Source organism: Juglans microcarpa x Juglans regia, chromosome 8S (assembly GCF_004785595.1).
Source record: "Juglans microcarpa x Juglans regia isolate MS1-56 chromosome 8S, Jm3101_v1.0, whole genome shotgun sequence".
In the NCBI taxonomy this organism is placed as follows: Eukaryota; Viridiplantae; Streptophyta; class Magnoliopsida; order Fagales; family Juglandaceae; genus Juglans; species Juglans microcarpa x Juglans regia.
In genome coordinates, this window is record NC_054609.1 from 11,704,852 (window position 1) to 11,776,940 (window position 72,089).

Consider the following 72,089-nt stretch of genomic DNA (forward strand, 5'->3'; position numbering starts at 1 on the left):
ATACGAGCTTCCAACTCTGCAATATGCAACTGTAAACCTGTTTATTCCAAACCTTCAGTGCAAGTTTCAGCCTTTTAAGCTTACCAGCCAATCTAAGAAGACCTGAACCATTGGATTCCTCCTGCCAAGCCCGAGAAACTAGATCCATAAAACCTTCATGTGAAGTCCACATTTGTTGAAATTTAAAGGATGGGTAATGTAACGACCCGACCCAATAATCCTATAATTTTTTATTGGGCCTAAATTTTTTTTTTTGGGTCAAAAAGCCCAAGCCGTGAGATCTTGTATCATACTCCATGTTCCACACGATACACTTCTGTTTCCACTGATGCACTGCATGCACGCCTCTCTCTCTTTTTCCCTAAGGTTTTTTCCCATCACCTATTTATTCACGTATAATGCATGTAGAAATTGTCTCCTCTATTTCTCTCATGCACAAACATTCTACCGCCACCGTGATTCGGAAACTGCCGTGCACCAAGCAAGCTAGACATAGCAAGAATCATGACAAATCCACCATCGACCCAGCCACGGCTCCTCCACGTTCAACGATTTCACCACGTACGCATCGGAAGCCAACCATTGGGAGTCTAAAACCCCTTCGTGCGCCACAATCATGCACGAAACGTAGCCCTGTTTTACACTCCTCAAACAAAGCACCGGCAACAGCAACCATGAAGGGCCACGACTCAACGACTAAACCACCGCGGCAACTCCACCGTCCAGACCATGCACAACCGTGCACGCCACTATGAAGAGACTTCCACCACCGTGACGTTCGGACCAAGAGAAAGCAGCTACCCAGCCACGTAAGACCATAGCACCAATGCAGCTCCTTTCCTTTGCAGCAAGTCCACGGTGCCCAGAACACGCCGACGCCACCACCGGCCACCTTAAGAGATATCAGACTACCCTCAGCCGCCAAAGCATGCCGCAGCAGCCACGAATGCGAACCCAAAGCCTCTGTTTCTCCTGCACGGTAGCCATCTCAGGATGCCGAAAAACCACTCGGGAAGCCACAGAAACTGTCGTATGGTTCACTTCCCTTGGCCTCGCATCGCCACGATAAGCACCCGTTTGTCAGCCACCCAGCTCAGCACGTGCTCCTCCCCCTCTCGGTAAGCTCTGTCGCCAGCTCTCTCTCCCTCTCTTGGTGCCGCACCACCATGCTCAAAGGAGCCTCCAGATGTGCAGCCGTGACCCCCGCAAACAACCCAGAATCGCCCCACGAGCCTTTCTCTCGGTGAGCCCTTGCTTCTCGCGCCTCTCTCCCGAGCCTCTGGTTTTTTGCAGAATATATATGTATTTGCTTTAGGTTTCAGTTTACTAATTGCAGTTGTGGATGAGATTACAAATATGCCCTTTTTAATCTATTATCTTGAAGGATTATTTTAAGAATAATTACACTTATAACCTTACTTTTAAGTATATGTTAATTAGGGATTTTATTAAGTCATTTTATTTAAAGTTGAGTTGGGCTTAATATTTTAAAGATGAGTTTTTACTTAAATAAATATATTAGTCACAGGCTCATTTTTATACGAAAGTGTTTAAAGAATTTGAATTATATTTTAAAGCATACTATTGAGCCTAATATTTTAGTTAATATTTCATTTGTCAATTATTAGGATTTTAATAAAATTATTATGTTATACTTTAAATAGAAAAATATAAGGAATATGTTAAGTATATTTAAAATGATATTAGTATTTATTAGATTTCTTGTTAAATTAATTAATTATGTTAATCATGGGATTGTAAATCTATTAATCAAGATTTTTATGACTTATTTTAAAATAGCCCAAGTATCTTACTAAATTATAATATGTTATTATTTAAGTAATAGGATTTATTGATTATTGTGTTAAACAAAAGGTTTCTTTGACTATCTTTTAGATTGTGAATTTAATTAAGTAGGATATTGGTACATATTGTTCCTAGATGAATTTTAGAGATAGTTATTATTGCGTATATGTGTCGAGTTACGAAGATGATATTCAAGAAGAAGTGCAGCGAGGTAAGTAATTTGATCATAAATTAGGATCATCACAGTCAAGCTTATATATAAGTATTATTCAAGCCAGTTCACTGACAACCATTATTTATGAACCACTCATGTCATATGCAAACATGTCATCTAGCATAGCATACGATCATGTTATTCCGCATCATGTTCAGATTCAGAAATTATAATTAAGTATGTATTATGTCATGCATCTCATGTGTATAAGTCACGTAAGCTATCTTAAGTTCAAAGTGCAAGATAAGATCAGATCAGTTAATCAGATGACCATTCAGATGCAAGGTACCAATGCAGTTCAGTTTCAGGGTGAATGTGGTGCAAACCACGAACTCAATCGTGGTCCACCATAGTATGCCAGAATACTATCAACGGCTCTCCTTATTGCAGCGGGACGTGGGGCCGGTGCACAACCTCACACACAGGGTTAAGTGTGTTGGCCAGTCAGATAAATCAGATAAATCAGTCAGATCAGTCAATTAATTCAGTTAAATCAGTCATACATAGCATAAGCATCAGTATGATCAGTCATAAATTTAAACTCTCAGCATGAAATTTTTATGAAAACTTTATATTTATTATGTTTACGTTGTGATAGATTTCTTATTGAGTCTTTGACTCATTTTAGTTTGTTTTCATGTTTTTAACCACCCAAGTGAGAATGATGAATACGAGCAGGTAGGCCAGGAATAGAAGGAGCAGTTAATTTTAGTTTTAGACTTTCTAAAATAAAACATGCTTTTATGACATGAATTTATTCAGTTTATTAATTTAATGTTTTTGGAAAACATTTTTATTAGACAGTCTTTTTACAAAATAAATTCTAATTTCATTTATGAAATACGAGGTCTCTTGACGGGTTTATTTTTTGAAAAACACGTGACACTCCTACCTTACGGAAATGGGGTGTTACAGGTAACCATACAGCTTTACACTTCGTACCAAATTAATGACCATCGGAGCATGATTGGATGAAGTACAGGGAAGATATAGAAAATTAGCTTCTGAGAAGACATCCATGCCCGCAACATTGAGAAGAGTACAATCAAGCCGAGCCCAACTACGAGATAGATTTTGATGCCCATTACACCAAGAAAATGAATTTCCAGTATAGCTCATCTCAATGAGACCACAATTATCCAAACATGCATTGAAATCATCCATAGCAGTAGCCAGCCGTGGACGACCACCACATCTTTCACCATCATGCCGAATTATGTTAAAATCACCCATAACTAACCATGGGTCAGTACAATTAAAAGCTTCTAAATGACTCCATAATCGACACCACTCTTGATAGTTGCACTTAGCATAAACAAAAGTCAGAAACACAAGTTGTAAGTTATCAACAATGCGCATAGTAACATGTTGCTCACTCATACTATCAATTACCAGATTCAACTCATTCTTCCACATGAACCAAAGTTTGCCACCAACCTCGATATTCGAGCCACAATCATCAAAATCAAGCCGGTGTCTCCACCAATGTAATCTAGAAACATTTAACATAGGTTCATCCAAAACAATAATTTTAGGACAATACCTTGTGACCAACTTTTGTAAGTGCTTCCACGATGTACCCACGCCACGAACATTCCAATAAAAGCAAGAACACATTATAAATCAAGGCGAGAGGGTTTGCTTACAACCTTAGTAGAACCCTGTATTTTAATTTCCTTCTTCTTCTTAACAGAGCCAGGCAACAAGCTAGAGTCTAACATATTATCCTTTGCACAAGATAGTGATTGTAAATCATCCTCAGAATTAGTATCCGAACAGACCTGGACCTCATCAAGCGCTGAGCCTTGATCTATGATAGGAGGCATATGAGACAAGTCCACCACCAAACTGTCAACCCGAACCACTTCCATAGGCACCTATGGCAAAGGCACTTCCACATTCAGAGACAACTCACCAGCATTCCGCAAAATTGGGCTTGAGGGGACACCATCCTCCAAGGCCATCTTTCCTTTAGCAACCTGTGAAGCCATATCATCCAAACAAGGGACCCCATCACTAGTCACCATGCACGTTGCAGCAACACTCAATTCACACAGATCTTGGGCATCAATATCAGGCAAACTTTCATTACCCTCATTCAAGGGCTCATTCGGAATATCAATTGGTGCTTGCAACTCAAACGGTGTATCAGCATGCAACGTAACATGAACAACCTCCTCCCCAACAAGGGTTTCTGCGACAGTCGTGTTGCCTTCCTTCAAGGCTATCACAGTATTTTCTACATCCTCACAAACCTCCTCAACCACCACTTCCCGAGACTGCTGTTTCCAAACCTTCTCAACTTTCTCTACATCTTTTAGATTCTTAGGGCCTTGATCACTTCGTTGATTCTTTTTTTTTACACGTTCTCAAGTTATGGCCTTGGGTCTTGCAATTCATACAATATGCCGGGAGTGTTTCGTAAACAACTTCTTGGTAGAACCACTTCGGCATACCAATCCACACGCCCAACAATGGCTCTCTAGATATGTCCATCTCAATACATACCCTAGCCCTATTTGTGCGAGTAGCACACCGTGTAGGTTTGTCACGTTTAAGAAACCTGCCCAATGGTGCAGTGATGTTTTAGAGAAAGGATTCATGGTAGAAGTTAGGAGGGAGGCTCGACATGTTGATCTAAACAGGAACCCTAGCAGGTTTAGTACCCTTATGGAACTTAGGTGTCCAGTGAAAGACACGATAAAATGCTCCGTCTATATCGCATGCATCCTTGGCAAAGGCTTTCAAGAAATCCTCCTTCGTAAACAAGAGAATGAATACATGACGTGGGTTGCGCATGGCAGAAACAATTGGTTGAGACTTCAAACCCCACCGAGATCTTATAAACGATCGTATGGTATCAAGAAAGGGCCTTTGACACAAAAACTTCAAAACCAATGAGAACTTGAAAGGCACAACAAACTGTTCAATCTCATCCGTAGAGAACAACACACAAACCGCCCCAGCCACTGACGTTGGAGCACGAAACGGCACAACCACCTCCGAGATCAGTTGTGGAGACTCAGAAACCATATTGGCAAAGGTACGCTGCTGCGTCCCCGAGGCTCCCAAATGGGCCTCAACGGTTGCCATCAAGGGAGGAGATGCCAACCCCAGCAAAATATGTAAAACCCTAGCAGAGCAAGAAAGGGTATTTTTGTCCAAGGAAAATATTGCTCTAGAATTGGAAAATATCCAAATGATGATTTGTTATATGTAAATGAAGTGTAAGAATATTTTTAGATTAGTATTCTGGTACAATGTTGTTGATAAAAAAATCATCTGCTGCGCTTACTGCATATTGTTAGAAACATGCTAAGTGCATTATATCTTAACTATCATGAATGAGGGTATGTAACCTTGTATTGTATGTCTCAATGCTTCATTCTCCGTCAAATCCGAAGTGGAGTTTAGGGGGGTCACAACATAGATGGAGAAGGGAATTGGACCACAAAGCCTGCCAAGTGACTGTTGAAAGTCATGAAGTCAAGGGCCTTCCCTTTTCCAACATTTTTTTCTACAAGTGTACATGTCATCCAAGGGCAAACTAGCAAAACTCACCACTTCATTGATAAAAGAAAGGACATTTCCTGGAGTAATATAAGAACTGAAGATGCTTGAATGTGTTATCTTCTCTGGCGAAGGCATTGAAGAACAAGTTCTTTGAAGTCAAAGACTCGAAAAAACAGTTTGATTTTGGCCGATTCAGAATCTTCAAACTCAATCAATTAGAAACCGAACTGATTTTAGTTAAGTTTTTAAATCGTTCACTGAATGGTTTCAATCAGTTGATTTAGGTTGATTCAAACCAATTATAGCCAATTCTAGACTAATTCTAACTGATTCAAAACTATATTTATTTCTTAAGTTGTGTCTTATTACTGATTTTGTTTTTTAATATCTTATACAAAAATAGATAGAACTAAATATATATTAACTTTTCATCATTATATTTAATAAGAGTGGAAGAAAAATTGAAACATAAGACATATAGTTAATATTTACTACAGTTGAACAAACAAAATTTGGAGATGAATGAGTATTTTATATTAAATATGTGCTTCTAAGTAAAATACTACCTTTGCCACATGCTTATAACTTAGTTGTCTTTATCTTCATATATGAGGCAAAATGGACAACTGAGATTAAATACATGAATTACATGTTTATTGAAACTATTTAGATTCATATCATATTTTTATTGAAACTAGTTAATAAATTTATATTTTATTCTCTTTTTATACATGATATCAAATGCTTCAATTGTATTATATATGATTTTTAATATTTTTTTAAGAACATTAAAATAATCAATTCAAAATTGTCATGAATAGGCCGATTTCTTAAATCAATCCGTACCCGATTTTGATTTTTCGACCTAGAAGGAAGGGAAAGAGAAGCAATAAGAAGATAGGGAACACATATAGGCCTTTTGGATATCATAAATAAAGGTTTTTTTGAAGATAATGCTGGGATACTTCATGTTAGGGATAAATAGGCCCAATCGGCGAAGGAAGAGCTATAGGCGACCAAAGGCCACAGTCACGTGAAACTTATATGACTATGCTCGAGCAAAGGATTGTGTTACGTGCCCTACAGGTGCGGTGATAAAGCCAACCGAACCACCTGACTCGCATCCCTCAACTATCGGGTAGGTCCATTAAGATAAATTCTGAGAACATGTTCTACTTCTCAATATGAACACTTAACTGCCAAATGACTGTGGTCTGATTGACATAATCATCAACTTCTAGAATAGACGTTTAGAGTTCGAAATCCCCCTCCGCCAAATGTATAAAAAATAATAACCATGCTATCAACGGGATATGAATCTATAGAAAGCAATCTAAGCGAGATACTCATACCAAATGGATAATATTAACGATTGATTCATACTGAAAAATGTAACTTATTAAAATCGGCCACCAAGAGTCGTGCTCGTAGAAAAGCCCTAACATAACAGGGCACCTCGACCCATAAAATATGTGGATAGGTTTGTCCTAAAGGAGATTGGATTCATTACTAGTTAAGAAAGATAACTCATTTCTAAACTTAAGCATTGGAGCTATTCTCCACTGGATCCTTGAGCCTTTCTTTTTGGTTGCAGGTCGATAGGGCTTGTCTCAAGCATACTGAAAAATGTATCAACAACTTGGCACCTCCCATGAGATCTTTTTTTTTTTCTTCTTATCATAAAATGTTTTCTGTATGCTTGCGACAACACGTTCTCATTCTACAACAATGGGAGAGCAAGCGAATGAAAGTATGGAGAGGAGGTTAAAAAAGAGATAAAACTAAAATCAGAGTAGAAACTAACAAACACTGTTAGATCGAGGCAGATAAATAAATAGAACATGCTTTGTACGCTGACAAAGTGTATTAAAAAAGTGTACCGATTAATATTTTTTTTTCTTTAAAGCATTTGTATGTTTTTTTTTTAAAAAAATAAAAACACATATACTTTAAAAAAAGCACTGTTCGATACACATTTGGATACGCATCTTCACTGCACCAAGCAGGATCCTAAATAATTATATAAAGACAAGAATGATGGACTCTCGACCATATTCGCCATGAATTTTGAATAGAATCCAAAGGAAGTCTTGACGGTGAGGTAAGCACTAAGCCCCACGCGTTTGCCAGCTGCACGATTTCCTTTGAGTGGCACTACAGCCACAAAAAAATTGGTCCGGAAAAGTGTCTTAAATAGTGTATTTTATTGTTATTATTATTATTATTATATATTTTTTTAATCATTATAAATATTTTTTAAAAAATAAAAATTTACAATATCATTAAAAAATAATTTTTTAATCATTAAAAAAATAAAAAAAGTCATTCAAGACATAAATTTGAGACTCAAAACATTTCTAATTTCCTTTTGAATGATATGGTACAAAATATTTACTGAAATATATAGTAGAATAATTTTAGAACTTAATTATTCTTCTTGGGATGTTTAGATTCCGTTTAGATTTAAAATTTATCTCAACTCAACTCATCTCAATTTATATCATTTTATCATTATAATTTTTTTAAATTCTTACATAAAATATAATAAATAATTTAATTTTTTTAAATTCTCACATAAAATATAATAAATAATTTAATTTTTTTAAATTCTCACATAAAATATAATAAATAATTTAATTTTTTTAAATTTTAAAATAATAATAATATTAAAATAATATTTTATTCAATTTATCTCTATCTATTTCCGAATGCCTTAATGATTTTTTTATTCAAAAAAATGAAAATGCCCCTTGCGCTTGTTATTTTCAAATATTTGTTTATTTTATTTTTTGGGTAAATTATTTCCTCCTCTTAAAAAATAATATTAAAAAAAAGTCTCCATCTTTGGCAACTGAGCACTCGTTCTTGTCTTTTCAAATATTTGGATCGAGTTGGAAGTGGGGTTAGGGTGCTAGATCATTCATTGCAAGGGTTGTCGGTGGGGGTTTAAGACGAAGAAGAAGAAGAAGAAGAAGTAAAAGAAGAACAAGGGAATTGGAGGATATGTCTCCGTCGAATGGTAATGGTAATGGCAGTGGAGGAGGAAATGGGGCGAACTATATAGAGCACCAAGTATCCAAGTTGGACACCCTCGCCGGTGTAGCCATCAAGTACGGTGTTGAGGTACTCTGAACTCCTTTTTTTCATTATTTCAAGTATGATTTCAGGTCATGCTTCTTTTGAATATTCCCATTTCATTTCATTAATGCCTTTGACTATCGCCCTCATATTTTGCATACAAAATGCGTACCCACTTTGTTTTTCCGCTTTAATAGTAGGGGAGTGTATATTTGTAGAAAATTAAGCCAAGTTTTGGATCATATAGGTTAAACCAGTAGTTTTGCAGTCAAGTTTTGTGTTTTGGAACTTGGGAGATCAATAGTGCTGCTCAAGTTTTAATGCAATCGGTAAGGAATCGCTTCATTTGCCCAAAACTCCGGTTGACCCTTAATGTGGATCTACCAAGCAGGAAATTTGAAGGAAATAAGACCAGTATACGTATTAGGCTTTTTGGATTAGTTTCTCGTACTCGTTGTCATTGATCATGAACAGATTAATACAAGACTTTAAGGATAAATAACAAACACAATTTCACAACTAACAGAGCACCTCTAATTCCACCACCACTTTCCTTAAATGTTTCTCTCTAACTACTCCATGTTGCAACTAAAGGAATCAAATGAGAAAAAGTCTATTCTCAAGCCGGTGTATAGAGCACACATAATAAAGTGCTTAGATGACATAATTTGATTTGGAAGATAAATTTTAAAATTTGAATTTTACAAATCAAATCTTACCATTTAAGTAATGTGGATAGTGTGCTCAACACACCGGCTTGAAAATATAATAATAACTCATCAAATAAATGATAGATAAATCTTACCATTTTGTCAGGACTTTGTTCTTGGACACCCAATGCCAATAAAATAGATTAATAAATGATAGATAAAAACTGGCCCTTAGACAGGCAGACTCCTACAACTAATTGAGAGCTTGCTCATTTCTCTCCACATGTGCCCCTTCTTTGACTATTCTGTGGTAAACGCTCCCCTTTCCATGCTGTTGCTTTCTTCTGCAGCACGAAAACGGCAACTGGAGTCCTTAAATTTTTCTGCTCCAATTTGAGATCGGCCTGTCCTGTTTCATGCACCACAGAATAGGGGAGCTAAACCCCAAGGGGGTTGGCTCAAGTGGAAAAGGCCTTGGGCTTAAGGGTATGCTCCCCCCAGGTCTAAGGTTCAAAACCCCTTGGGTGCAAACAATCTCTAGAGGCCATCGGATTGGGGGACTTTCCCCTTGAATTACCCGAGGTGCACTTGCGGGAAACTCTTTGCCAAGGGCCTGTGGCACCCCTGGCATTAGTCGGGACGCTGTTCCTTGACACCTCGTGCCAATCAAAATATAAAAGAATAGGGAAGCTATCTGATGGAGATGAACATTACTGAAGCAATATAACCATGATGAATGACATACTGGACTGGTTCCAAGTATTTTGGACAAAGGCTTATTTTTGTTGCACTGACTGTTGAATGTACGCCATCCGTTTAGAAAAAATGTACACCATCTGTTTAAGGAAGTATAATATATTTACACCATTCTGGATTGCCCACATTCTCCTACAATATAATACCTTTGACGAATAACCATTGTTTCTTTATAATGCACGCTATTCAAATATGCGGTAAAAAAAGAAGATATTGTGCATGAAACATATTTAAATTGATGTGTTTGCGTGATTTTGAGTTACAAACATAATGATGCTGGAAACTGTTTGAGATGAATCAGTGGTTGTCTGTAGAACAGATGAATTAGATTGCTTGGTGATAATTGCTTCTATTAAATGTGCAAATAAGTTTACCTAAATTAAATGTCTCATCTACCAAAATGCATGAAGTGTCACTTTTTGAGCTTATAATCAGATACGATCTTTTCTTTTGTCTAATGGAAATTTCATATTGAATTAGGTAGCTGACATTAAAAGGATTAATGGCCTGGCCACAGATTTTCAAATGTTTGCTTTGAAGACATTGCAAATACCATTACCAGGAAGACATCCACCATCTCCCCTTGTGTCAAATGGGTCTGCTTCTCCAGGGTATTGATATAATTTGTTTCTGCATATAATCTTTTTGAGTTAAGGGTCTAGCTATCCGTCGTCATCTTTGGCTTGCAGTCTACAAGGCATTAATTAGATTTTTTCTTAGTATGTATGGTGTCCAATGTTATACAATGCTATGTTATATAGGCCTCTTCTTCCCAGTTTATCAGTTACTCATCATTTTACTTAGTATGTCTTTGTTGCACGACAACACATTCTTACCTACCACAAGAAAGGGTATGACAAGACACTCTTGTAGTATCCAAAATCTCCAAATTTACTTTTCTCTTTTTGGTTTCCCTAGAAGATTTGCATTATACATATAGGTTTTAAGATATGTGAAGGTTATTGCATAGACGACATTAAAGTGGTAATACCTCAAACTAAGTATAAGAAGGTAGTGAATGGGATCATGCATTGCTTGGGAGAGAGAAGTTCTTGCCCTTTAGGGTGATTCTAAAAGACTTAAATTGTATCATGACTAGGTTTTAAGACTTAATGTTACTTGAGCTTTCCTTTGGTCGTTACAAATGGCATCAGAGTTCATGCCGACCAGAAGTGTAGGACTTGAGCTTTGCGACCAATGGAATGGTCCGACAAAGATGTCAGATTTAAGGGGGGAAAGACTGTAATACCCCAAATTGAATGCAGAAAGATGGTGAATTGGATTCCATATTATTAGCAGATAGTACGAGGTCCACCACCATGTGTTTGTTGTTGGTTCCCAGAGAAATTAGAGGAATATCGACCACCACGGTTCGAATAATTGCCTCGACCCCGACCCTGTCTTCCACGAAAAAAAGATCTACCCCTCTAAGCTCTACCTCCTGAAGAAGAATGGGAGGTAAAATTTGTTGAGGGCTCAATTGTTTGTTTGGAAGAGGAAGAATGTGCAAGTCTGTTTTCATGGATGAGAAGCATCTGGTATGGCTCTTAAGAAGAAATGGGGTTAGATCGTGTAGTGATAGAAGTCACAAAGGACTCATAGAGGGAACCTAAGCCCGTAAGTAGATAGGTAACCAATTCTTTATCTGGTAATGGATTTCTTGTGGCAGCTAGGTTATCGACAAGAGACCTGAATTTTCCAAAGTATTTTGTGATAGTTTGATCTCCACGAGAAAGGTTTGTTAATTGGAATCTAAGCTGAAATTCCTTGACCTAAGAATGGGATGTAAACATAGAGATAAGGGACTTCCATAGAGAGCGTGAGGTAGTAGTAGATAGTACATGACCAGCTATTGAATCCGAAAGTAGATAGTACATGACCAGCTATTGAATCCGAAAGGGAAGAGAATAGAACACTGAGAACTAGTTGGTCTATTCTTACCCAAGATGTGAAATCAGGATTTATTTTAGGAATTTCATTCGCACCAGAAGGAAGGAATTTTTCTGGACAGGGCAAGGTGCCATCAACATAGCAATAGAGATCTTGGCCTCTAAGGTAAGCTGATATTTGCACTTTCCATAGCAAGTAGTTTTCGGTCGTAAGCTTAAGAGTGACTATATGAGAGAAGGAAGAGATAAGAGACGAGGAAGGCTGAGGAATGGAGGAATTGAGAGGCGTTGCCATGGATCGAGAGACTACTAGTCGAGCAGCTCTGATACCATGTTAGCAGATGAGGTTTTCATGAATTCCATACAGAAGGAATCAATTCTGTTACAACCAAAATAGAAGAATAAAATCAATACAGCTAATAGCCTTAATATTCTAGTGCTATTTACAGAAAAATGACTTTATATGTTAATACATATTGCTTGTGAGTGAGAAGTTTTGACCCTTTATAATGACTCTAAGGGGTTTTAGTTGTAACATTGACTAGTCTTTTTGCAGTATAGACCCGAACGTAGTTTGGGCTTTTCTTGGGTCGTTACATTGTGATATATTGCAAACATTGGAGGCAAGGAGTTGTTCTTTGTAACCATGCATCTTCTTATAAAGCCAAGTTCAAAACAATCATATTAATATTGCTTATTGCATGTGTCTCAGAGTTAAATTTCTACCCCTTTGTTCTTTTCCATCATCAAATGCTTTCTACTTAGTGATCTTCATGAATATCAAAATTCAAGTGCCTTTTGTCCCTTTTCATTGCACAAATTAGGTCATAGAGATCATTAAACTCTTCTATTAATGAGATATTATGGAAGGTCAGAAGGCACAGTCCTATTGCTACTCTATAGCATGCTAATACTGCATTTTGGACTGATTGAAGGCCACTCCCATTCTGATGATATAATTGTGTTTGCTTTGTAGATCTAACTTAAGTATTGTGTGCATTGCATTAGGGACAAAAAATTAGGAGGTTATTAAAACAAAAGACTTCATAGATTACAACGGAGAATTGGCTGACATATGATTTAAGTTGAGACTTGTTTATGCTCTCTATTTGATTTATGAGCCCCTTTATGTTGCATGATTGTATCACTGTTTCAGCCTCTATGACATTCACCCCTAGGACGAACTGCAAGGAGGTTAAGTATTGCAAGCTCGATATATATATATATATATATATATATTTATATAAGATGTTTATGTTAATCTGGTAAATTTAAAATTATGCATTTATCCAATTCATGACATTTGGGAAACATTATGAAGACATGGTGCTCTACCATCATGATGATCATGTTGACAAACCCTAAGTAGAGTGTGTAACAGGCATCAGATATTTGTGAGATTTGTGAAACTTTACATTAATGTCTTAGTCCTTTAGAAATTGCAATATGTTTTACCTTTAGCTAGTTTTATATGTCCATAAATGGTTCGTCTTTTTTCTTTTTTTCCTTTTTTCCCCTTTCCTTATTAATGGCTTTGATGGCGAAGTAGCAACCTGATAAAAAATAGCAAATTACACTCTTAAGTTTTGGTTGCTCGGAACTTTTTAGACAAGCTTCACAAGTAGACATTTTGCATCAATTTTATTCATATTCCCTTTCTTTCTTTCTTTCTCCCCCCAACCCCCGCACGCGGCTTCTATTCATTCTTTTCCCAATCAATAATATGTATAATGCTTTAGTAGATTACAACTGAACTTCTTAATGTCTGATGTAGCAGAAATTGGAAAGTGAGAAGAAGAACACCTCCTTCCTAAAGTTTCTTGAATCCAGAAGGAGAGAAGAAGTCATGGAAACAAAACTCAACTTTATTAGAATTATGTGGAGTGATACAGAGGCTGTAACACCCCCTTCCCGTAGGCTAGGAGTGTCACGTACTTTTCATAAAAATAAAATCGGGCAAGAGATCTCAAATTTCATAAATGAAATCAGCAATTTATTTTGTAGAAAAGGTCTAATAAAAAGTCTTCCAAAAACATTAAATGAAATAAACTGAACGAAACTCATGTCATAAAAACATGTTTTATTTTAGAAAGTCTGAACAAAAATTTAATGCTCCTTCTACTCTTGGCCTGCCTGCTCGTATTCATCATCATCACCTGGGTGGTTTAAAACATGAAAATAAACAAAAATGAGTCGAAGACACAGCAAGGAATCCATCACAACGTAAACATACTAAATATAAGGTTTTCGTAAAAACTTTCATGCTGAGAGTTTAAAATCATGACTATTCATACTGATGCTTGTGCTATGCATGACTGTTTAACTGATTGATCTGACTTATCTAACTGGCCAACACTCTTAACCCTGTGTGCGAGGTTGTGCACCGGCCCCACATCCCGTGGCCGCAAGGGAGCCGCTGATAGTATTCTGGCATACTATGGTGGACCACGACTGAGTTCGTGGCTTGCACATCCACCCTGAAACTGAACTACATTGGTACCATGCATCTGAATGGCCATCTTATTAACTGATCTTATCTTATCTTTCACTTGAATTTAAGATGGCTTACGTGTTTTATACACATGAGATGCATGGCATAATACATATATAATTATAATTTCTGAATCTGAACATGATGCGGAATGACATGATCGTATGCTATGTTGAATGACATGTTTGCATATGACACGAGTGGTTCATAAATAATGGCTGGAAATGAATTGGCTTGAATACTTATTATCTATAAATTGAATTGTGATGATCCTAAACTTGTGATCAAATTACTTACCTTGCTGTGTTTCTTCTTGAATAACACTTCGTAACTTGAGACCTATATGAAGTAATAACTATCACTAAATTTATTTGGAAACACATAAGTACTAATATCTTACTTAATTAAATCTACAATCTAAAAGATAGTGTTAAACATCTTAATAAATCCTAGTATCTAAATTACTTAAAATACTTATTTATAATTTAGATGAATACTCGAACTATTTTTAAATAATTCATAAACTTAAATTCTTAAACTAAGTTTTATTTCTTAACATAATTATTAAATCTTATAAGAAACCTAATAAATTCTATTAAATATTCTTAACATCACAATTTTATTAAATTCTTAATATAATAATTTTATTAAATTTTACTACATAGAAAAATGAATATTAACAAAATACTCGTAAAACATCCTTATAAAATAACCTTTGACTACTATATTTATTTAAAAAAAAAAAACTGACTTTTAAAAAAATGTAAAGCCCAATAAAACTAATAAATTGCTAATAAAATAAAATCAATTACAAATTAAAATACAAGTTCATTTAAAATAATTAGAATAGTTTCTGTAAAAACATACAATCTGGCCCATAATATAATAGTGTACTACATGAGCCCAACAAAAAATGAGCTGAACACACATGCAAGGCCTAGGGCCCAAGGCCCATCAAAACTCACGGGTTTCTGCCAAAACCCGAAACACACAGGCTTAAGAGGGAAACAGAGAGTTTGAGAGAGAGGGGTTCTGTGAAGGAAGACTCACCGAGAGAGGGCTGAGTGCGACGGCGGCTTCGGGTGGCTGTGAGTGACCGGCGATACGACTGGGAGTTCCTATGGTGGTGCGGCACCGAGTGAGGGAGAGAGAAAGAGAGTTTAGAGAGAGAAACTGTGCTAACCGAGAACTACCGAAACCAAAACAAAGGCTGGCGGCGGTCGAGGTCTTACCGGAATGGAGTGGGTGCGCTGGGGCTGAGCTGGTCGGCAGTTTCTGGTTCCACGGGTGGTGCTCCGACGTCCTATGGTGGTCGGCGGCGGTTGGGAAGAACCTAAGGCTTAAACGGCAGTGTTTTGGTACTCTGGGTATTTCAGAAGCAGATGATTTGGAGTGGCTCACGAGTTACTCCTCTCGTACGAGGTAAGCGATATTTATAAGTGTAGAAGATAGAGAAATAAAAGGAATCTTAGAGGAGTAGAGACGTGTAAAGTGGAAATCGTTACTCATTAACAGAGTCGGTTTCCACTAGAATTTGAATTTACAAAGCTAGGGATGAGGCTGAATATAAGGTTAGAATTTCAAATTCGACAGAAAATGGGATGAAACTTACGGATTTGTGGTTTAAAGTGTGCAAAATAGAGGCTAAAAACAAGAGATAAGGTTCGGTGGAGGTAGAGAAAATAAAAACCAAACTCTAGTAAATTCAAATAAAATTATAATAGTAATTGTTTAAAAAAATAAAAATAAATATAAATTCTGATAAAACTATAATAAAATAAAATTTTTCCAGGAAATTTACTGATGTACTCTAAAACCAAAACTAGTATGTTACAGAGGCTCTCTCTAAAATTACATATTTATGGTCTCCAAATCCTAGGCTCCCAAAAGATGGAAATTAGTGATAAACCCTTGAAAATAATTAAACAAAAGTAACAATGCCCTAGCTGCCACTTGGAATTAGTATACGTGTTTGAGGCCTATACGAATACTACTTCAAAAGGATACATTGTTCGGCTTCCTTTCTAATGATGATTTCATGCTCTTCCCTTCCCATAATGCATGCTGTCTAACTATTTGGTCAATGCTTTTCAAACCTTTTTCATGATGCATTTTGTCTGGACTCTAACCCCATCTGTCTACCTTTTGAAAATGAATGCCATTTGATTGGTCTTCTAACACTAGCCCTTCCTAACTTTATTTCTCTTAGGTGGCCCCTTGTATTATTGTTTGATTTGTCCTTTGTTGGGTCCATCCACTTGAGTAAAAACTCATCCTCAAGTTGATGCTAATGTTCTTTAATCTATTAGAATCCCATGTAACACCTACTGCACTTATTTTTTCCTCTTCTCGCAAAAGTTAAGAGATAGTCTTGTAGCTTAGAATGCCAGTAAGCGCTTATACTTTTACCCACATGGGCTTGAGAATTATTCTTCAATTTGTGACATAAACAATAGTTGACAGACTAACAATAGTTGACAGACTACGTGCAACAATCTTAATGCACCATTATCTTCTTCCAAATATTGGCTAAATGTAAGCCAAGTATTCTAGAAACTTGACAAAATAATAATGCTTCATAAATTCTTCCCAAATAGAATCAAGCATCATTTTTTTCTCGTTTGGATAAATATTGAACTTTTTTTTAAGTGAATCTTCGTTATAATTGGTCCTTCAGGAATTTTATCAAACTCTGTTGGGCAATCTAATCTGCACATGTATTGCAGTTGTTGTCAACTTGTTTAAATCTTTTCTCGAGCATTGGATGGAAGCCCAATTTTTAATCAGTTTCCTGACGTTATGGCAAATAATATTCCTCTACAAGGTTATCACATGAGGGTTGTGGTTCAGGCTCCGAAGACAACCCATCAGCTTCCTGACCTTTGCTTTCTTCAAGATTGTTTTAAGGTAAACAACTTCTTCAGCCATAATACCACTTCTTTTTTATCTTTAACTTCTTCTAATTCTTTAGAGGAAATTTCAAAATCCTCTTCGTGTGCATATGAAAGGGATGCTGCATATATTATGGCCCTTTAGTACTTGAGATCATTGCAAGAGGGCTGATTGTAAGGCTAAACCCATCCATTACCGTGCTTAACCATGTTAGGAATAGCCTGATCTTTAAATCGAATCTGACGATGACAAAATTTCTAAATCTATAGCTAGCCCGTTTGGTGAGATCAACTCAGCTAAGAAAAGAGCTAGGGAGCTAGAATGGCTTAACTGGACAGTTAATGATGGGGCAAGCGAAAAGAGTTCGAATCGTGGGAGAGCGAAGGGGAGGGCAAGGGAGGTTGAACAATGAAGCCAACAACCATTTTTTGGAATGTAAGGGGGCTAAATGAGAAGGAGAAGCGCCTCGCAATCAGAAATCAACTTCACAAGTGATGAGGTGACATTAAATGTTTACAAGAAGCGACTTATAAAAAAAAAAAAATGTTTACAAGAAGCAAAATTGGATTTTATCTCTTTAAGCATCATTAGGAGTTAATGGGCATGTAATTAGGTGGGTTGGCACTATCTACCCTCCAAAGGAGCCTCAGGGGTCATTCTAGTGATGCGAGACAAACGGGTGGTGGAAAAGGTGGAGGATGACATGGAGCATTTCATGGTGGCTTGGTCGTTTAAGGATGTTGAGTATGGCTTCCAATAGGCCTTCGCAGGTGTTTATGGTCCTAATATAGATCAAGCAAGAAGACTATTATTGGATGGATTGGCCGGGCTATGTACCATCTGGGATATACCTTGGTGTACTGGTGGTGATTTTAATGTCACTCTTTTATTGAGTGAAAGATCGTGTGGTTCCAACTACAATTCAACATTGTAGACTTTTCCAATTTCATTTCTAATCAAGATCTATTAGATATTCCTCTTGTAGTGGCTCCTTCACTTGGTCGAGCAACCGTGAACATCCTTCTTGGTCAAGGATCGATAGATTCTTGGTCTCCTCTACTTGGGAAACTCATTATCCGAATCTCATTTAAAAGTGACTTCCCGGACTATGTTCAAACCACTTTCCCATCCTTCTTGACTGTGAAGGAATAAACAGAGGTCCAAGGTACTTCAAATTTGAGAACATGTGATTGAAATCAAAGGGCTTTATTGACTGAGTCAAACGATGGTGGACTTCCTATCAATTCCAAGGAACTCCAAGTTATATTTGGCATGTAAATTGAAGGCATTGAAAAAAGACATGAAGAGCTGGAATGAACAGGTGTTTGGTAATGTGGAAGGCTAGAAGAAGCTACTCTTAGAGGAACTTAAGGGACTAGAGAACATATTGGAGGTAAGGGAAATGGCAGAAGTGGAAAGGGCTCACAAAACTTTATGTGTCTGTAGAACTTGAGAGGGTCTCTATCGTGGAGGAGATATCTTGGAGACAAAACTCGAGAGCCCTATGGTTGAAGGAGGGGATAGATGTACCAAATTTCTCATTGAATTACCCGAGGTGCACTTGCGGGAAATTCATTGCCGAGGGCCTGTGCACCCCCGGGATTAGTCAAGACACTGTTCCTAGACACCCAATGCCAATAAAAAAAAATGTACCAAATTCTTTCATCAGGTGGCACTCACATAGGAGGAACAATGCCATAGATACGTTGTTGGTGGATAGGGGACTATCTCTAACCAACCCGAGGTCACAGATCACATTGTCAATTACCATGAGAATTTGCTTTCAGAATAATTTACTTGGCGACCGAGATTAGACAAACTTACCTTTGATACTATCGACTCACAAGAAAATGGATGGCTTGAGAGGCTTTCTGAAGAAATGGAGGTCTGGAAAGTGTTAAAAAGCTTGGTGGGTGATAAAGCTCCAAGTCTGAAATAGCTTCACTATGGCGTTCTTTCAGTCTTATTGGGAAGTGATCAAGGGTGATATCATGGGTGTCTTTCAAGAATTCCATGAAAATGGAATGTTCGAAAAAAGCCTCAATGCAACCTTCATTGCTCTCATTTCAGAAAAATTGGGTGCAGTTGAAGTTAAAGATTTTCGCCCCATTAGCTTGGTGAGTGGGATGTACAAAATCATCTCAAAAGTCTTTGTGAACAGGTTAAGCATGGTGGTAGAGAAAGTAATATCAAAGCCCTAAAATGCCTTTGTGAAGGGGAGGCAAATACTCGATCGGTGCTTATTGCCAACGAATGCTTGGATGGTAGACATAAGTCGGGAGAGCTAGGGCTTCTTTGCAAACTAAACATTGAAAAGGCTTGTGATCGAGCAATTGGAGCTTCTTACTCTATGCTTGAGAGATGCAGTTTCAGGGTGAAATGGTGCTCACGGGGATTGAGATAGGGGTATCCCTTATCTCCATTACTATTTGTTTTCGTAATGGAAGCATTTATCTCCATTACTATTTGTTTTCATAATGGAAGCATTTAGCAAATGATCTCCGGTGTTGTGGAGGGTGGTTTTATATCCAACTTCTCAGTGGGGGAGGCAAATACTAGCTCTCTCAATATATCTCATCTCTTATTTGCCAACGATACCCTGTTATTTTGTGAGGCCAGCCATGATCATATCCGTGCATTGATTGCTCTCCTTCTATGCTTCGAAGTTGTTTTTGGATTGAAGGTGAACTTGCTCAAATCAAACGTAGTTTCGGTGGGGCAAGTATAAGGTGGATAGTATGGCTTCCATCTTGGGATGTAAAATATCTCATTTATCCATGAAATATCTTGGCCTCCCATTGGGTGCTCATTACAAATTGATGTCTAGGTGAGATGATGTCGTAGAAAAAATGGAGCTGAAACTTGCTAGTTGGAAGCAGATATACTTATCCAAAGGTGGCAGAGTCACACTCATCAAAAGTACTCTCTCCAATTTACCAACTTATTTCCTCGCTTTATTTCCGCTTCCATCAAAGGTGGCTTACCGTATGGAGAAAGTACAATGGGATTTCCTATGGGGAGGGATGAATGATGTGTTCAAATGTCATCTGGTAAAACGGGCCACTGTTTGTTCTTCAATTTCATAAGGAGGTTTGGGTATCTGAAATTTGCTCTTGTATCACTAGAACATTACTCATAGGCGTTGCTCTTGTATATGACCTGTGTACTTGGGCTTTGTCTATTCTTCTGATCAATAAAATCTTATTTACCGATTAAAAAAAATCTACATCTACAGCTGTATATGCTGTTGCAGTTGGTGAACATGCCACTTCAAAGTTTAATTTCATTAGGGTGATCTTCTAGAGCATTAACTTCAAGACATTATCAATGTTGTTCATTGTTGGAAGCCATAGAGATGGTAGATAATTCCTGCTGTGAATTTGGATTCCAATTGACGCAGCGTAAGGTAGAAAGAAAGGAGTACTTTCTTTTTCCTTGTTCCTTGAATCCACAATGAGATAAAAGAATGATGGAAACAAATCTCAATTTGCTTTTTGTTTTTGGGAATAATGTTGGAGATCTCTCTATGTGCTTACAATCTCAAAACCCTAGGCTCCTAAAACCAAGAAATTTACGAATATGCCCTTGAAAATAATGAAGGAAACATAACTAAACTGCAATGCCTTGGATTAGTATGCACATGGGAAGCCTATTCCAATGCTACATCAAACAAGGCACACTATCTGGGTTCAAAGGCTGTAAATGAACAAGACTTCTCACAAGCAGCTCAAGATCAACTTGGTCAAACTCGAGTTTGGCCTGAAATAAATGAACCGTTTGTGATCAATTATTAAAAGGTACAATTAGTGTAAAGCTCAGCCCAACTCATGTACACTTATTTTCTAGTATTATCTTAAAAAATATCTTATGTATTTAAAAAGATAAGATGAAATCGTGTTCTTAATACCATGTGTGTTGCTTGAATCCAATGTACATAAACTCTATAGGGATATTTACAAAAGCTCAAAATTTGCTTGTCAAAATTTATAGATAAAATTCAAGATGTAATATAAATAATTTATTTTGGTAAAATTAAGTAGCTTGTGAATAAGCTCGAACTCGCCCGAATAATAAATGAGTTGTTAATAAACGTCAAATGTAACTTGATGGTAAGCTCAATCTTGACTTGTGCTCGATTTAAATTTAAATTACCAAGGTTTGATGCCACCCTACTCACTAAAATTCGACTTGTTACACCCTTAAGTAGGTTCCGTTCGAACTATAGTTTCACTCCCTTTCCACGAAGCATTCTGTTTGAACATCAGTTGAACAATGCTTCCCATTTTTTTCCTTGGATACATTTTGTCTGAACCCATTTTTCTACTGTTTGAGTGATGTAAAAGGCCATTTGAATGGTCTTCCAATGCGACACCAGCTTTATTTCTCTCAAGCAGCTCCATGTGCCATTGTTTGGCTTGTTCCACCGCATTGTCATATCATCTTAGAGATGCAAACTCTTGTTCCATCCAAACATTATGGGAGCAAGCAGGACCCATTTTTGGAGACTGAATTGAGATTTCTTATCTTGTATACTAGCTGGAATGCTGTATCCAACTTTCTAAAATTGTGGAAGTTGGCTGACGTAGTACTCTGATTATTTCTAGTGCCAGTGCAGGTATGTTTTCAATGCTATATATGCCAGTTGATGTTCTCACCTTTGCAGGCATCACCTGCTCTATAGTGCGTACGTGCACTAATTTAGAAAATATTTTCAGTTCATTTACTCTTGATTCGTAATTCACTGAGCAAGAAATTTTAAATCTGTCATTTTACCGGTATTTCTGCCACTGAAATGGAATAGATGCCTATGGTATAGGGCTGCTGTGTCAGACCAGAAAACAAAGGTCTCCCTGTTTAGATTAGATAGTTAATTCACTGGCTCATTTGTGAGTTGCGTTGCTTCACAATAGCAGTACCATTACTAGTTAGACTTTGACTATAGATACACATTTATCCTTGTATTCAGCGCTTCAGTTTCATTTTCATTTTCGTATATGGTATAATTACCACATGGATATACTTAGGGCTGTACAACAACTGAGGAAACCGGCTGGCACCGACACAGACCAACTGCTGGAGCACAGAACTGGCAGAGAACCGATTGGCCGGTGGTAGAAATTCCTTAAAACCAACATCGGCCGGTTTGGTCCTGGTTCAAACTGCTGAACTAGCTGATTAAATAAATCTATATATTTTTTTTTATATATATCATAGTTAAAACGATGCTGTTCCACTTAAGTTTAAGTGAAACGGTGTCGTTTTAGATCTAACGTATACAAAAAAAATATAAGTGAAACAACGCCGGTGTCATTTTATATGTAACATATTAAAAAAATATATATAAGTGAAATGACGCCGTTTGATTTTAAACCAAACGGTGTCATTTCGATTTGAGCTCGTCTTCTTCCCCTCCCCTATTCTTATTTGACTTCTCTCATTCTCTCTCTCCTCTCTCAGACTGCAACACTTCCTCTCTCTACTCTCTCAGACGAACCTCGCTGCTAGGGGGATTGAGAACCGACTGAGAACTGCCTGAGTCGGTACGGTTGGTATTTCTCCTCCCCCATCAGCCAGTCCGGTCAGTTCTTCCATGCAAATCCCCTCCATCGGTCAGCGTTAGTTTTGGTCAAAAACCGTGCCGATATGATCAGTTTTCACCCCTAGATATACTTTATCAAAAAAGATAATTAATTTACACTTGGTACACTATCAACAATTAGTGGAGCTTAACCTCTCTCGCCATTCATTTTGTTCTCTTTTCAAATGCACTGATTTTTCCATTATGTTATCACTACATCATTACGTTTTGCATTTCTTTCAAAGTACATTGATAGCACCTTTATGGCTAGTATAAAAGAAATTTTTGTGCCTGAATACATTAACCCAGGTTGTATGTTAGGATTTGACATTTTGTATGAAAAGATAAATATGATACGTTTATATTCTGCAATTTTTAAACAACTTCTGAGGTGTAGACTTTGGTGTAACTCAGTCGGTGATTGATATCTACAGTAGGTTTGCAAAAACTCATGGCAATAAACTTGTAATGCAGAGAAAACAGCTCCAGAAAAGCACCCCCGTGCCTGGGACAATCTAACATGCTGGGATCATTACAGTCCTTAAGAGTGAAAGCACCTCAAAAGAGGGTGTCTCCAGCCATGAGCACTTTACAGAATTACTATAATCTGAAATCTCCAAATTTCAAGGGTGCAGCTCAAGGCACAGAGATGACAGTCTACAAAACCGAAAGGTCAGACTTCTTTGATGATGGGCTGCTGCCCAAAGCCTCACCAATTTCTGATACACCTTCAAATTGCTGTCAGAACTCCAGAAACTCAGATAATGGTTACTTGCCTGAGAATGGTGTGGTGACTGAGCATGTGCCTTGTGCTGACCCTGGAGATGGGGACGGTGAGAAATCTGATGAAAAGTATGTCCGAAGGCGTTCAAAACCTGAGGTTGATACCAGAGGTGGAACACCAGAAAGGTTGTTGAATGGAGAAAACAGTGGTGGGAGCAGCGGCTTCTCAGTTTCTATGGGTAAAGGTTTAGCAATGAGGCCCAAATCAGCAAGCCGAACAACATTAGTTGATTCAGAGTCAGGATGGTTGAGTTCTATTCCAGTGGTGCTGGGAGATTCCATTATAGCTGATGGGCCAGCTGCAGTTCGTAAATCATCAAGCACATCAAGCCTGAAAGACCAGGAAACTAACACCTCAACCTCTGCTTGGCCAACTTCTAAGTGGAGCTTAAAAACAGACTTGCAAGCTCTATCAGCTGCAGCCATCACCAGGCCAATTTTTGACGGCTTACCAAAACCAATATGTGGCCGTAGGAATAAGGCTGCCCTTGATTAGCATCAAGCATTTGCAGTATGCGCATTTGTGGAACCAGTTTGTTTCTTTACTACAATTTAATGCACGGAAATTTCTGAGTCAGAAAGACAGATACATCATATAGCTGCTTGGAAAGGAAGAAAATGTTCAAGAAAGGAAAAGGAAGACAGGTAAATATATAATACGATCCTTGGAAATCTATTCATTTATTAGTGATTAGCCATTGTTCTTTGAGAATGACATTGATAGTCTGAAGCAATAAATAGCAGTTTTAGGGAAGTGTTAGTCAAATTAATTCACTTCGTTTCTAAAAGTGCACCTCAACACAATTGTATCATTGAATGCATATTGGCTATCTCATTGAGAAGATTGTATATTGTTATAAATAATACTTGGAAGACGCTAGTTTTCTAATGAAAGTGCCTTTGGATGATAACATCCATAGATGTCAAATGTCCTTGGCATCTAAATGCAATTGATACGTCAGTACTCCATTCTTTGAATCTCTAGATTATGTGCTTTGTAATGGAGACTTTGCTAATTTTGTTTGAAAGGATGGTCCTCATGATGTTGTTTCAAAGGCTCATGATAGCAAAGGTAGAAATGGAGAGGGCAAGTTCAAATAATTAGAAGCGAACGTGGATATATGTTTGATGGCAGCTTTTTGGGCATACTTTGGTGGTGGGACTAACATTTGCGGGGTTTGAGGGCACTATTGGAGGGCAGCTTGCATGCTCTTATGTGTGAAGCTGATTTTGAGGGAGTGGAGATTGAATCATATTTATTGAAGGTTGCGAATTGGTTTAAAAATGGTCTTGGGGTACCGTAGTCGGTGAGTTTTTGAGGGGTTATTGGGAATTAAATATATTTGCCATGTTGATATGTCAAAGTAGTTATCTCATGTGCATCTAGAGAGGCTATCGGCTATCCACGTAGCATAGAGTTGGTTAAAGACGGAGTGAGGGGTGTAAATATAGAATACTTGAGTTATCGATAGCTTTCAAGAGAGGCGAGGGACTTTTTCTACTGGTTGATTGCATTGGATTCCAGCCTATATCGGACATTTGCAATTACTTTTACGTATTTCTTGCGTATTTCACTAATATGATTGGTTGTATCATTTTTTTTAATATAAAATAATTGTTTTAGCCAATCATATTAGTAAAGTGCACAAAGAGTACGTAACTGCTGAGGAGAAGAAAATTCCTAAAAGCCAAGCCTTAGATTATCCAAAACCATATATCCAAAGGTAATCTCGGTAGAAATGCAAAAAATACTTCTAAGGGCAATGTCTGGTGACCCAACACCACAACCAAAAGTTGAGGGCATTTATGTTAGAGTTCTTCTATAGCCACCGTTTGCTCGTCCCGCTTGCCTGTCCCGCTTGACATGTCATGCCACATGTAATTATATTAAAATAAAAAGAAAGGAACAAAAATATAAATTGGGACTCTTTAATTGCATCAAGACCCATTTCTTTTCGGTGCAAGTTCCCAGTCTGACATCGGCCTGGGTACCACCAACATCATCTTCGTGCAGCCTTTTGCGCAAATTAAACGTGTATATCATCATCTTTCGGCACGTAGTTGCAGTCTACAGCTCCATTTCCGACGTCCACAGCTACCACGAATCCGATGCTCCCTAGTTATTATTGATGTAGGTATTTCCATTTTCATTCCATCATTTTCTCTTATATTAGGATTTTGTATATGTGATTATCTTATCAGATTTGACTGTATATTGGATTCAATTTAATAATTTGCTGGTGATTTCCATATCTTCTTTTATGATATTCTTTGTATTTGTTTTAGCCCCCACTAATTTGGGTCACTCTGATTCCTTAGGATGACTGATTGGCACCTTATGGTTTGGAAAACAACTTTAGTTATTTGTAACTTGTTCCATTTGTTCTTTTTGATTCAAAATACATTTTGGTTGAAATTAATTGGAAGTTGATGATAATGAACTATTGATCGAAAATCATACTAGCTAATAATAATATTGTAGCAAAAGATGTTGAAATTTTTTAAATTCCTCTACATTATTTGATTATTGCAGTGCTTATGTATATATATTCAAATGGATATTTGAGAGTGTCTAACATCATCACAACTTAAGGTAGAATTGGACTTGGGCCATATATTTTGTTATCGCCACATATTATTAGAGGCGTAATGAATATAGGTTTTTGACTGAGCTGTGTGCAGATTCATGCAAACTAAAAAGTGGATTGAACAATTAAAAAAAAAATTGGAATAACTACCACCCCCATAAAAAAGTGAGGGTTTTATTTTGACCCATCAGGTTAAATTTAAAAGCAGCTTCCTTTACCTTCTGTAAGAAGTCATCTATTGGATAATTACCAATTTGAAAGGAGAAACATTTTTAGATTCAAGTTGTTGTTATAAGTATTGCTTCCTACTCTGTTCGTGTACAAAATGTTTCAAGGAGAAACATTTCTAGATTCAAGTTTTTGTTATGGTTGCAACTTGTCAAATAATTTGAAGGTTGGACTTGCAATGGATTTTGGCATGGGAGGTGCAGAATATGAGTATGCTAAAGTAGGTCATGCAAATTATGAGTATGAGGAGGTAGGACATGTAGATAATGAGTGTGATAAGGTAAGACATGTAGATAATGAGTGTGATAAAACCATTGAATCTCCTAAGTTTGAAATGACATTTTCATCTATAGAAGAAGTTTGGTCTTACTACATGAAGTATGGTAAGCAGAAGGGATTTGGGGTGTGTAAAAGGAATTCTAGACCGGATGATTATGGGAATGTCAGATGGCTCTGCTTGGTATGTGCGCAAGAAGGCACATCCAAGAGTAAGGCTGCGAAGATTCTGGAGTCAAGAGGAACAAAAAACGTAGGATGTATGGCTAGAATTAATGCGTCCCTGAATGATGAAGGTGGATATACCCTGACTAAAGTAAAATTGGATCATGCATACGTTTGTAGTTCGAGAAAGGCAAGACATTTCAGATGTTTTAAGAATGTTGATGCTCGTGTAGCTAAAAGACTTGAAATAAATGATGAGGCAGGTATACGAGTGTCAAAAAATTTCAAGGTTATGGATGTTGAGGTAGGGGGTTACGAGAATGTACCATTCGGGGAGGAGTGTTGGAGCTACATTGTCAAAGCACTTCAGCTTCGCCTCGAGGTTGGAGCTGCTGAAATCCTATGTAACTATTTTCAAGATATGTAAAGTAAAAATCCAGATTTTTACTATCAAATAGACGTGGACCATGAGTTGTGGTTAAAGAATTTGTTTTGGACAGACACCTGAAGTAGAGTTGCGTATAAATCATTCGGGAATGTGATTACATTTGACATGATATACTTGACTAATGCGTACAAGATTCTATTTGCACCGCCGTTTGTTGGTGTGAACCACCATGGTCAATCAATCATATTCGGTGATATTTAATATCCAATGACGATGCACATACCTTTGAGTGGTTGTTTGAGGCATAGTTGAAGTGTATTAATGACTAACCACCAAATGCAATCATCACAGACTAAGACAAGGCAATGCAAATTATAATTTCGAGGGTATTTTCAACGTCTAGGCATCACTTCTGCTTGTGGCAGATAATGAAGAAGCTTCATGAGAAATTTAGACTACATTCTCGATATGAGGAGATCGAGAGTACTCTACAGAAGTGTGTATATGACTTTTTAAGTGAGCATGAATTCGAAGGACATTGGTGCCATATGCTTGATACATATGGTCTGTATGAGAATGCATAGTGATCACCAGTGTTCTTGGGTGTTGGCCTATGTCAGAGACACATTTTGGACAGGAATGCCAACAACATTGCGAAGTGAAAGTATGAATGCATTCTTCGATGACTACGTTAATTCTAAGACAACTATGAAATAATTCGTTGATTAGTACGATTCAGCTCTAAAGAGGAAGGTAGAGAATGAAACAATTGATGACTTCAATTCATTTAATACTGAGATTCCTTGCATCAGTTGCTATCCTCTTGAGAAGCAATTTCAGAAGGCATACACAATGAAAAATTCAAATAAGTACAAGAAGAATTGTGATGATTTCTATATTTGACTACCTCGTTATTGGGTTGCGAGGGTGGTAGATATATATTCGTAATAGCCAATGAGGTTCAAGTGCATGATGACTTATTAAAACATGCAAACTACACTGTTAAGGTTGATCAAGATCCACTTGATGTTAAATGTAGTTGCAAGTTGTTCGAGTTTAGGGGCATATTATGCGAACACGTTTTTCATATCTTGACGCAACTAGGCAAGAGTACAGTACCATTAAAATACATCTTGAATTGGTGGAAGAAGGATGTAAAACAAAAATACACATTCGTCAAAAGCAATTATGACACGAGTAGCAACCACGATGTCCGGAGGTACAATAGAATACAAAATTGCTTCTATGAACTGTGTTCCAATGCTTCAAAGGCCAAGAGCAACACTGGAAAATTGATTAGCCAACTAGAGTAGTTAAAGATAGAATACCCGAGCATCACTGATCATGATACTGGTAACACAATTGATCCATCTACTACCATGGAGGAAACGACAGGAAAAGTTCTTAGTCTATAAGTAGTTAAGAATAAGGGAAGACTACCGTTTAGGAAAAAAGTGCACCCCATCGAGAAGACTCTTAAGAAACCTAGTATGAGAAAGGAATCTGAGGTTCATTTGTAATACTTTTGAAAACAAAGTTTTTATTATATTATTCAAATTAAGTCTTCTTATTATATTCCTCCAAATATAATCTTTGTACTAAATCTTTCGAACATCAAATAATCTTTGTACGTACGTTTTGGAATGCGAATAGTATTCAAGTTTTGAGTAATAATTTAACCACTTTTCATTACTCCACTTCTCCACTATCTCCCCATGTATTTGCACAAAATAGTACTTAGGCCTTTAGCACATGACCAAAGCAATCAATACTACGTACTCCATCAACATAATATATTCAACCAAGCAACTCATATTCGAATACAAGCTGGTCATGACTAGTTACAGGAACATACATGATTAGATATACCAATCAGACACTGCCACAACATCATTGCATGTAGAATGTAAAATGCATCTGCCTGAGACACACATATATATTACAAAGTCTGCTTTTACATCTTCCACACATAAACTAAGACTAGTTTTCTCTTGCACCTCTTAGCCTCCATTTCTAGTCGATGTCATGTTGTTTCAATATCCATTGATACCAATAGAAAAACCTACAACAATGCCCAACCTACAAAATCAGTATACACATTAGTAAACAATATTACCAACATATGTCATTAATCAGTAAATAACATACCCCAAAGTTAACACCCACATTCAACTTTTAGTTAAAGTTAAAACATTGTCATAATGTTGATGCCAATGTTTTGATGAGAAATCACATGAGAGTGGAAATCCAAGGAATTTTTCAATATTTTTTTTCTTTTTTCAATCCTTTTCAAGTCGAGTACTCATGAGGGTGTTCAAGTTTTTTTGAACTCTTACTCCCAACCTTTCGTCAGGGTTGTTTCCCTAATTTGAACTTGCAAACTCCTATTTAGGTTGGCATAATTAATATAGTCCAATGGGATTTATGATCCCATCAAAGGGGATTATATGTGTGTGTGTGTGTGTGTATATATATATATATATATATATATATAGCTTGAAAACATAAGCAAAAACGAAATTAATGTGCAGTTCATGACTTGGACTCTAATAATTAATAAGTACTTCAATTCAAGTTTATGCTATGTTCTCTCTAATTTCCAAGGAGAGAGTAGTATTATTGTGTGGTTAATTCATGTATTTCATGTCATACCTTATATATAACTAAAAAAGGATGCACCAATATATATATATATGTATATATATATATATATATATATATATATATAATTGGTGAGTTGCATTTGTGCTATTAATTGTTTTACACTCAAACTACTATTATAACACCACATAGTAGTTTGAGTGTAATCAATAGTACTTACAAATGAGAAAAATGAGAATAAAACAATTAATAGCACAAATGCAACTCACCAATTATATATATATAACAAAAAAGCACTCCATGGAAGCACAACAAGAATAGTCTTTTTTTTTTTTTTTTCTTCTTTTCCGGTCCAAAACAACTTCCTACATCCCTCCTACCTCCCAACTTTTATTCCACCCAATATCCTCTAATTGAGAAGCTATCCACCCATTCAAAAGTCCTTCCTCGGCTGAAAGTCCTACATGTTTGAAAATCTTGCCCATTGAAGAGACTTGCTCTACTGAAAGTCCTGCTCCCGAATTTCCCCCCCCCCCCATGATTTTGTTATTCTTCTTCTTCTTTCTTTTCTTTTCTTTTTTTTTTTTTTTTAACTTCTCTTATCTGCCCACATACCAAACCTATCAAATATCGAGTCCTTAAAATGCGGGTTATTATTATTTTTTTGAACTTCTCTTATCCGCCCACCTACCAACCCCATTTCTGATATCTCTCTTTTAGAATACTCGTTCACAATGATAATACTCCATGAAACGCTCTTTGGTGAGCAGTCGAGTGAGATAGTGAATATTGGGCTTTAGTGGGCTTAGACTCATTTTTTTTTTAAAGAGTTAGTGATCATCTGTCCAAGAGTGACCTCTCCCCATATTTATTTAAAAAAAAAAACCTTCACTTATAGCGGAAGAATACCATGGTAACAATCAAGTCTCAACGGAATAACATATACACAAGAAAACCCCCTCCCATGTAACATCATTTGACTGAGCTTTGGCCTCCTTTTTTGTGGACTCTAAAATTAGATATAAAAAAATGTGTGTAGAAATATCTCAAAATAAATAGAACCTAAGTTTAAGAATACAAGTTAATTCCTATGATTTATGTTTATATTTTAGCATTCTAGTTCAATAATAGGGTATTTAGAGTACACTTTCGTACACTCATCACACTCTTCAACTTGCTTATTGCTAATCCCTAGTAATTTCTATGCAAAAGAAATGAAATCTAAAGAAAATCACTAAAACAGGCCACCAATTCACACTTTCCAGATATATATATCAAAACAATCTAAGGAATCCAATAACCCCATCAAAAGCAATCCACCTATTGCAATTCACAGTGTATGCGTGTGTTCTTCAAGCTATAACCATCTTACCACTAACCTTGACACATGCAATATCAATAACGTCTTAAGCAAAAGGTTCAACTTTATAACTCACGAGTATAATAGTGTTTCGTGCAAGGGCTTTCTCTATGAAGTTGACAAGTGGTGTGCACACAATCACAAGGAGATTTAAGTAATTATGAACAAACAATAAGCAAGCATTGATCTTATGATAGAAACACTAACAAATGAGAATTCAACTATTCTTTCCACAAGCTTATTTGGGATAAGATTGGTTAAAACAAAAGGTTGCAATGTGGCTTAAGTTAGGCTATATGAAAAAGGAAGAAAAAAGAAAAAAATTCAAAAACTTTAAAGTACATACCTAAAGAATCTTATTAAACATCTCAATAAATCATATTCCTCACTTAATGTACTCTTCAGCCTTTCAAATCACCAAATAATGGCTTTCTTTCTTTTCTTTTCTTTTCTTTTTCCTTACGTTTTTTGTTATGTTTTTTTTTCTTTTTAATTTGATGAACAAATATATGTCACCCTGATATTCTACTATTTCTATCTAGCCTTGGTATTTATGTCTTTGAAGACTTGAACAACTAGTAACTCGTGTTCTTCCCTTTGTTTCTATTCTTCGCAAAAATAAAATTTCACATCTAATATACATTTGGAAGTAAAAAGGATAGGAAAAGTCAGTGTATAGGTTTTACTCCAATGTGGAGAGGTATGAATAATGTAGGTATATGAAAAAAAAAACTATATGTGTTTATTGGCTCAAAGTTGGCTACTAGGGGTCTATAATTGAAATGGTTTGCTTGAAAGGCTCAAATGTTAATACTAAGTTGACCTTCATCATATCCCAAATATATCCGCCATCACACTACAAACCATGCAATGATATTCTCAAAAGAAGTGCCCATTTAAAAAAAAAAAAAGGAACGCTTATCACAATTTTCAGCATGTGTTGGCTCATTCCTCTCCAAAACTCAAACATAAAGACTTAAGCAATAGAGTTCTCTAGATACATGTGTTAAACTACCATCGTACCACAAAACTTCGATGAGTGCATTAGAAATCTCGTGAATATCTCAACATAATAATCAAGATGGGTTTGTTGAATTCACTAAGATGGTTATGTATGAGAATGAGCACACATGTGAAAGGATGTACGTGTAATGCTAATTAAAAAAAATCGTGTCATATGTAAAAGTGCCACAGAGTTCCAACAAACATTTGTAAATGTGGGATTTGCGCCACCTCCAACTTAAACGAAATGTTGTCATTAATGTTTAAGAATCACAACTGAATAGACAGTAAATGAGCAAGTAAAAAAATAAAGAAACAAAAAAAAAAAAAATACATGCATGGTGGGGTCAAGGTTGATAGATCGGGTCTGCAATTGGAATGTCTTCCACTTCAAGCACTTGTCTATCAATAAGGATTTTGAGGCATGGACCATTTACTTTAAAGACTTGGCCATTCCTAAGATCCTCTATTTCTACCACCCCGTTTTCAAAAGTATGCTTCACTACAAAGGGGCCAATCCACCTAACTGAAGTTTTCCCGGGCGCTTGTGAAGTCTAGAATCATATAAGTATACACGGTCATTAGGCTCAAAAGTCTTCCTAAGAATATTTTTGTTATGAAACGCGTTCATTTTAGGCTTATAGATTTTAGAGTTCTAATAAGCATAATTTTTAAACTCCTTTAACTCGGCCAATTGAAATTGTCTAAACTTACTCGCCTCTCCTAGGTCAAAATTAAAATGCTTGATGGCCAAATAAACTCGATGCTCGAGCTCTACAGGTGGGTGGCAAGGTTTTCCAAAAACAAACCTATAAGGTGACATACCTAAGGGAGTTTTGAAAGCTAGGCCCAAAGTGCATCAACTTGTCTTAAAGACCAATCTTTGTGATTAGGATTTATTGTTTTCTCTAGAATTTGCTTAATTCTCCTATTGGTAAGTTCTACCTGTCCACTTGTCTGAGGGTGGTAGGCAGTGGAAATCTTATATACTACCCATACTTTTTCATCAAAGTCTCAAATAAACGGTTGCAAAAGTGTGTGCCCTAGTCACTAATGATAGCACGTGGTATACCAAACCGAGACAACACATTTTCTTCAAGAAATTTGATTCCCGTCTTATTATCATTGCTCCTACAAGCTGATGTCTCTACCCATTTTGACACATAATCTACTGCCACAATAATGTATTGGTATCCAAAAGGAGGGAACGGTCCCATGAAATCAATACCTCAGCAATAAAAAATTTTTGTCACTAAGATCGGGTTTAAGGGCATCATATTACGACGGGACAAAACTCCTAACTTTTGACACACTTCGCATAAGCGATAATAGATGTTTGCATCCTTAAATAAGGTTGGCTAATAAAATCGACACTACAGTATTTTGCAGCGGTTTTTTTCATAGAAAAATGACCCCCCACAAGCTGGAGAATGACAATTCTAAGACACTAGCAATCTCATCATCAGGAGTGCAACGCCTTATAATTTGGTTAAGTCAATATTTGAAAAGAAAAGGTTCATCCCAACAGAAATTGCGTACCTCATGGAAGAATTTTCTCTTGTCTTGTAAGCTTCAATCTGCTGGTATCTTGTCTGCACCCAAATAATTCACAATATGAGCAAACCATGGTAAAAAAAGTAATGGAGAATAAATGCTCATCTGGGAAATCATCTTGGACTGGCGTGTCATTGATGTTGTCCATAAAAGTAAGTCTTGAGAGGTGGTTGGCCACTACATTCTCTACTCATTTTTTTATCCTTAATTCTTAAATCAAATTCCTGCAAAAGTAAAATTCACTTAATTAGTCATGTCTTAGATTCCTTCTTTGTGAGAAGGTACTTAAGAGCGGTATGGTCAGTGAAAATAGTGATGGGTGAGCCAATCAAGTAAGCACGAAATTTGTCCAAATCAAAGACTACGACTAATAATTCATTTTTAGTAGTAGAGCAATTTATTTGTGCACTATTCAAGATCCTATTAGCGTAGTAAATGACAAAAGGTTTCCATTCCCTTCGCTGTACAAGGACAGCACCTACAACATAATCACTAGCATCATACATAATCTCAAAAGGAATGGTTCATTCTAGTGGTTGCATGATGGGAGCAGATGTAAGCTTACCAATTAGCATTTCAAAGACCTCTTGGCAAGCTATGGTCCACTCAAAATTGGTATCCTTAGCTAGGAGGTTACACAACGGTCTAGACAAAGTAGAAAATTTTTGTATAAACCTCCTATAGAAACCGCCATGGCCAAGGAAATATTTAACATCCATAACAGTCTTAGGCATGGGAAGCTTAGAGATTAGTTCATTCTTTGATTGGTCTATCTCTATTCCCTTAGGAGAGACAATATGACCTAGGACAATCCTGAAGATACAATGAAATAGCACTTCTCACAATTCCTAAAACAAGGCCTTTTTGTTCGCACTGAGCCAAGAATCTTTTTAAATTCAGCAAACAAGAATCAAAGAAATCACCAAAAATAGTTAAATCATCCATAAAAGTTTTCATGCAATTTTCAATCATATTATTAAAAACGCTAATCATGTAACATTGGAAAGTGGTTGGGGCTTTACACAAACCAAACGGCATGCGTAGTCCCAAAAGGACATGTAAAGGTAGTCTTATCCTGGTTTTCTAAAGCAATCTTAATTTAATAAATTAACCATCTAAGAAATAGTAGAAAGGATGGCCAGCCACTCTCTCTAAGATTTGGTTAATGAATGGCAACAGAAGATGCTCTTTTCGGGTGGCAGCGTTCAACTTCCTATAATCAATTCACATTCGTCACCCAGTCACTGTCTTAGTAGGGAGTAATTCACCTTCCTCATTCTCTACTACAATGATACCCAATTTCTTAAGAACCATTAGAGTAGGACTAGCCCACTTACTGTTGGCAATTGGGTAAATAATACTCGCATCCAACAACTTATTATCTCATTTTCACAACTTTCATGGTGGGGTTAAGCCTACGTTAGGGGGTCTCTACTAGGGCTGGCTCCCTCTTCTAAGTGAATCCTATGTTGGCAAATCAAAGGACTAATACCTTTATATCAACTATGGTCCAACCAAGTTCAGACTTATGCTCATTCAACGTTTTCAGAACTTTCTCACACAGGACAACACTTAATTCTGAAGAAATAATAATAGGAAATGTATCACCTGGATCCAGGAAGGTGTGCTTAAGACCCTTGGGTAATGGATTGAGCTCGAGTTTAGGTGTTTCCACACTTGATGGTTGTTGTTTTTTGCTCCTAGCCAACAATTCTTCATACTTTGGCTGCCATAGTGATCCTCTATAGTCTTGCAATTTATCAAAAATAGCACAAATTTCAGCAAACACATTAGAATCAATGGTAAGTGAAAATTCAAAATTAAGAAGAAAGTGTTCAAGGGGATCCAGGTCAGTTGTCAAGACTTCTTCCTCTTCAATAAGCGAATCTTATATCAAGTAGGTTTGTTGGCACTCAATTTCTTCCCTTGGTTTCTTACTGATATGGAAAACGTTTACCTCAAATGTTATGTTCCCAAAAAAGAGTTTCATCAATACATTTTGCAATTTATAAGTGCTTTAACCGTAGCAAGGGAATGTTTAACTAATATGAGATGAATTTTAGAGTTAGAATCAACAACCGACTGATTTCCTAAATTAAGAAATCAACAAGGTTGTAAAACTTGTCAATTTGGATAAAAACATCATCAACTATCCCTCTTGGTTTCTTAACTGAACGGTCAGTCAATTGAAACACAATAGAAGTGAGTTTAATTTCACTCAAACCAAGCAGCAAGTAAATCAAATATGGCATAAGATTTACACTAGCTCTTAAGTCATGCAAGGCTTGTGCAAACTCATGACTACCTATCATGCATGAAATAGTAGGGCAGCCTGGATCTTTGTATTTTGGTGGGATTCTTTGTGCATTTATAGCACTTACTTGCTTAGTCATAAATGCTGCTTTTTGAACGTGGTGCTTCCTTTTTATCGTGCATAAATTTTTTAGAACCTTAGCATATGTAGGAATCTAAGTTATGACATGCAATAGGGGAAGGTTAATCTTTACCTGCCTAAGGTTTTCTAAAATCTCAGCAATATGGTCAGTAGCTTTCAAAGTAGACTTGAGAGCTTGGGGAAAGGGCACCCTAGTTGGAATTACCACCACCTCACTATCCTTTAAGTTGTCTAGTTCCCCAGTACTCGAAATTCCTCGAGTATTTCTATTTCTAGGCATTCCTTCTATGACCTTACTAGTTCGGGTGGTTATGGCATTTACCTCATTAAGATCTTGACTATTAGGGTTCATAGTTTGTGCCATATGCTGCCCCATTAGGATTGGGTTGAGCTTGGGATGGAAACTTTCCACACTCACTTATGGTCAAAGCACTAGTCAACTTAGAAACTTGGTTCCTCATCTCTTTGTTCTTTTCTACCACTTGAGGGATCATTGACTCAAGTTTTTAGTTTATTTTACCTTGAGCCTCAATAAATGCATGTAAGGTGTCCTCTAAAAAGTTCTTAAAAGGTGTGGGCTGATATGGAGGCGTAGGGTAAGATCTAGGTGGTTGTGCAAGTTGTTGGTTTTCAAATTTTCAGCTAAAATTGGAGTGATTATGCCACCTTGGATTGTAAGTATCGAAGAAATGTGTAAAAGGCTTCTTGTGCATACCTAGGGCATTACATTGTTCTTCATACATTCTCCTCATTTCAGAAAATGTGAGGGCACTCTTGAGGTAGGTGATCTACCCCACCACACACAAAAGACGGTCTAAAGGACTCTACACGAGTAGCCATGTATGTTGGCTTTAAATCTTTAGTTTTTAACACCTCTAACTCCCTAGTAAGAATCTCCACCTTAACTTTTAAGTTATCATCTTCCCTAAGATGATAAATTTCACCACTATTTGGATTTCCAGTAGGCCATGATCTATTTGTACTTTAAGTAGCACTACGTCTGGTCCAAGTTTGATATCTTTCAGCAAGCTCATTGAGATATTCTATGGCCTCATCTAGATTTTTCTGAAAAACTCACCATTACACATCATCTCTATGAATTGGTGCTCTCTAGGTGTAAGTCCCTCATAAAAACAACTAAGTGCCAGTTCTCATACCCATGTTGAGGACGCATACTCAACAAATCCTTAAACCTCTCATAAGCTTGATGCAAAGTCTCACTATCCTTTTGTGCGAAGGTGGAGATCTGCCTCTTCAAAGCACTAGTTTTATGTTGGGAAAAATATTTGTTAAAGAAGGCTTGTGTCATCTCATTCCATGATCCTATTGATTGTGGTCTTAGTGAGTACAACCAGCTCTTTGCACTATCCTTCAAAAAGAAATGAAAGAACTTAAGTCTCACAACATCATCTGTAGCATTATGACTATGGAAAGTCGCAACTACTTCCTCAAACTCCCCTCTGTGCACATAAAGATTTTCATTCTCTAAACCATGAAAGGTGGGAAATAACTGTATCATCCCTAGCTTAAAATAAAGTTGGTGAGTGTTGGCTGAAAACATGATGCATGATGGTATGGGCATGCATGTAGGGTGGAGGTAATCCTGAAGAGTTCTAATGGGTTGATCTTCGTGTTTACTCATTTTTTGGGACTAGATGAATTGTCAAAAAAATGATTAAAAAAATTGACTCCAACTCTAGCACAGGCCTATGAACAAAACTATCCAAGGCATCTCTATATTTGTGCATGCAAGGTAAAAAAAAACTAAAAACAAAAGAATACTATGAAAATAAAAAGAAAAAGAATAATGCAGCAAACTAAAAGAGGGAACGAAGTTATTGCCTTTACAAGATGCTAAAGTTAATTATGTATTGTATCAATTCTTGCACCGTACTCTCCGTCACTAGGGCTGCAATTTGATTACGCCCAAACTACTATGCGGTGTTACAGTATAATTCAGGGTGCCGATCCACAGGGAGTCGAAAAAAAGGCTACAAGAACGAAAACTTAAAGGAAAAGATCAAATGTCAAGATTATAGGAATCTAAAAAGTATTTTGAATCTACCTAAAGCACATAATTGAAAGGAGATTAGGACACGGATAAAAATGCAAGTAAAGCTTCGGGCTTCCATCAACTGGATCCAATACTTTGATTTTTCCAATCCATACTATACACACGATTAGGAATTATAACACCAAATTCTTAATTGGATGATATGACAATATATTCATCTAATTTCTCAAATTTAATTTTAGAATCTATTCTCCCCTTTACAAACCACAATTTTCATGTATAAAAAGGATCTAAAGACGACACTATGTTCACAAACAATAGTGTAGCAAAAGATCACATCAATGGCATGAAAAACCTGTTTAAGTCACAATCATATATTCATAATCCTATACCTTAACAAAATCAAACCTCTAGAAGATTTAATATAATTGTCTCAAACTTATAATATCCAAAACAAGTAGAGAACTCAATCCTAGAATCTTAAATAACAAAACTTAATCTATAAATTGAAACATAATTAAAGCATTTTCACCAATCAATTTATGCCCTAGGTTTCACCTAAGCTTTAGTTCTTCTCCATCAGAGCATCACAAGAATAGCCTATCTTTTTTCCTCCTAAAAAACTCCATACATCCCTCCTACCTCCCAACTTTTATTCCACCCAATATCCTCTAAATGAAAAGTTATCCACCTATTCAAAAGTCCTTCCTCGGTTGAAAGTCCTACTCATTTGAAGATCTTTCCTGTTCAAGAGTCTTGCTCTGTTGAAAGTCCTGCTCTCAAATTTCTTGATCCCAATTAAATCATGTATCACACCCCACCAACCCACCCTCCATCAATATCTCTGTATTCAAAAGTGATTTTGCCATTCTTTTTTTTTTTTTAACTTCTCTTATCTGCCTACCTACCAACCCCATCAAATATCGTGTCCTTGAAAAGTGGGTCTGTTATTATTTTTTTTTTAAACTTCTCTTAACCGCCCACCTACCAACCCCATTTCTGATATCTCTCTTCCAGAATACTCTTTCACAATGATAATACTCCATGAAACACCTCTTTGGTGAGTTGTCTATGAGGTAGTGAATATTGGGCTTTAGTGGTCTTAGGCTCTGGCCTCTTCTTTTGTGGACTCTGAAATTAGACATAAAAAAATGTGATTAGGAATATCTCAAAATAAATAGAACCTAAGTTCAAGAATACAAGTTAATTCCTATGATTTTTGTCTATATTTTAGCATTCTAGTCTAATAATTGGGTATTTAGAGTGCACTTTCGTGCACTCATCATGGAGTCTGGCTTCTGAAAAGAAATTTCATCGACTTTATGGACATGCACAAGTTGCATAGATTGTCTTCTTGATCTTATTAATCCAAGTCTTTGAGGCTCATGTGCTTGATGCATTACATCATTTCACAAACCCTCTTAAAGGTCAACCCAAAAATTACGATGTGCAAAACTGAGACATTTCGTCCAACAAGTTGTGCTCATAATGCAAATAGAAGCCTAAAGATTGCAAATGTTCAGGCATTGTCTTCTTAGCAATACCAACTTGAATAATACGCAAATGTTCATGCACATTATTCATGTAACTCAAAATAAACCCAGTAGAAAGACATTCAGAAATCACAACCCCAAAAATATAAAAGGGTCAAAATTTTACAAAATCACCTTGTGGGTACACGCTTTTAAGGGTTGGTGGCCTGTACGTTGATTTTCACTTGAGGGTCAGTAGTAGGCAGTTCCATATCTGAGCATTGTCTATGTATGAGGTTAACGGCAAAAAGATGATGTGGAAGAGACGATGTGGAGAAGACAATGTTCATGCCGAGGTGGAGACGATGTGGAGGAGAGAATGACGGGAAGCCTTCTACAATGTCAAGGAAAGACGATGTGGATTCAAAGAAGGAACTGGGATGGCTTGCGAAAGATAGATTTGAAAAAGGATTGTAGCCAAGAGTTGGGATGGAGGAGTCGAAGAAGGTAGAGTTAGGGTTTGGGAGAGAAGAACAAAAATCGATGAGAAGAGAGAATAAGACTAAGTAATATTCAAATTTTGTTTTTTTAATATTTAAAATTCATGCCACGTGGGCATTCCAAGTCAAGCGGGAGGTAAAAGCAGAGGGAGTAGCATTTCTTTTTACGTTAAAGTCAGCATCCACAAAGTTTTCCAAGACACAAAATGTCCAATAACCCAAGTTGCACCTTATTCCCAAGAAAAATTCTATTGGTAAGCCTGTAAAGCATATTTGTGGTGTGAGAATAATATGTAGTATTTCCCTTTTCATAGAAAAACTCTACTTATCGTTCCATACACCACACACCAACATGTGATTTATCTTTTTTATCTTTCTATTTAAATACACACATATGGTTTAGGTCATGTGGTTCAGTCCTATGCCCAGGTGGTGAACAAGAAGTTGGAGGCTCCATCGTTTAAAATCCCCATGCATTTTCCAGTTGAGATTAATGGTGAATTGGGTTTTATATTCTCTGAAACTGAGATGACAAAAGCAGCGGAAGAATTTCATTTTGCCTTGGTTATGAAATTTATGAGAGTTCGACCATCCATTGATAAAATCCGGTTGTCTGTGGTCAAAACTTGGGGTCTACAAGATATACCAACGATAAGTTTTATGGATGATTACCATGTTCTTATTCAGATAAAAAATGAACGTGACTTTGTGCATGGTTGGGCATGCGAGGGACGTATAATGGCAGGGATAAATTTTCGGCTTTTCAAATGGTCTAAAGACTTTGATGTGAAGAAAGAGTCACCGCTGGCACCACAATGGATTTATTTACCAGGCCTATCGATGCATCTATACAGAACAGATTTACTACAAATTTTGGTGACCCGTTTTGGTCGATACCTGGGTACTGACAATGCTACCCTTAATCGTACGAGAGCCTCGGGGGCGCGTATTTGTGTGGAAGTAGATCTAACCATGGAACCAGTAATCGGTTTTCCTATTGTATTGGCACCCAACACATGTATCTGGCAGGAAGCAAAGTATGAAAAAGTTGGGTTTTATTGTTCAAAATGTTATCGACAAGGGCATACAGCGGTGGTATGCAGAGTGGGCAAAAACAAAAAGATGATAGCAAACCGCAAGATAAAAAGGTATGGCAGCCAAAAAATAACAAAGCTTTATCAGACGAACCTACGAATCTTGTTGGGCGGGCCGCAGAAGTGGATAATAAAGATGGTCAGAAGAATACGCAAAATACGAAAAATAGTATGCATGTTACGATTGACGTGAATAGATCGGTGGCTTTGGAAAATACTATGCAAGTAATGAAGGACGTGAACAAAACGATGGCTATGACAAATCCTGTGTTAGAAAATCAAGAAATTGGGGAAAAACAGAGATATGGTTTTGGAAATGCAGTTAAATATTAGACAAAACGTGAGGACTGATATATCAGAGAGTAGTGATGAGGAATGTGAAGAAGTGTGGTGTGATGAAAATAGACCCCTTGGAGAAATAATGTCTTAAGTACAAATTGAAAACATTGAGGAGATGCATACTGGGGATTGTCTAGGAGATTTGGCACGAGAATGTTTGTTGGATAGAGAAGAAGGCAAAATACCAACACTGATGGGAAAAGAAAAACTGTATGAGTCAGATGTGGAACATCGATCGATTTTCAGAAATTCAAAGAGGACAGAGGAGTTATCGGTGAGGAAATCTCAAAGGGTTCATACCCGATCACAAAAATTAGATCTATGACTGAAAAAATCTTTTCCTGGAATATTAGAGGCTTGAGAAGGTCTAGAGGTAGGCTAAAGAAGCCTCTCAATAAATTCCGTGTTAAACTGTGTGCTATTTCGGAACCGTTTGTCTCCGAGAATCATATGGCAATGTTGGGGAATTTTCTGCAGTATGATTACTTTGTTTCTAATGAAAGACAAGGTGGATGGTTATGGCTGGCCATAGAATTATGGTTTCTTTTGTCTATGCCAAATGTACTTATGTTGAAAGAAGAGAGTTATGGAACCTGATAGAAGCAACGCAAGTGGATGACGCACCTTGGATGGTGCTGGGAGACTTCAATGTCATTCGCATGGATTCAGAAAGAATTGGTGGAAATCCAAGACCTCTCATTTCGATGTCGGAGTTTAATGATTGTTTGGATCATTGTGGCCTTTTTGATTTATCAAGTGTTGGCCAACGTATGTCATGGTGTAATGGCCATGAAGGGGTATCTAGGAGCTGGGCGAAGCTGGATAGAGTGCTTATTAATGATGAATTTTTGAGGGAATTTCCATCTGCTCAATTTAAATTCCTTTTGCGGAAAGCATCTGATCATTGTCCGATAATACTCTTTCCAGAGGTGTCGCATTCAGCTTTTGGGCCTTCACGATTTCGTTTTCTTAATATGTGGTGTACACATGATGTCATCCTGTCATGTGTTAGAGATGCGTGGAATCAGCAGGACTCAGCTTTGGGTCTTCTAAAGCTTGTTATCAGACTTAAGGGCACCAAGGTGGCTTTACGTGCATGGAATAAAAACGTTTTTGGGAGAGTGGATGATCACTTAAAAGCTCTTGAGGAACGTATGGAATTTTTGGAAAACAAATTACGGGATGGTTTTTCGGAGGAAGTTGAGGTTGATTTTCTAGTTTCGAAAATCGAATTCAGCTATGGGAAAAAAGGGAAGCTAGCCGCTTAAGTCAAATAGCTAAAAAACGTTGGCTGATAGATGGGGATCAAAACACGAGATTTTTTCATTCAGTTATTAATCAACAGTGGAAAAGAGGTCTGATATCGAGGATGGTGCTCGACAATGGAAGAATTCTTGAGGGGCCCGATATTCAAAAAGAAGCTGCTGATTTCTTTCAAAATTTTCTCTCTGAGAACTCGGGTGTTGAGGAGTGTGACCTCTCGGAGTTGATCCAAAATCAAATATCTGAGGAAGAGAATTTATTCCTTTGCACAGAACCTTAAGAGGATGAGGTAAAAAAGCAGTTTTTTCTATTCCAAAAGATAGTAGTCCGGGTCCTGATGGTTTCAGATCAGAATTTTATATGTCTTGCTGGGATATTGTTAAACATGGTGTCATTGAGGCAGCGAGAGATTTCTTCAGGGGTGCGCCCCTAACCAGGTTTTACTCTTCCTCGTTTATTATCTTAATTCCGAAAGTGCCTGATCCCTCCAGTTTTGACAAATTTAGACCGATTAGTTTGTGTTCCGTGGCTTATAAATTTTTTTCTAAGATTATAGTCTCTAGACTAACTGTGGTTGTAGAAAAGTTAGTTTCACATGAACAAGGGGCGTTCATTCCTGGGCGAAGCATTTTTGAAAATATCACTCTCGCTTAGGAAATGGTTCATTCTTTACATAAGAAAAATGTCGGTGGTAATGTGATGGTGAAACTTGACATGGCTAAAGCCTATGACAGGGTGAATTGGGTTTTTTTGTTGGAGGTATTTAGGGCCTTTGGCTTCTTTGATAATTTTTGCCAATTAATACAGCATTGTGTGGATTCCCAGTGGTTTTCTGTTATGGTGAATGGGACTTTGATTGGTTATTTTAAATCAACTCGGGGTTTGCGCCAAGGGTACCCTCTTTCTCCTCTTTTATTCATTATCATGGAGGAAGTTCTGACAAGACTACTCAGGAAAAATTTTAATTCTGGCCGTATTCAAAAATTCTATCATCCAGTTGGTGCTCCTCTGGTTTCTCATTTGCTCTATGCAGATGATATCCTTATTTTTGCAAATGGGAATAAGAGGTATATGAAAAACCTTGTTTACACTCTTGAGACTTACGAGAAGTGGTTGGGCCAAATTATTAGTAAAGATAAATCTGCTCTGTTTATGTCGAAGCAAATTTTCTTAATCCGTAAGCGTGGTCTGTTGAGAATTACGGGTTTTAAGGAGGGCATATTTCCTACTACGTATTTGGGGGCGCCGTTGGTTTCAGGCAGATTAACTTCTAGGATTATGGAGCCGTTAATTGAGAAGATAAGGAAGAAAATAACAGGCTGGAAAATGAAGCTTCTTTCGCATGGAGGAAGGCTTATTTTATTGAGACACGTGTTATCTAGCATGCCGATTCATCTAATGTCGGTGATGAATATGCCTATGGTGATTGTGTCTCATATAAAATCACTTTTGGCCAACTTTCTTTGGGGGTGAGGCGGATGGGAAAAGAAAGCTGCATTGGAGATCTTGGGAGAAAGTGCGTAAGCCTATTTCAGAAGGGGGTATGGGATTGAGAGATCTTAAAGATGTTCAAAAATCTCTTCACATGAAGTGTGCGTACCGGTTGATAACTACCAAGACGTTATGGTCTAAATTTTTTCGGGAAAAATACTTCCGTAATGAGCATATTTCGTCCCATGTGGTGAGGCCTAATGCATCCCGGTTTTGGAAGTCGGTTATGTCTTGTCTTCCGGAAGTTATGGAGAATATAAAAGTACTGGTGAGAGGAGGAAATGTTTCATTCTGGTTTGACAAATGGCTTGCTTCAGGCGTATTATCAGTTAATGTTGAGGATATACGTAACTCTAAGCTGTGCATCAAAGATTGCTAGATCAATAATTCTTGGAACTCTGATCGTTTATTGGAGTTAGTGGGTTCGAAACTAACAGAGGAGATTTTACAAAATGTGCCAGTTGGTAAAAGTGGACAGGACATTCATTTGGAAACCTTCTCCGGATGGTAGTTTTTCTACTGGCACGGCGTGGGAGGTGGTGCGATGCAAAAGCCTGAATACATTGTACCATGATTGGTTTTGGCGCAGTGTGTTGCCGAAGTGAATTTCTGTGTGTTTATGGAAAGCTTGGTTTAATTCCTTAGCTGTGGATGACAGAGTGCAGAGCAAGGGCATTTATCTGGCTTCTTCATGTGATTGTTGCGCACGAAAAGCCATTGAAACTATCGACTATGTTTTAGCTTCTGGGGATGTAGCTTTGACTATTTGGTCTCATGCTAGTGCTGTGATGGGAGTCCCGTTTACGCATCAGATGCCTTGGAAAACTAGAGTTATGATCTGGTTCCAGTACGCCAAAAAATCCTCCATCAAAGGTACATTAGTTGGTTTAATTCCTTGTCTAATTACTTGGAGTTTGTGGAAAAGGAGGTGTAAGGCAGGAATGGAAGGTGTAAAGGATAATGCTGGAAAAATCTGGAGAGACGTTCGGTTTTGGATAAAGTTATTGGCTGATAAGCTTAGAGCTAAACATAAATTATCTATGCAAGACATAAAAATTCTGGAAGAATTTCAGATTGAACGTCCGATAACTAGGGCGAAGGAGGTAAAAATTGTGACTTGGTCGAAACCTCCCTTGGGTTGGGTGAAGCTAAATTGTGATGGGAGCTGTCGTGGAAATCCGGGCAACTCGGGAGGTGGTGGAATTATTCGTGATTCTAACGGTGTGGTTAAAGCAGCGTTCTCAACTCATTTTGGGAATGGGACCAACAACGGTGTAGAACTTAAGGCGATCCTGGAGGGTATTCGTCTTTGCAAGCAATTTCACTTTTTTAATATCATTATTGAAAGTGACTCTCGTATTGTTATAGACTGGCTTCGAAAAGGGAGATGTACCTTATGGTACCTTTGGGATTTCTGGGATGATCTAAAGGCAGAGCTCGTTGGAATAATTTTGTGGTAGTTCATCAATATAGGGAAGGAAATCGTGCAGCTGATTTTCTGGCTAGAGAAGGCGAAAGTGGGAAGAATGAGATTTATGAAGGGCATTTTTCTCTCCCAAGACGTCTAAGAGGTATTACGCGTGTTGAGAAGATGGGTCTTCCATACCTGCGCCAATGAGCTAGTGCTCTAGTATTCATATTGTTTTTGTTGGTCTGGTGTGTGGTTTTTTTAGGCCTATTTAGTTTCTTTTCTCATATAGGCCTGTTTAGATTTCTATTAGGATTGGTTAGAATTTTATCCTTCGGTGCTTGTCAAATAGGCTTGTTTAGAATTTTGCTTTACTATCTAGGCCTGTTTAGATCTTTGTTTTTGTTTTGTGTTGGTTTCGGTTTTTTGGGAGGTGTGCTCTCCTAGTTGTTTGGCTTGTAACCACGGTTTTCCTCTACCATAAGTGAGGGATTTTTAATAAACTTGGGATGGGGTCACTACTGTGTGGCTACTGGCTCTTTGGAAAAAAAAATAAAAATAAAAGGATAAAAATGACAAATCACATATTGATTTGTGGTGTGAGGATAATAAAAAGCATTTCTCTTTTCCATATAGTTGATTTGCCAAAATTTGATTTGAAAGAAGATTTTAAAATTTAAATCTCTTATAAATCAAGTATTGTCATATCAATGGCATATGAAAATCTATTTCCAAATAGTGAATTCATATGAAAATCTAGAAAGGCGTAATCACTTCCAAGAATAATAGATAACCGAACAGTCGAATACTACAATAAAAATAAGTGACATTTGTCCAAGCATGTGTCGAGAATCTCTCTTCCTAACTCTTTTCTCGTAGGAGTAGATAATGAGGATGATGTAAAAACTCAAAACACATGGCTCTCTTATATATATAAGATATTTTGCTACTCATCATCTCACACATCACACACCACACTTAATTTTTAATTTTTTTAGTTTTACGCATGCTAAACTAATTGAGTTATTCTACTTATCATCCCTACACCACATAGTTGTTAAGGAAAAAAAATATATGTAGTGTGTGGTGTACAAATGATAAGTAAAATTTTTCATGTATAAGAATAGGCATAGTGAGTGTTTTGATATATAATTGGTGGTACATATTCATTTGAGTAAGCGTGTAAATCAAGAGAATATAATTTAAGCTCGGTATGTGTGTTTGTTTGTGTGTGTATATATATATATATATATATATATATAGTAATCTTACTACATGTTTCTGTATGTGTCTGTGAGAGGAGGCCCACCATAGAAGGGCCCAAGCCTAGGAAAGCCCAACCACGAAGCCTGGGCCAGAGTAGGGGAGCTAAAAACCCAGGGTGAGAGGATCGGGAAGTAAGCGCGGGCTCGGTCAAGATGGGCCTGTCTACTCAAGGTCCGGGAGGAACGAGGGTCTGCAAATTAGCAAGTCTAATCACCAGGCCAGACGAGCACAACATCAGCATGCACCCGGTCTTAGAGTCATGGATCCCAGGCACGAGCCAACCCAGGTCGGTGTCAGGAAATCCGGCGCGCGATGGAGCGTCCCACGAGCCAAGGACAGCTCGCGTGCGATCTGACATCTCCTGGCATGACAGAGAAGTGACGGCCACACAGATGTAGGATGACAGGCACAGTGCGATCTTTTGCTAGGCCGCAGACTGGCCCCCTACTAAGGCGACAGAGAATGGGTGGTGGCAAGCCTGATGTCTGACATGCCATGATCTCCCTCAACTGAAGGGCCTGACTTAGGTATAAATAAGGGATAACCCTCCTATGGGAGACTCTCGATTCAACCTGCGTAACTGTTTTACTTTGCACTGTATTGTCCTTCTCCATCACCAGAGAACAACCCACTGACTTAGGCATTGGAGTGACCTCGGAGGCCACGAGAGCCTCTCTTTCTTCTTAGTTGCAGGCACCAAGGAGCTTGGGTTTTGTGGAACTGTTCGGGCTGCGAAACACGACATCAACAATGGCGCCGTCTATGAGATAAGTTTTTCCATAAAAACGTGTACTTCGCGTGCCAGCAGCGATGCAATCCCAGGCTACGAGAAGGGAAGACCGCGAGGAAGAAACAATGGAAGCTGACGGAGGAAGCTGGGACATTCTGCCAGGAAAACGTAGCCCTCAAGTTTGCAAATGAGGAGTTGGCGAGAGGGGTAGAACCGAGCGGCAACGAGCAAGAAGGTTCGCGAAAGATTCCGGCGGACACTACGACAGAAAAAGAGAGGCACGAAATGCACCTCAAAATCTGAGAGTTGGAAGACAAATGTGCGAAAATGGAGAAGAAGATGGACACCCTTTCAACCGTAGACCAACTGCTGATCAGCTTTGACCTCCCTTACAGTGAGGAAATCTTGGCTATGCCCCTTCCTCCCAAATTCAAAGTTCCCCAGATGGAAGCATATGACAGGTCCAAAGATCCGCTGGAGCACTTGGAAACTTTCAAGGCCCACATGACTTTACATGGCTTCCTGGGAGAGGTCACCTGCAGGGCCTTCCCCTAACATTGAAAGGAGTGGCCCGAAGCTGGTTTGGGGGGTTGTCATCAAGAACAATAGGAAACTTTGAGGAGCTTGCTCGTCTCTTCACAATTTCTGGCCAACCATAAGAGGAGACACCCTGCGGCCTACCTCTTGACGGTCATGCAACGAGACAGCGAGAATCTGAAGTCGTACCTCTCGCGGTTCAATCGGGAACGGATGAACAGATGACCAGGACTAGAAGATCATGTTAGCAGCGCTCTTGGGGGGTATCTGGTCGCTGAATCTGTTCATGATTGAAATAGCACGGAAGACCCCCACCATGCTGAGAGAGTTCATGGACCAAGCATATGAGTTCATTAATGCAGAAGACACTCTGGAGGCCCTGACGACCCTTCGACGATCTGAGCTGGAGCCGGCTTGCATAAAGGCGTCAGGACAACGTCCCAACCGTGATAACTGCGGAGGGGAAAGGCAGGGTGCGTCAGATGTGAAGAGGAATAGAGAAGCACTAGCTCGGACTCAGGGAGTTAGCCGCGCCCATGCCAACTTAGCAGTGGAAGGAAACCCTCGCGTGGGTCCCAAAGGAGAACGCCCCTATGAGATGGAGAGTTGCCCGTTTTGTGAGTATCACATGAACAACCGACACAGCACATGCGATTGTTACGCCCTAAAGAAAATTAAAGAAGAAGAACAAAAGAACCGGGCACATCGCCGGGAAATGAAACGGACCGGTCAAGAGATAGGCAACCCAACTTCCGACAGGGAGAAGTCCCGAGAAGACGAAAGGTCAGGGATGGCACGCAAAGAAGCTCCACCATGGAGGATGGGCTGCTTAGAGAAATCAGCACTATCACATGAGGGTATGCAGGAGGAGGGGCTACCTCGTCGGCCCGAAGGGCGTATGCCTAGAAGGTGCGTTATAAGGAAGTCTTCAGTACAGTAAAGGGAGTAAGCAGATTGCAACGACGTACCGGAAGTGTTGCAATAACCTTCGACGAAAGAGATGCAGAACGCATCCTCCACCTGCATGATGGTGCACTAGTGGTGACGATGCAGGTGGTGAACTTTCGGACCCAGAGAATCCTGATCGACAACGGCAGTTCGGCCGATATCCTGTTTTGGGACGCATTTATCAAAATGGGCATCAATCCTGATTGGTTACGCCCAGCCCCAATGACCCTCAAGGGTTTCATAAGGGACATTGTTCATCCAGTAGGGGTCATTACTCTCACGATCTTGGCGGGAATGACGCCCAGGATCGCAACCACTATGACCGATTTCTTCGTTGTGAAGGCCTCCTCCTCATACAATGCCATACTAGGACGCCCGACCTTGAACAGCTTGAAGGCGGTGACGTCTACCTTTCACCTAAAGGTGAAGTTTCCCACCAACTCGAGAGTTAATGAAATCTGCGGCGAACATGTCCTAGCCTGAGAATTCGATGACAATGAGATGAGACATGAGGCACGAGTCGTAGCGACCATTGAAGCACTAGAAGAAACCCCCAAGCTCGGATCACCCCCAATCCTGACCGAGTGGGATGGGCAAATCCATGACGAGCAGGCCCTCTTACAAGCCACACCCAATGAGCCACTGGAACTTGTAATTGTAGACCAATAGGAGCCCGGACGGCAAGTCTAGGTCAGCACTAGGCTGGGCCCGGATATAAGGGCCGCGCTGATATCTCTCCTTGTCGAACACAGAGATGTGTTTGCTTGTAGCCACGAAGACATGCCCGAAATTGACAACTCTGTGATTGAGCACCAGCTCTACATCAACCCAACAGCACGGAAAGCAAAGCAGAAATGACGCAGCTTCAGCGCCGAGAAGTACTGGGCGATAGCCGAAAAGGTGGATCGACTCCTTGCTGCGGGGTTCATCCGGGCAATCCAATATCTGGAATGGCTCTCAAATGTGGTTTTGGTGTAAAAGTCTAATGGCAAGTGGCGAATGTGTGTAGACTTCACCGACCCTGAACAAGACTTGCCCAAAAGATAGCTTCCCTCTACCACGCATCGATCTAATAGTGGATTCAACGGCGGGACATCCCCTCCTCAGCTTTATGGACGCTTATTCTGGGTACAATCAGACAAGGATGAATCTGAACAGCAAAGAGAAAACGGCATTCATCACCAACCGATGGCTCTACTGCTACAAGGCAATGCCCTTCGGACTGAAAAACGCAGAGGCCACCTACCAACAACTGGTCAACCGAATGTTAAACAACAGATTGGCCGCAACATGGAAGTATACGTGGACGACCTGTTGGTGAAGAGCAATGAAACCCAGAAGCATTTGGCAGACCTACGAGAAGCATTCTCCGTCCTCCGACAATACCGAATGAAGCTTAACCCGTTGAAATGTGCGTTCAGAGTGGAGACATGGTCTCAGAAAAAGGGATCGAAGTGAATCCAGAAAAAATAGAAGCAGTGATGACAATGCCTTCCCCCATGTAGTGTCCATGAAGTCCAGAAGCTAGCCGGGAGGGTGGCAGCCTTAAACCGATTCATCACCCGATCCACCAACCGATGCCTACCTTTCTTCAAAGTCCTGAGGAAGGCACAAAACTGGGATGAGGAGTGTGAGGAAGCCTTCACCGACCTAAAGTTGTATCTCAGCCAACCCCTGCTGCTGAGCTAGACGAGACTAGGAGAGACCGTACTTGGCAGTGTCCCTACACGCAGTATCAGCAGCTCTGGTCCGTGAAAAGGGAGAAGGGCAACGTCCTGTGTACTACATGAGCCTAGCCTTCCAGGGCGCAGAAGCAAGATACCCCAAACAGAAATGCTGGTATTCGCCCTCATTGTTGCAGCCCGGAGACTGAGGTCATATTTCCAAGCACACTGGATCAGAGTGCTTACCGACCACCCCTTCAAATAGGTACTCCAAAAACCAAACACCTCAGGGCGGCTAGCCAAGTGGGCAATAAAGCTCAACGAGTTCGACATGGAGTACCAACCCAGAATCGTGACCAAAGGACAAATATTGGCGGATTTTGTCGCTGAGTTCACCAACTTTCCAGAAGAAGTATCGACCGCACCCCAAGGAAAACCCTGGTAGGTCTACGTTGATGGCTCATCCTGTTGGGCTGGTGGGGGAGCAAGGGTGCACATCGTCACCGAGCAGGGAAAGGAGCACAGTTATGCGATCAGGCTGGCCTTCACAGTAACGAATAATGAGGCCGAATATGAGCGCTTCTGACGGGAATGAAGATTGTGCGAGTACTTGGAGCAGAGGAGATAGAAGTGAGAGCTGATTCCCAAGTCGTGGTCAGCCAGGTTCTAGGGTAGTTCGCTACAAAGGGGGAAAGGTTGAAGAAATACCTCCAGTTGGTCTGCAACAAGCGAGATCGTTTTTGCTACTTTAACCTTCAGCAGGTTCCAAGAACGGAGAATCAGAAGGCAAACCTTATGGCCAGGGCTGCGTCTGGGCAGGAGGAACTCCAACTTCCAGAGCATACCTTGACCAGGACCGTCGAAGCCCCGTCCATCGAGGAAGAAGTGTCTATTAGACCCTCAGCCCCCCTGGAATGGGCAATGGACATCCGAAGGTTCTTGCAAGAAGGACAACTGCCCAGCAACCCGGAGGAAGTGCGAAAGGTTAAGAACAGGGCAGCCCGATTCATGCTGCTTGAAGGGATACTGTACAAAAGGGGTTTCTCTGAGCCGCTCCTTAGGTGCATCTCACCAGACGAAGCCCAATATGTATTGGCCGAAATCCACGAAGGGATTTGTGGAAACCATTCGAGAGGGAGGGCACTAGTTGCGAGAGTAACCCGAGTCGGATACTATTGGCCCCGTGCCCTCAGAGATGCAGAGAAATTTACCAGAAAATGAATAAAGTGCTAGGAGAACGGACCAGTCCTGCATTGTCCGGTAGAGGAACTGACCTCAATTATGGCCCCGTGGCCCTTCACCCAATGGGGGCTGGACCTGATTAGCCTCTCCCCAGTAGCAAGAAGGGGGCAGGTTTGTCATGGTCGCTGTCGACTACTTCACCAAATGGGTCGAGGCGAAAGCGCTCGCAAGCATCACCTCCCAGGCCATAAAGAAGTTCTTGTCGAAGTCGGTAGTCTGTCGATTTGGTATACCGCAGAGCTTTGTCTTGGACAACGGGAAGTAGTTCGATTGCGCACACTACCGAGAATGGTATACAGAACTTGGGATTAAGGTAAAGTACTCCTCGTCAGGCCACACCTAGGTCAATGGACAGGCCAAGGCAACCAACAAAACTCTCATCTCCACCCTCAAGAAAAGGATCGGGGCACACAAAGGAGCATGGGTTGAAGAGCTCCCGAGCGTGCTTTGGGCATATCGAACTACCGTCCGAACCCCCACTGACGAAACACCATTTGCTTTCACTTATGAAATGAAGTTGTGATTCTTGTGGAGGTCGGGATGCCCACCTTCCATGTCCAGCACTTTGACCCAAACATGAACAATGAGAGGCTAGAAGAGAACCTGGATGCCCTGTAAGAAAGAAGGGAGGAAGCGGCCATCCGAACGGCAAATAAGAAGCAAAAGGCGGAGCAATATTTCAACCAATGAGCCAGGCCACAGTCCTTTAAAGTGGGAGACATGGTGTTACGAGAAGCGGGAGTAACCACCCCGGAAGAAGGAAAGTTGGGAGCACAATGGGAGGGGCCTTACGTAGTTGCCGCAAGCAACCAACCCGGTTCCTACCGCCTCACATACAGCCAGGGGAGCGATCTACCTCACCTCTGGAACGTTGAACACTTGAAAAAGTTCTATGTATAGAGATGAACGGAGGGGACTTTACCGCGCCCCATATGTGGCAGCAGCATGTACGAACAATTACTAATGAATGAGAATGATGAAATGTTCCTTTACAAATCTCCTATTGTACAAACAAAACTAAGCCAAGTCCTTATACTTGCAAGAAGATGGGTCTCTTGACTCGTTGCGGGGTGCCTTCCTTGTCCAAGGACTTGGAATCGGATCCCGCCCCAACTAAGTTGAGTCCTTACACTCGCAAGAAAATGGGTCCTTGACTCGATAAAAGTCGAGTCCCTACATTTGTAAGAAGACAGGTCCTTTGACTTGATAAAAGTTGAGTCCCTACACTCACAAGAAGACGGGTCCCTTGACTCGATAAAAGCTGAGTCCTTACACTCGCAAGAAGACAGGTCCCTTGACTAGCTGCGGGGTACCTTCCTTGTCCTAAGACTAGGAACCGCACCCCGCCCCAACTAAATCGAGTCCTTACACTCTCAAAAAGACGGGTCCATTGACTCAATAAAAGTCGAGTCCCTACACTCACAAGAAGACGGGCCCCTTGACTCGATAAAAGTCGAGTCCATACACTCGCAAGAAGATAGGTCCCTTGACTCACTGCGGGGTAACTTCCTTGTCCCAGGACTCGGAACCGGACCCCACCTCAACTAAGTCGAGTCCTTACACTCGCAAGAAAACAAGTCCCTTGACTCTATAAAAGTCAAGTCCCTACACTCGCAAGAAGACGGATCCATTGACTCAATAAAATTAGAGTCCCTACACTCCCAAGAAGACAGGTCCCTTGAATCGATAAAAGCCGAGTCCTTACACTCGCAAGAAGACGGGTCCATTGACTCACTGCCGGGTACCTTCCTTGTCCTAGGACTCGAAATCGGACCTCGCCCCAACTAAGCCGAGTCCTTACACTTGCAAGAAGAAGGGTCCCTTGACTTGATAAAAGTTGAGTCCCTACACTCGCAAGAAGACGAGTCCCTTGACTCGATAACAGTCGAGTCCTTACACTCTTGACTCGCTACGGGGTGCCTTCCTTGTCCAAGGGCTCGAAACCGGATCCCGCCCCTACTAAGTCGAGTATATCGAAGTCCGGCACAAGCACTGTCGGCAAAGTACAAGAAACAAAGAAAAGGAAGTACAAGAAAAAGCGAAAGAGAAAGGAATGAAGAGCGCAGAGTCATTTACATTATCAAAGTATACATAGTACAAGGGGCTGTGCCCGCCAAACAAAAAAATATATATGTAACTATTACAAAAGGCGCACGGAAAGCCTATCGCAAAGATGGAGGAGCTGAAGGAGCGCTAGGGAGAAACGGGGGATATCTGGGCTTCTCGAAATTTCTAACAAAGGCCTGCTCCTATGGACCGGGAGGCAGAGACCCTAAGGACAAGGCACGCAGGTCTAGCTCAGGATGTTGTAGCAGGTGTTGCTGCATTCTCTTTAGGCCGTCGTTGTAGCTGTAGGACCAAGCGGCGTCCTAGATGGCGTTAGTGTTTGCAATCTGGGAACGAATCTCTCTGGCGAACCGGTCGACATCGCCCAGTTTAGACTTCAGGTTGGCAATCTCCCAATTGGCGACAGAAGATCGAGATTCTTCTGGATCCCAGACTGCGTGAGCTCGCCGACTTGAGCCATCGCCCGTCATAACTGATCTTTTGAGTGTTGGGCTTCGTGAGAATGCCTAAAGGTCTCAAACAGCAACTTTGAATGCTGCCTTGTCGCAGAGGCCCGACCCTGGCGAAACTCTTCAACCTCTTTCTGGTGGGATTCCGTCTCCTCCTAGAACCTCAGCAACTCCTCCCGAGCTGACTCCAACTGCACCTGGGAAGCATTCAGCTCAGCCTCTCGGGTGATTTGGTTCCGCTCAGAGGAGATACGGGCCTCCTCGAGCCCCTTCTTCTCCGAGGCCAGGTGAGACAGTTCCAGCTCGGCGTCGTGAAGGAGGCCTTTGAACCTCTTCTTTTTCTCCTTTTGCCACTAGACGACAACCTCCAAATCCCAATTCTGGTCCTTAAGGAGCATTATCTCTTTCACCAGCTCCTTTCGCTCGGTTTTTAGTTCCTTTATCCGCCTAGCTGCCTGCTTCAGCTTAAAGTAATCGAAGCGACCCAAGGAACCGAGCCCCCAGTTGGTCTCTTCCAGCTCCCTCAGCTCGTTCCCAATCATACCGGCCAGTTGGTCTGTGGCCTACAGAGACAGGAAGCAAAAAAAATGGGGAAAAGGTTCAGTCACGAACGATATAAGTCACAACCAAGAATGAAATAAGTCTTGAAAGAGTAAGCATACCTAGGCGAATAGGGGCCTCAACATGCGGCCGACACGCTCGGAAGCATCGGCTTGGGCTTGGTCCAAACCTGGGGGTGGAGGCAGTGAGCCCTCTGCTCCCGAAGAGGATGGGGACTGGCAGTTGCCAAGAAAAATTAGGAAGAGACCCCCAAGTCTGGTCACATGGCCTGGGTGCCACAGGAGTCGAAGCTCGGGAAGCGTCATCGTCGCTCAGATCGATAACCGGGGGAGGAACATCCAGCATGATCTGAACCGAGGAGGGAGAAGCGTCGGGAACCGGATCCTCACCATTGTCGCCCCCAACACTCCATCCCTCTTCGTCCTGAAAGGGAAACCTGCCTCCTTTAGGGTTTTCGATTCCGGAGGGGCCGGGCTCTGTCTCCCGTGATCCTAGTTCACGCATCGAGTCACCGTCGTCGCCCACTTCACCCCTGGGAACATTCGTCTTGGTAGGGATTTGGGAGGGGCAGGCGAAGAACTTCGCACCCCCTCATGAGGCTCGGATCCCTGGAACGTCTCGTCCCCCTCGTCTTCAGTTCCCCTGAGGGCCGGATCATCGAAGGGAGGTAGCTCTGCCGTTCGTAGCCCGGTCGGTGAGTTCTCTCGACGACACCTGGCGGTAGTCTCCTCCAGGAGAGTATCATTGAAGGAGGAGAAGGTTGTAAACGAGCTGGGCTCATGGGGAAAGGGGTGCACTAGGGAGGCCAAGAAGGCCGCCTGGAGGTCGCAAGCCTCCAAGTCTTCTTCAAAGTGAGGCAATGGGCTTTGAGAGGGCTCAGCGACGCTGGAGCTGTTTGAGGCAGAAGGTCCGTCAGCAGGAACTAGGCCTCTCAGGAAGGATGTGGTCCCCCATGACAAGGGGCTGGAGCGTCCGCGCGGGTAGACCCCTGCCTCTGAGACGAGCAGGAGCGCACTTCGAACTCTCCAACCCGACTTTTGGATGGGGTAGAACCCCTAGCAACGCTGCTCAGTGGGGGAGAGTCGTGCCGCACCCTCGGCCATTTGGCCTGACCATCGGAAGGGCATGCAACTCTCTTTCGGTGAGGGGGGGACCTCGGGAAGGGGAATGCTGCCCAGGAAATTCCTTCCCACGGCGTACAAGCGATCGGGAGTCATCATGTAGCCACGAATGTTTTTGTCGAAGAGTACCACATCGTTATTCAACTCTCCAGGGTGAGCCCTCACCCAGGCCGTAACCAATTCATACCGGGCCTCCTCCCTCCAGTTGAGGGTGAGTTCTAAGCTCTCGGCTGATGGAGGATACCCCCAACTCGCCTGAATGGGGAACTCTTGGTGAGGGGCCTCCCCTTCAGGGTACTGCCAGCCTGGGTCAGACACAAAAAAGAACTTGCGCGACCATTCTTTGATACTCGAGTGACACTGTTTGAGCAAAGCTATCTTGTGAGCGGAGGATCGGGCTTGGAAGCTGACAATATTGCCCGGGCGGTAGACAAGCCAATACGCATAAAAGAATTCCCGCGACGTTAGGTCGGGATATTCCTTAGGGGTCTTGCTCAGCACCATCATGTAGATGATGCAACTGGAAATCAAGAGGAGCCACACGTTTGGATGCAGCTGCGCCGGGGCCAACCCAAGGAAGTTCAAGACTTCCCGAACAGGACGGCAGAACGGGAGGCAGAGGCCATTGGCAAACATCAATTGAAACAGAGCGACCCTTGTCGTAGTGTTGTCGGAGCCCACTGCATGTTCACTCTATGGCATCTCCAGAACCACGGAGGAGGGAATCTCATACTAAGAGCAAAACGCTCTAAGGTCAGCGCCAGTAACGGAGGAAACCCAGTGTTTTCCCCCAAAGAACGGAGCAGCAACGTCGGTGGAAGCCATTGAAAGTGCAAGGAGAAGGCTGTCGAACGAAAGGAAGGGAAGAAAAAGAGAACGGCTGGGAAACTGGGAGCGAAAGAAAGAAGACAAAGCAGTAGACGGGAAGACGAAGGTAGAAGAAAGAAAGACTGGGGGGTGAACAGCTTAAATAGGGAAGAAAAATGGCGGGAGGAGGCTCGGGAAGCGAAACGACGCCAGGGTCGGTAACGTCGTCAAGTGCCACGCGGCACAAATGGCAGCTGAAGGAGCGAAGGTGTGTGGGACACGCACCAGTAAGATGTCAGAGCAGGTAGAGGCACAGTCTGCACGTCTCATCGGCCCTCGAGAAACGGGATGGTCACCAGGAGCCAAGAGACGCATTTACTAACCCTCGGGAACGAGGAGCAGCCCGCACATCTCATCAGCCCTCGGGAAGCCGAACCAACAGGCACCAAGTCGTCACCAAGAAGAGGTGGGAGAAGGGCTTCCTGAGACCTAAAGCGACGGGAGCCAAAGGAGCCGACCGGCATGAGGAAAGATGGAATTCCCACCCCATGTCCGTGGTAGGAATTCGCAGGGTACTGTGAGGGAAGGCCCACCATAGAAGGGCCCAAGCCTAGGAAAGCCCAACCACGAAGCCTGGGCTAGAGTAGGGGAGCCAAAAACCCGAGGCGAGAGGATCGGGAAGTAAGCGCAGGCCCGGTCAAGATGGGCCTGTCGACTCAAGGCCCGGGAGGATCAAGGGTTTGCAAATTAGCAAGTTTAATCACTAGGTCGGACGAGCACAACATCAGCATGCACCCGGTCCTAGAGTCATGGATCCTAGGCACGAGCCAACCCAGGTCAATGTCAGGAAATCCAGTGATCGATGGAGTGTCCCACGAGCCAAGGATGGCTCACCCGCGATCTGACATCTCCTGGCATGACAGAGAAGTGGCGGCCGCACAGACGTAGGACGACAGGCACGGTGCGATCTCTCGCTAGGTTGCAGACTAGCCCCCCACTAAGGCGACAAAGAATGGGTGGTGGCAGGCCTGACATCTGACATGCCATGATCTCCCTCAACTGAAGAACCTGACTCAGGTATAAATAAGGGATAACCCTCCTACGGGAGACTCTCGATTCAACCTGCATAACTGTTTTACTTTGCACTGTATTTTCCTTCTTCATCACCAAAGAACAACCCATTGACTTAGGCATCGGAGTGACCTCGGAGGCCACGAGAGCCTCTTTTTCTTAGTTGCAGGCACCAAGGAGCTTGGGTTTTGTGGAACTGTTCGGGCTACGAAACACGACATCAACAGTGTCAAAAGGTATTAGGAATGTCCGAACAAACTTTTCCCTCGATTTTCTCTTGAAATCTTTCATTTTTTTTGTTGACTGATTTAGTCAGCGAGTTGCTATTCAATTCTTTTATATGTAACTGCTTCTTTTAAATAAGAAAAAAGATATTTTTGCAACTGTGAATTGTGCAACCGTTGCATAATTATTTTGAAAAAAATGAATAAAATATGAGATCCACATGAAAAAATTAATTAATTTTTTAATAGTGGACTCCACTCTTTTTTAAAGAGATTATGCGAGGTTTACGCACTTCACAGTTGTATGTAGAATTATTCTTTAAAAAATTTAAGTATTTCATGTTATTTTGTATTTGATCAATTTTTCTTGAAATGGAATACTTCCTTTGAAGTATGTATTTCTTTAAGTTCTGACTTCTTTACAAATTCAGATTTTACTTCTTGTCCTGAGATGGTTATTGTAATTCCGTTACTATCTGTTATAAATGAATAAAGCTGACACATAAAAGGGTTTCTTATTACTTCGAATTCAAATTCCTTATTAATTACTATTTTTACTTTAGCATGTCATTTTTCATAATTCCTTTTTGTGACTATTTCAAAGAAATTATCTTCTTCCTCAATTCGAGGAATGGATTCTATTAGGCCTTCATGTAATTTATGGAATGCAATCTTTTGACTAGTGAGATCATCTTATATTTGTCATTCTCATGGATTTGTATTTGCTATAATCCTCTCTCCATATTAGTCTTGGAAAATATAATGACTTGACCTCTCGTATCGATTAAATCTTTTTTATTTAGAATAGGCTGTCTAATCCATTCTAAGACTTTGTTTGGTGTCTTGTAATTTATTACTAATTTTGGAACACCTCTTTTTAGCTCAGTATTTTTTTGTACATAAAAGGTTGAGCATGATCAAGATGAATTACTCTTTTTTTATGATTTCTTATTTAGGAGTTCTTGAATTTCATTAATTCGAATTTCATATCAATCTAACATATGGAGACATCAAAAGTACCATAAACAAAGAGGGATTAAAAATGTGTATAGACATGAAAATCAGTAATCAAATTAACAAAGATAAAGGGAAAGCTAAATATAAAATGAAAAATTTCTGTGAACAATATTGATTGCCTTCTATAGCCCCATCCAGGAGAAAAAAAAGGCTAAAGATAAATATTTTTTAAAATCAAAAGGATATTATAAGATTAATTACATAAAGAGAAAGAATTATGAACCTAATAAAATGTTATAATAAAAGAAACAAATATTACACAAATAACAAGAAAGATAAAAAGTAAAATAAAATGATATAAAGGTAGAAAGAAAGGTCATTACAAAACAGAATGTAAAGTTAAAGATGAAATAAATCAATTACAAATGCCTCTTGAAATAAATAAATAAATAAATAAAAGGATCTATAACAACTTAGAGTTAATAGAAACTTCTGATAGTGAAATCTTGGAAGAAGATAATAGCTCTACGGATCTCTACAGAGCCGAGCCGTCAACTAATCTAACAATCCAGAAATTGAATTATGGAATGGCAATTGTAATCATATATAGCAGTCCAAGTGTTGGAAGGGATTCTCCGGAATGATATCTTTCAATATATGAGGCCAGGATCAATCCCGTAGATAGAGCTATCCAATTTATTGATAAGTTCCACAGATAAAATCCTAGAAAAAAACCCAACTTTAGCAGTTTTTAGGATCCCTAAATTACATCTCATAATTCTACGAAGGTCTCAGAAAAGACTGCAAACCTTTGTTCCACAGGCTCAAAAGTAATCCTCCACCAAGGACACATGAACATACTACCCTAGTCCAAGAAATTAAAACTACGCCAAGACATTGCCCTATCTTAGCATTCCTTCTACGTATTCTTTCAAAATCATAGAAACATATGCATTTGACATAGGTTATGGCGCCATCCTCAAACAGAAGCTCATTTTGAAAGCCAGCATAAGCCTTTCGAGGCGTATCCCAAGGCTCTGTAGAAGTCCTTCGAGGAATGCATCTGCAGAAGCTAAGTATGGTATCCAAGCTAAAAGCCTGCAAAAGCTTTTAAGAACTAGAGAAGTGTATCCCGAAGTCTTGATTGTTTTAAAAAAATATAGTTAAGTCTAAGTTTTGTCAGGATCTATCCCAAACACCATCCATGTTACAACTTAAGCTAAAGATACAGAAGTGTCACCTGAACAGTAAAATCTCGAACCAAAATAGTAAATCCCAAGAGAGGTTTGAGTGGATGGGTATCAAGGGATATGTGTTATTAACTATCTTAAATAAAAAGGTAAAAGCAGAAGAATGATCTTGAGAGAAGATTCCAAAAAAAAAATTAGAATTAATTAGATTTATAAAATGAATAAGATATTCAGATCCAATTTGTTGGTGAAATATACAATAATATAATAAAAATTACAATGGAATTAAAATTAAGACAAAGCCAATTATGACTGAGGCACGGAAATATCATTCTCTTTAAGGAGATTCAAGTCCTCTGTAGTGTACAAAGTCTCAAATTAACCGATGTAGCTAGGGGTGTAATCCGGTCGGTCCGGACCTGAGAAACCGACCGGACCGACCGGTTTGGTCCGGACTGGACCAGACGGAAAAAATGCATGGTCCGGTCCGGTCCAATAAATAGGAAACTTTCGGTCTTCGGTCCGGTCCCGGGGTGGAGATTTCTCGGACCGACCGAATAAAAAAAATATTATATATATATATATATATTATTTATATAATAATTGTACAATTGACAATATAAAATTTTAAATGTTATTAATACTTGTTAATATTCTATAAATTTAACAATATTTTATATATATCTTCATCTAACCTATCACTATTAATAGTATAACATTTTAAATATGTTATTAACACTTGATAATATTCTATGATTTAACTAATATATAATATCAATTAGTTAATTATATAGTAATTATATAAATTAATAATATAATTTTCATCTAATTTATTATCATTGACCATATAAAATATTTTTTTTTGAGTTTGTTACATAATTCACATTAATAAATCACTTAATTTAATTTAGTATTTTTAATAAATTTTTTTATTAGTTGATTTAAAAAAAAAAATTAGGCCGGACCGATTGGATTGGACCGGACCGATAGTTATCGGTCCGGTCCGGTCCCTATGGGTATTCGGTCCGGTCCGGCAATGGACCAAAAATATTCGGTCCAACGCCGGACCGGACCAGACCAACCGGATTACACCCCTAGATGCAGCAAAAATCTTTTTGACTTGACTCCTCAAAATACAATAGCCCAACTGATCGTCGTATAGCCCGAACCAACTCTACACAAACAGTTGAGCTCAAAACTCCACTCAAAAAACACCTTTCTTTAATCTGGAAATACATTCAAAAGTATCAATATACACTTCTACTAATTTTTTCTATAATATTGTACGGAGAAAAACAACATCACACTAGAATGAAAAGATCGACACACTACGGACGCCAATCTCTTTCCAATTTAAAAAGGAAGGTAGACGTTAATACAAACGGCACAAAAAACATTCATTACCAACTTAAAACGTAAAAATAAACCGACCTGTATAAATGATTTAAGAGAAAAAAGTTTAAACGTTAAAAACGTTAATGGAAACATTGATAACGAACATCGCTCGAAAGAAACGTATAAAGGCCAACGTTAACAACTAATAAGTCTTCAATCCAAATTAAAATCCAAAGTAACGGCAATTTTATTACCAGCCCCCATTAAACACAACGTAAAAGACCAAAAAGGAAAGGCGAGCACCAGTAAGGAATAAAAATTATTAAAAAATACTAATATTCCCCCACTATTTTTAATAATAATAAAATAACAATATAAGAGAGATACTTCCAGATAAAAAATAATGATTATGCATCATGAAGGTATGCTCTGCATTGAACCCTCACTTAGTGAAATAACAACATTTACTCCAGATTCAGTAGTGGTCTCAGACTTGAACTATGACTGCTTAAGGAAAATAAAGAATTATTATTCACACATAAAAATCCAGGTGTTGACATGAGCTTTATTAGCTAGCACATTACGGTCTTGTGCTCATCCCGGTTTCATGAGTGTATTTGAGAATAAATCCAAATCTCGTAGAGAGCTGCCCCACTTTCACACTCACATAAGTGAAATTTGTGAAGAGTATTCATGTAATTCTTACACCCTACTCATAAGAGCTACAAAATTTCATTAAGAGTTTTTTCAAAAATTCATCCTCCACAACATTACAGGATAAATGCACTCACATCATAGGAATGAAAAATAAAAATAAATAGTGTATTTCTTATGGCCATCATATGATTCGTTTTTTCCATTGAACCTAATTCTAAGAATCTCTAGTCCCCAAGTTAGGTATCCTCATACGTGGCTCATGAATTTATAGATTTTAATCTCATTTCCCTCGATGCATTCTGGATCATTTTTTTTGTCAAAACTTTATTTAGTAGATCCATATTAATAATACCATCAGTAAAAAAATATCTCACAGTATTATATTTTTCTTCTAAAAAATCTAGATTTATCGTTATAATAACGATTTTGTACTCTTCCAATTACAGTAATACTTTCACAATGAATTAATACGGATATTTCCATAAAGGAATAAATCTCTCAATCATACGCCAGCCAACCAAATGTTAAACAAATGAGCAATAAAATCTTAAAACGGCTTAAAGCAATAATAAAAAGCTTTCGGTAGTGGCACTAAGTCCAAAATTAATACCACATACGTTAAAGAACAAACGGCAACAAATAAAATAGACCCATTCGATTTAAATATAAAACTGCTTGCTGCTTTGAAAAAATCCCGTAAACATACACCAATTACCAAAAAGTTAACCATTCTCAAAAACTCAAGGAAAAGAAAATCTGAAGAACACGTTGGGGCAAAATCTTTTGAAAAAAATATTATTTTCTAAAAACTTGACCCCCACTAATTTTTAGATTTAAAAAGAAATTTTATTTTCATAAAAAAATACACCTTATTCAAAAATCACTTTATTCCAATATGAAGAAAAATAAACTGCTATTTTTTATTCCATATTTAAGAAAGATATAAGCTTGTGTGCCAAAACATTTAAAGAATAATGCACATAAAAAGAAACATTCTATGTTTTATTCTCAATATTCAATTTAAACATCCCATCATAAGCATAGCTCTTGTCCACAAAAACTTCATTTTTTGTAATTACATATAGATCAGATTCTATAGTTTGCTTGAATCCCACTTTGTTGAGTAAAAAACTCGACATCAAATTCTTCCTCATAGACGGAATATAAAGTACATCTTTGAGCATCAATATATATCCAGAGGTGAATTTTAGCTCAACCTCACCACACCCAAGAACCCCGATTTTATTTGAATCACCAAGCATAATACTTTTCTCATCTTCAAATGGAGTAAAATTTTTTAACCAATTTTTATCATAGCAGACATGCCTATTGGCACCAAAATTTGCCTACCACCCTTCAACAAATTGAACCATGTTAATGTCTGTGATCATTGCTACAAATGGCTCCTCAATTACATTAACTTGAGGATTATTATTTTCTCACTTTCGGAACTTACAAATTCGAGCAAAGTGTCCAATTTTACCACAGACAAAACACGCTTGATTTTATGAAGGGGGTCCTTGGTTTTTATCATTTTGGTTTTGAAAACCCTTTTTGTGAGGTTTACTAAATTTTTTGAAATCTTTTCTTTGCGGCTTCAAAAGCCCATTTCTTGTATTTTGACCTTTGGGCATGCTACAATTTTCAGAAATTAAGTTTATCTTTGTCATGAATCCTTATTACCATTTTGAAACACCAAATCATCTTGGCATCTAGCTTCCACCTCTACATGAATACGTGTGATTAAGGTCTCCAAAGAGGTTTCCTTTTGTTTATGGCACATCGACTTTTGAAACTCTCTCCATGAAGGTGGTAGCTTGTCGATGATTCTACAAACAATTAGATTGTCTTCAATCTTGATGTCTTCAGATCTAACTTAAGCTACAACCATTTGAAAATCTTGCGCTTGCTTCACAACAAATTTTCCATCTACCATTTGATATCGAAAGAAGCGACTTGCTGCATATTTCTTCGCTCTGGCTTCTTCTGTATCATATTTACTCTGTAAAACTTTTCAAATTTTCTTTGCAGATGTGTAAGTAGTATTGTAGTAATCATAAAATTGATTAGCAAGACAATTTAAAAGATAGTATCAACAGTTATACTCATCTTTAGTATATTTTTTAATCTTTTCTTCGTGAGCTTTCACTTGTGCTTTAGCCATGTTCTCGGTAATGATCTTGCTAACATTCTTTGCAGTGAGAACATAAGAAACGTAGAGAAGAATTAGATAGAAGAGCACATTGCACTTTCATCTATTGAAATGAGCTTCTTTGAACTAGAAGGACTTGTTGAGATCTCCAATGCTTTCTGTGGATTTTACAATTGTAGACTCCAAGTCTGAATCTCCTTAAAATTGTTGGTGAAATACACAATAATATAATAAAAATTACAATGAAATTAAAATTAAGACGAAGCCAATTAGGACTAAGGCACAGAAATATCGCTCTCTTTAAGGAGATTCAAGCTCTCTGCGGTGTACAAAGTCTCAAATTAACCGGTGCAACAGAAATTTTCTTGACTTGACTTCTCCAGGATACAACAGCCCAACTGATCGTCGTATAGTCCGAACTAACTCTCCACAAGTGGTTGAGTCTAAAGCTCCACTCAAAACTACCTTTCTTTAATATGAAAATACTTTCAAAAGTATCAATGTACACTTGTACTATTTTTTTCTATATTATTGTACGGAGAAAAACAACCCACACTGGAATGAAAAGATCGACACACTACGGACGCCAATCTCTTTCCAATTTAAAAAGGAAGGTAGACGTTAATACAAACGGCACAAAAAACATTCATTACCAACTTAAAACGTAAAAATAAACCGACCTGCATAAATGATTTAAGAGAAAAAAGTTTAAACGTTAAAAACGTTAATGGAAACGTTGATAACGAACATCACTCGAAAGAAACGTATAAAGGCCAACGTTAACAACTAATAAGCCTTCAATCAAAATTAAAATCCAAAGTAACGGCAATTTTATTACCAGCCCCCATTAAACACAACGTAAAAGACCAAAAAGCAAAGGCGAGCACCAGTAAGGAATAAAAATTATTAAAAAATACTAACACAATTCTTGTAGTTCTAGGAGCTCTAGCTCTAGCTCTAAATTTGTAATACTAAAAAGAATAATACTAAATACAGTAATGGGATGTGTAAGTGTCACGTACTCCTTTAAAAAAAGAATGAAGTCTACCATTAAAAAATTAATTTTTTTTATATGATCTCATATTCACTTACTTTTTCCAAACGATGCCGATTTACCAAGGAAGCCATTAAAGAACATAAAGAAAAGTACAATCTCATAAATTTAGGACTCATACAAGTGGCAGTCAAGTCACTTACAAGAAGAGGAATAAATGCCTAAGTCTTGTTATGCCTAAGAGATGCTAGATTTACAAATTATAGTAAGTATTCTAGGTGTTGAATCTACTGAAAAAGATTAACACAGAATAACACACAAGGTGTTTGAGAAAATGTTTCATACTCTATTTCTCACACCCCTTACATACAGTGATCCTTTGTCTTTTATAGGACTACATGGTCGAGGCAATACTTTACAATAGCCACTTATATGATTACACTTCATCAAGTTTGTTACACAAGAATATTCCAGAGAATAGCCAAACGTTGAAGGAGGCTCTTATTGGCTGATGTTGTCAGAGGCAATACCAAAGGATTGTGAGGTGGTTAGTTGTAGTGCTCCGGAGAAACATGCTGCAGTGCACAGGAAGGACGTGTTGTGGAGAGCATCTTCTTGGCGTCTTCATCTGTGCTGCTGAGGTCCTTAATAGCCCCCCTCGATCCAGAGGGCACCAAGGAAATGGTCAGACTGGATCGTAACAATTGATACCGAGCAGCAGAGAGAGGTTTAGTGAATATATCAGCAATTTGATCTTTACTTGAAACAAAGGCAACTTGTAGAGATTTGGCAGCCACTCGATCTCTTACAAAATAGTAATCAAGTACAACATGCTTTGTGCGAGAGTGTAACACCGGGTTGACAGACATGTAGGTGGCACCAAGATTATCACACCATAGTGTAGGAGGATCAAAGAGAAAAATACCAAGCTCACTAAGTAGAGATTGTAACCAAATGAGTTCACAGGTAGTATTAGTAACTGCCTTGTATTCAGCCTCAGTGGATGAACGGGCAATAGTAGGATGTTTTTTTGAACCCCAAGAGATCAAATGAGAACCAAGATACACACAGAACCCTCCAATGGACTTCCGATCATCAGGACACCCGGCCCAATCAGCATCGGAATAGGCGGACAGTGAACTGGAAGAAGACACAGAAAAAGTAATACCAAAGTTAGGAGTAAGACGCAAGTATCTTAAAATGTGCTTAACAGCTTGCCAATGAGAGACTCGAGGACAATGCATAAACTGACAAACCTTGTTGACGGCGAATGAAATATCTGGACGTGTAAATGCCAGATATTGCAAACTCCCGACCACACTACGATACAACTGAGGGTCTTCAAAAGAAGGACCATCAAGGGCGGAAAGTTTAGTGGAAGATGACGTAAGGGTGGTGACGGGTTTGGAGTTATGCATATTGGTCTTTTTAAGCATATCCGAGACATACTTTGATTGAGACATGAACAAGCTGTGTGCAGTCCTAGTAATTTCGACACCTAAAAAATAATGTAAAGGACCTAAATCTTTAATTGGAAAAGACACTCACAAGGCAGACAATAAACTAGCAATAAGATTTGAGTTAGATCCAATGACGATTATATCGTCCACATATACCAGCACAAACACAAACTCAGTAGCAATTGAACAAATAAATAGAGAGGAGTCAGATTTTGAAGCATGAAAACCAAGAGAAAGAAGTCGATTGCTTAACTTAGCAAACCAGGCTCTACGCGCCTGTTTGAGACCATACAGAGACTTACGTAGCTTGCACACATGCTGAGGGTAGTCAGGATTTGTGAATCTAGGAGGCTGCTGCATGTACACAACCTCCTCCAAGTCACCATGCAAAAAAGGCATTTTGAACATTGAGCTGATGCAAGGGCCAACTAGAGGACAATGCAATGGAAATAATCAAACGGATAGTAACGGGTTTCACTACTGGGCTGAAGGTTTTGGTGAAGTCCAAACCAGCCTGCTGGTGAAACCCTTTGGCCACAAGGCGTGCCTTGCGACGCTTTAGGGTGCCATCAGCATGGCGTTTGGTTTTAAGCACCCATTTCGAACCAAGGGTATTGTAAAAGGAGGAACATGGGACCAAGTCCCATGTCTGGTTCTATAATAGAGCCTGAAATTCGGAGGCCATAGCCTCACGCCATTCAGCATGCTTTGAGGCCTCTGTAAACGACTGAGGTTCTTCAAGTATTTCAGTGCAACTGGAAAAATGGAGAGAGGGTTTGTGGTTAGGATGAGGCCACGGAATGGTGCCATCATTTTTGGAGAAGGGGTTTTTGAATGTTACATTTTGATCGGGTGAGCATAGGATGGGAAGGTACGGGTATTTCAGGTGTTGACTGGGAAGGAAAGGAAGCACTGGTTAAGGGTAACGGCGCAAGATTTATGGAGGAAGATGACCTAGAGGAAATGTGCAAATGAGACGGGTTGGATTGGGAAGACGTGTCCTGCGTTGAGGTAGGTTGAGGTACGAGTAATGTGGTCATGGGTTGCGATGAGTCATATGTGTTGGTAGGCCTGTTAGGAGAAGGAAAGGTAATGGGCTGGGTTGAGGTAATGTGTGTAGGAGGTATCAGAATGGTGGGCTGTCGAGAGGTGGGCAAAATTGGGTTTGGAAATGGGTTGGTTGGGGAAGAATTAGATGGAGCAGGTTGTACATCTTGCATAGCAAAGGGAAAAATATCCTCTCTAAATTGAACATCACGAGACACGTAGACTCGACCTGAGGGAACATGAAGGCAATTATTAGGGTTGAAAAACTGACCGGTCGGTTCGGTTTTGAGCCCAAACCGAGACCGACCGGTCGGTTTTGTTAGAGCCTCAAAACCGGCCGAAACCGACCGAATTAGGGTATGAAAACCGACCGGTTCGGTTACCGGCCGGTTCACGGTCGGTTTGTCGGGTTTGGGCCACTGTGTTTGGGCCGGTTTTGGCACTGTTTGGGCCATTTTAAGACCCAATTCAACCTCTTTTTTAGCTCATTTTGTTATTCAAAATCATCTACTACAAAGACTTTTTTTTTCCAGAATTTTTAAAATTAATTAATTTAATCAATTTCTTTTTAATTTTAATCATGCCATGCATATATTATTAGTAACTAATAACTATTAACTAGTAACTACTACATATATACTACTTATATTTTATAGTCTTATTATCTTATATACTAAATTATTAATTACTAGATAAATAAATAAAAACTCCACTAGATGTTTAATACACATTACAAACAAAATTAAATTGTCTTAAGTAACAAATAACAATTGTTTTTGAATAAAACCCAAAAAATCTTCATTCTTCAGTCTGCAGTCTTCGACTCTTCAATCATCAATAGTTGTGATGTATGATGCTCCTAACTCTATAAGAAAACACCAAATAATCAAATTATCAATATTAATAAATTAGGATAATGAAAACAAATTAAATTAAATAATAAAAATAAATGAATATGGAATTGAATGAGAAAAAGTTAAAAACACATTACCAGATGCTACTACAAAGCTCTCAACATTATCCATAGAGTCTCGAATATCAATTGGCGTTGACGGATGTCGCAACCAATTCTGAGTACAAATAAGTGCCTCAACAGTTCTTGGAGCCAACTGCCAAGGAACTCCGAAAAGGATCAAGTACCCGACCTCCCGTACTAAATGCGGACTCTGATGCAACCGTGGAAACAGGCATGGCTAACACGTCTCGTGCAATTCTCGCAAGTATAGGATAGTTAGGCTCATTCACTTTCCACCAATTCAACAAATCAAAAGATTGACTGAATGCCTCACAACCATTTGATAAATACCGATCAATCTCTGTTTTGGTAGATGTAGATCCAGAGGCAGTCGATGCTTGCAACCACTCATAAAAAAGTTGTGACTCAAGATTGTCTTCAACATCATCTGGAGGTACAGATGACGGAGGGGAAACATGTTCTCTGCTACTCGCGGAAGAACCGAACATAGCATTATACTCCTCATACATGTCTGATAATAATTGTCTCACCCTCGACAATAAATCTTCAGCCCAATTATGATCATAAATTTTTTTCAAGTGAAAAGTAAGAAGCCCCAACTTACTACGTGGATCAAGGAGAACTGCAATCAACAACAACAAATTCAGTCTATCCAATGAACCCCAATACTTATCAAATTTCATTCTCATGCTTATGGCCATGCTCATCAAACAAGTATTCTGACTCTCACACAGTCTAACCAACTCTTTTTGGAGCCTACAAATCTCCAAAAAACTTGTGTTTGTTGTGACATGTAAAGAACTAAAAAATCGACAAGCGGCATCATAAAACATCTTCAAAAATTTTACAAAAATCCGCACTGTCTCCCACTTGTCAGCTCTAGGAGGCCCAATGTTTCCATCCTTAAAGTAAGAAAGAAAATTGTAGTCCTCACTCTCCATTCGCCTAAAAGCCTTTTCAAATTTCTCAGCAGCCTCCAACATCATGTAAGTTGAATTCCATCGGATTTGTACATCAAGGCACAACATTTTTTTACAATCAAGTTTTTCCTTTTCTGCACATCTCTTAAACTTGTCTAATCTTGCAGGGGAGGAGCGCACATATCTAACAGCATTTCTAACCATTGTAATGGCATCATCACACTCCTTAAGACCCTCATTCACGACAAGATTCAGAATATGAGCACAACATCTCATGTGCATATACTTCCCTTCCAACATATTCTCCGTCAAAAAATGTCTCAAATATGCAATTGCAGTATCATTTGAGCTAGCATTATCAACAGTAACAGTAAATATCTTATCAATGCCCCAATGAAGGAGGCACGATTCAACATATTTTCCAATGGTATCCCCTCGATGATTAGGGATTAAACAAAAATTTATAATTTTCTTCTGTAATTTCCAATCACTATCAATGAAATGGGCAGTTAGACACATATAATTAAGATTTTGTACCGATGTCCACGTATCGGTAGTTAATGAAATCCTCATTCCCCCATCTTTGAATAACTTTTTAAGTTTGGCTTTTTCAGATGCAAATAGTTTCATACAATCTCTTGCAACCGTCACTCGACATGACACTTTAAATCTAGGTTCAAGCAACCAAACCATCTTCTTAACTCCTTGCCCTTCAACAATTCTAAATGGTAATTCATCGAGAATTACCATCTCCGCAAGCGTCATCCTCACAGCCTCCTCACTATATTTATGAGTTACAAGATTTCTTAAAGAATTATCACTCTCTCCAAACCCCTCCGAGGATACCTCACCTGCCAATGTTGTTTGGTATTTATCTAAAGGCCCACGCTTATGAGGATTTTTGAGACATGAAAATAGATGGTTTTGCATAGTTGAAGTTCCGTTCCTCTTCGAGTGGCAAGCGTATATCTTGCCACAATAATTGAACTTGGCCTTAGGATCATCTACGGAACAACCCTCAACTTTTGTAAAATGATCCCAAACAATTGACGGATCCTTTCCCTTCCGTTTCTTAGGAAGTGGACAATTACTACTATTAGGGGCACTTGAAGTCGAGGGTTTTGGTATTTGGGAGTTCGAATCAAGATCAATTAGACTTGACGAAGAATCCATCTAAGATGTAAAAACAAGAAAGAACAAAAAATCACCACAATTGTTAATTACACAGCAGCTAGTTTGCAACGTGGCAAACATCACAAATCTAAGATTCTAATCTACATTTTAGATCGCTCATAAATCTCACAAATTATTTTACTTTCAATAAACATCACAAATTATTTATAACATAAACACATCATAAATTTTACTTTCAATGAACATCACAAATTATTTTTTTTTCAACAAAATTACATCCAAATTCCAATCCGTGAATGTCAATGCACACTGTCGACGAAAATCAATCAAAATTCTTCATCAAAATGATATTCACTATTTCAATCACCTCAAACAAAGCAAACACAATCCCTAACCCTAGATTGAAATACCAAATCAGAAAACAAAAACCCTAATCCAAAAATTGATCCTCGGGTTCTAAATAAAAAAACACAAAATACTTATAAATAAATAAATAAATCTCAAAATCATACCTAAAAACAACAATGGAGTGGAGGCTCTCGGGTTCCCTATGGTTTGCCGGAGGAAGTCTCACCACTGCTGGACGGTGGACCGCTGGGCGTCGGTGAGCCGTGAGTGGCTGGAGTCGTGGACGGCGATGCGGCGTCACGGACTCACGGACTGAGTCACTGAAATAGCGCCGATTGCCGAAATCGTCGAAATGGACTCACAGACTCACGGACTGAGTCACTGGAAATGACGGAATGAGAGTCTGAGAGAGGGAGGCGGAAAGAAATCTTAGAAATGGACCTA

The 72,089-nt window shown here is 39.2% G+C and overlaps 3 protein-coding genes across 6 annotated transcripts in view; 2 read left to right on the forward strand and 1 right to left on the reverse strand.

Annotated features, from left to right (window-relative positions):
- Positions 1-3,529, reverse strand: part of LOC121244222 — a 4,082-nt gene extending 553 nt beyond the window's left edge. The window contains exons 1-3 of the mRNA XM_041142244.1: positions 3,001-3,529; positions 85-153; positions 1-37 (exon numbers count right to left, since the gene is read on the reverse strand). The exon at positions 1-37 is cut by the window's left edge and continues 553 nt beyond it. Coding sequence (XP_040998178.1) covers positions 1-37; positions 85-153; positions 3,001-3,529 — 635 coding nt within the window. The remainder of the gene's footprint in view (positions 38-84; positions 154-3,000) is intronic.
- Positions 3,530-8,365: 4,836 nt separating this feature from the next.
- Positions 8,366-24,595, forward strand: LOC121244599. 4 transcript variants are annotated; one of them, XM_041142747.1, is made up of 5 exons: positions 8,366-8,656; positions 8,859-8,940; positions 10,498-10,628; positions 17,248-17,304; positions 23,342-24,595. In XM_041142747.1, exons 2-5 carry the CDS (start codon positions 8,932-8,934, stop codon positions 24,144-24,146), a joined length of 1,002 nt encoding a protein of 333 aa, XP_040998681.1. In that variant the 5' UTR covers positions 8,366-8,656; positions 8,859-8,931; the 3' UTR covers positions 24,147-24,595. The 4 variants fall into 4 exon arrangements, with proteins under 4 accessions (XP_040998681.1, XP_040998679.1, XP_040998680.1 ...); XM_041142746.1 differs by lacking the exon at positions 8,859-8,940 and having other exon boundaries at positions 8,368-8,656; positions 23,342-23,539; positions 23,621-24,595; XM_041142744.1 differs by lacking the exon at positions 8,859-8,940 and having other exon boundaries at positions 8,369-8,656.
- A 2,049-nt stretch (positions 24,596-26,644) lies between these two features.
- LOC121244223 lies at positions 26,645-27,334 on the forward strand. The gene has a single exon (XM_041142245.1). It carries the CDS (start codon positions 26,645-26,647, stop codon positions 27,332-27,334), a length of 690 nt encoding a protein of 229 aa, XP_040998179.1.
- The last annotated feature ends 44,755 nt before the right edge of the window (positions 27,335-72,089 follow it).

What these genes read in the sequence shown, in the direction of transcription:
- LOC121244599 (XM_041142744.1), top strand. Translation starts at nt 8,537, where the DNA reads ATGTCTCCGTCGAATGGTAATGGTAATGGCAGTGGAGGAGGAAATGGG. An exon ending in CCATCAAGTACGGTGTTGAG is followed by an intron (nt 8,657 to 10,497) that starts GTACTCTGAACT and finishes ATATTGAATTAG; the next exon opens with GTAGCTGACATTAAAAGGAT. An exon ending in TTCTTCAAGATTGTTTTAAG is followed by an intron (nt 17,305 to 23,341) that starts GTAAACAACTTC and finishes CTTGTAATGCAG; the next exon opens with AGAAAACAGCTCCAGAAAAG.
- LOC121244223 (XM_041142245.1), top strand. Translation starts at nt 26,645, where the DNA reads ATGGATTTTGGCATGGGAGGTGCAGAATATGAGTATGCTAAAGTAGGT.